The sequence below is a fragment of the Magnolia sinica genome, chromosome 1 (assembly GCF_029962835.1).
Source record: "Magnolia sinica isolate HGM2019 chromosome 1, MsV1, whole genome shotgun sequence".
NCBI lineage: Eukaryota > Viridiplantae > Streptophyta > Magnoliopsida > Magnoliales > Magnoliaceae > Magnolia > Magnolia sinica.
In genome coordinates this window covers 75,753,099-75,814,046 of record NC_080573.1, presented here as the reverse complement: position 1 = coordinate 75,814,046, position 60,948 = coordinate 75,753,099, and the positions used below count along the sequence as shown (strand labels likewise).

The window sequence follows — 60,948 nt, the reverse complement described above, 5'->3', positions numbered from 1 at the left end:
ACTAGAAAATCAGCAGGGCAAACATGAAATTCAGTGGGGCAAACATGAAATTCAGCAGAGCAAACTAGAAATTGAGCGGGGCAAACTAGAAAATTAGCGGGACAAACATGAAATTCAGCGGGGCAAACTTGAAATTCAGTGGAGCAAACTTAAAATTCAGCATGGCAAACATGAAATTGAGCGGGGCAAACTTGAATTTAAGCGAGGCAAACATGAAATTTAGCAGGGCAAACTTGAATTTCAACAGGGCAAACATGAAATTCAATGGGGCAAACTTGAATTTCTGCGGGGCAAACATGAAATTCAGCGGGCAAACTGAAAATTGAGTAAGGCCAAACAAGAAATTGAGAGGGGCAAACTTAACAGATAATTTCATGACTTGAGCCCAAAAATCTAAACATATCCAATGTTCAAATGGACCACACCACATGAAATTTTTGAATTGAACTTCTATTGTTGAAAATTTCTTAGGGGCCACAGAAGTTTTGGATCAAGCTTATAATTGTGTTTTCTATTAATCCATATCTGTATGATCTTATGAACAGGTTTGATAACAAACAAACATCACTGTTGAGTCTACTATGGTTTCAACGGTGGAAATCATTATCCCCACTGTTTCCCGTGGTAAATGGATGGACGGCGTGGATATACTAGATACATTCAAGGTGGGCCCAACTGAGTTTACTCAGCATGATAGGAGCGTACTGGTAACTCAGTATGCAATCTGATTTCACTTGCTACGCCCCACAATGATGTTTTATTTGTAATCCATTATGTTCATCGGATGATGTATACATAGCTGAACCAAAAGCCTAGATGCGAGCTTCATCAAACAGGCAATATATTAAAATATAATACCTGTGGTGCATGCTTTCTTCATTGGACCGGCCATTTTCAGAAGATGACAAAATGCTGCTGGATGGAGAGGATGCAATCCAATGCTGATAAGGAAGGGGGCCATAGAAAATGGGTTTTTTGTCTTTCTTACTGGAAATGGACAACCGCAGTGAAAAGGAGGGGTATTTTCATCCTAAAAATGGTTGTCCGTACGTGCAAGTCTAAGTTGGTAAGTTAAGTTTCATTTGCTTCATAAAACTACTGGATAAAAGGTGGGGTCCACAGTGGTAAATTTCTCGAGATTAAATGAAGAGAGAGAAAGAGCAGGAAGATAGTAATAAAAGAAAATGGAATATTTAGAGAAGTTATGCGCTTGTGATTTATTAGAGAAATCTATCATGTGTAACAAATCTGGTCCATTAAACAGTTATTATGGTCCCTTATAAGTATATAAGCATGTGAAATATATAAAATATTATTTTTCTGTAATTAATAGTAAGATATTCTTCTACAAAAAAATTGGATTGTTAGAAGATTCAACTTGCATGTGTGGCTGAAGTGATTGGTATTATTTACTAATATTTTGCAAATAAAATTGAATTAATATTTCTTATTTGATAAACGAACTGAATATGTGACATGTGTTCCTACTGTTCCTATATAAAACTTGATGCCATGTACCCTCTCATAAGGAGGCATTATATGTGAATAAAAAGAAGTGTTTTTTAATTCAATGCATGGCTAGTTGGACCAATTTGAATGGTCCAACTAATTGTGTGAGCCTCTCTCTCTCTCTCTCTCTCTCTCTCTCTCTCTCTCTCTCTCTCTCTCTATATATATATATATATATATATATATATATATATATATATATATATATATATATATATATATAGCATTTGACATGCAGCTTGGTCTAGTTGACTCAGTGATATCTGGGTTGGATCCAGTTGAATCAGTGGCATCCATGTTGGATTGACCTGAAGACTCTAAATCCAAACGCTGTGCATCTGGATTAGATGATGAGGATTCATGGACGACTCAATAATCAGGTTAGTTGTTTATTAAGGACTGATTGCAACTAATGGTGAGAACGAATACTCGGTTCATTGATTCACATCCAAGGCTAATCGCAATCACATCTTCATTCGCATTGCTTACGCATAAGAAACCTAAATCAAATCAGACAACAGTATGCAATTCATTATTACTACCACCCCACCCCACCCCACCCCACCCCAACCCAACCCAACCCCCCTAATTCTATAACCGTCCAGTCTGCACAAATTGCACTGGATGCCATGTGAAAATTGCAATGATCATATTGTGAGATTGGATAGATCGGTGCAATTTATTGACCGGATCTGTTTATCTAAACAATCTTCACCGTCTAGTCCACCGCTGATCTGAACCATTGATTTTATAAACGACCAAATGGTGCATCTTAGGTTCAATTGTTTTGAGGTCATCATGTGAGATGCAATATGGAAGTAAATGCACCCCTCCATACGGGAGCCCTTATAACACATTTTGGAGGGGATTGGGGGTTGGGTTTGTAAAAGGTTTACAACTAGTCCCCCTTTTTTTAACTAGTAAAAATCCCATGTTTCATATCATGGAGTTAAGGGATTACACCTGCAAAGACATTTATACATATCAGAGTGCAATGGTTGATACATAAGTTGTGTTGTTCTCATAGGACCCAAAAAAATTTAGGCTGATAATTTATCAAGTATGCTACACAATGGAGAAGGGTTTAGATAGTATACGTGCTGCAAGGACAAGTGATGGCTTAACCATAGATACATGTATAATCAGGTTGAAGAGACCCAAAAGATATCAGAGAGTCTTTCAAAAATAACTAGTAAATCTAGCATCTCTATCAAACACGGTGGATTTAGGTACTTCGTGAATTCGCACAACCTCCTGAAAGAATAACTTAGCAACATGGGAGGCATATGAGGTCTTATAACAAGGTAGGAAATGGGTCATCTTAGAAAATCGATCAACAACCACGAGTATGGAATCATGCTTACGAATAGTCTTGTGAAACTCAAGCATGAAGTCTATACTGACATCTTGCCACAGGGCATGTAGAACTAGCAAAGGAGTATAAGGACAACTGTTTTATCTCAACCAAAGTAACTTGTCATCCTTCCAGTATGCAGCTCCAAAAGTAGAAAATCACAAAGGGATATGCGTGGGATACAGAGCTTGTCCTCTCTAAAAAAAATATCCATTTGTAAGGACGAACTCCGCACTTCTTGAGGGCGGGTCACTAGATGATGACGCATAAATGATCCCAAACTCAGAACAGTTTGAGTACTCACCTTTGAGTTGCTCAAAGCCTATAACTTAAATGTTCATGAACTATAGCATCAAGACAAAACGGCCAAGTGCGTTAGCAACCAATACTCTTTTCTAGCATTGTGCTTAAGTACAAATGTGTACTCTTAAAGAAATTGTGCACACTTGGCATGCCTAGGGCTCAACTTTTTTTGAGAACTCAAATATTTCAAAGCCTCATGATCAAATAACAAGACGAATTCTTATGGTAATAAATAATGCCGCCAATAGCGCAATGATTGCACAATCACATAGAACTCCTTGTCATAAGTGGAGTAGCATTGTTTAGCCTCATTCAGCTTCTAACTGAAAAAGGTCACATGGTGTCTCTCTTGTCTTAATACTCTACTTATGGCAATTTCGGACGCGTCACATGCTACCTCAAACACTTTGGTAAAGTCAGGTAAATGCATGACTGGCGCTTTCATCATTTTCTTCTTAATTTATGAGAAAGCCTGCGTGTGGCTTTAGTCTATTGAATCTCCTCTTTTCGTATGCAATATGTGATGGGAGCCATAATCGAGCTAAATCCATGGATGAACCACCGATAGAACGTAGCTAGGCCGTGAAAGCTTCGCACGTCGTGTATGGTACTTGGCTCAGGCCAATTGACAATGGCTTTGAATTTCTCACGGTTTGCAGACATACCCTCTGACGACACAACGAACCCTACGAAAATAACTCGAGAGGTCAAGAAGGAACACTTCTTAAGGTTCACAAAAGCTTTTTTGCGCACAAGGTGTTACAAACCTGCCTCAAGTGCTCGATGTGCTGACTAAGGGACATACTATAAATGAGGATAAATCATCGAAGTACACAACTAAAAACTTGCCCATAAAGGGTCACAACACTTGGGTCATCATCCTCATAAACATATTTTGAGCATTGGTTAACTCGAATGACATAACTAGCCACTTGTATAGCCCATCCTTCATCTTAAAGGCAATTTCCATTCATTTCTCAGGCGAACATGAATTTGGTGATAACCACTCTTGAGGTCAATTTTCGAAAAGATAATAGAGGTGGCCATCGTGTCAAGCATGTCATCAAGACTTGGGATGAGAAACTGATACTTGACAGTGATCTTATTTATGTCTCTACTATCGACACATGCGCTACGCGCCACCTTTCTTGGGCATAAGAAGTGCGGTACGGCACACGGGCTCAGACTCTCACAAATAAATCCTTTTTAAAGCAATTCATCCACTTACCTCTTTAACTCGACATGATCGGTGGGGTTCATTCTGTAGTGAGGGAGGTTTGGTAGGGTCGCCCCTAGGACAAGATCCATCGCATGTTGAATGCCTCGCACCAGTGGAAGCTCGTTTGGAAGGTCCTCAAGGAAGACATCCCGAAACTCCTATAGGACCAGACGAACCTCCTTGGATATCCCCATAACAACTTTAGGTATATTCTCCCTAGCTAGTAGGTCATACACCATAATCTCTGCCTTGGTTTCTCTCAAGCTCCTTAGCATCTATGATGTGGAGAGACTTCGACTGAGGCGCCCTTTGACTTTAGGATCACCTATGGATGCAACATCTTTCACTCCTGTGGTCAATTTGGGAGGGAGCGGGTTCAAGACAAGCTTCTTTCCGTCATCCTTAAACACACAATTATTCATACACCCAAATTGACATCTTTATCATATAGAGTTATGGTCTTCCCAAGATGATATGACCAACATCCATTGTGACCACCACATCACACCACAAGTTATCCTTGTATGGTCAAAACTCAATCGGAACCAGGCATCGCTAGATCACAGAGAGGGATGTCGCATCTACCCAAGAAACTCTATTTGGGTTGGGGTGAGGGATTAACTTCAACCCCAGGCGACTCAAAGTAACTGGGGAAACTATATTCTCACAACTCCCTTTGTCTATAATCATTTTGCTACTCTTTTTCTCCACACTTGGCATAAGTGTGGAAAATTAGTGGTATAGTGGCAATGCGTCAATCTTCGTTTTCCTTCACCTAGGTCAAGGCACACCTCACCGCTGTAAGTGGGGTAGTCTCCATAGTATCATCCTCAGTACCACTAGCCGGCTCAGATGGGAAATGATCTCCTTATCATGCTAGTCACCATCAACTTTATATGTCACTTCTTCTATGGAGTGTTTGGAAACAAAGGCAATGCACCCACCCTTATCTAAACACTTCACGGCGATGTGACCCATGCCACCATAGCAGTAGGATTGCCCTTGCATTACGGGCCTAGTACTTGTCCAACCATGTTGTTACTTTACACCCAGATCCATAGCTCAACTGGCAGACTGAGTGGAGATACCTCGTTTCAACACTTGAGGTCTTGGTATCGATCCCTAGCGGGGGTGGCTAACATGGAGTGTGTGTTGTGTACTGACATGGGTGTGTACTAACAAGCTAACAATAAATAAATAAATAAAACCGTGTTGTTACTTTGATTTTTGTTAACTGGCTGGGTACTAGGTTAAGCTCTGGGTTGATTTCTGACCTAGGGTCTCGCTCCCTGCAGAGCTACTATAGGCACAGTAGGTCGAAGATCAAGCCCCCTCACATTGGATTGGCGCACACAATGCTCCAATTCCTGCACCACTTGGTAAGTATGTTCCAGACTGGTGACCATGTGAAGTGTGAGCTCCCGCTGAAGCTCAGGCATGAGGCCCATACGAAAACAAGAGAGAACCACAGCAGAGTCCTTATCCACATCGCACCTCATCATGTGTTCATTGAAATTGGCGATGTATTCCATCACCCTCATAGATTCTTGACGCAAAGTGTGTTATTGATGTAACAACATCTACCTGTAAGAAATGGAAACATACTTCTCTCGCAATAACCCTTTCATCTCAATTCAAAAGAGAACGGGCCCATCTCCAGATCACTCACAGCGATGCTCCACATTTCCCCAATATATAGTTTTGGCTGGCCTACCAATTTCATCATAGCAAACTCGACCCACCGTGGGTTTGGCAGACCATGCCATTCAAAGAAGTAGTACATGTCTGCTAATCGGTCGAAAAAAAACTTTGGGGTCCAATCTCCCATCAAAACTGGGGGATTCAACATTTATGCCCTTCATGACCCTAGCAACAGGGTTCTCGTGCTCATGGTATCTCTAAGGTTGCTGAAGACGTACCCCACCATGGCCCTCCCATTGGGTGGGAAGAACATGAACACGATTGTGTGGGGGTGATAATGGATATACTCTATTTTGTCTATTGTCAGGCCTGCACCCAAACCATCCCTAGGCAGATCAGGGCCCACAACTTGGGACTGATCGATAACCCCATTGTCGAGGATCACCTAGGCACCACCTACAGTGGCTGTTGGAGTACTAGCCTCTAAGCACGTAACTCTCCTCTAAATGCGTGAACCTACCATTCTGATGCGCGGTGCTCGATCTCATCCCTCAATGTTCAAAATTGTTAATCCATTCTCATAATTAGGTCATCAATAGCCTTGGCAAATTGATCAGGGTACATGGTGTAATGGAGACTAAATCCACGACCAATGCGTGTGGGCATACACCAAGAATGAAAAGTAAAGGGTCCTAAATCTATATGTGAATATTTGTGTGTGTGTGTGTGTGTGTGTGTGTGTGTGTGTGTGTGTGTGTGTAATGATGACACCAATGCAATACAACTATCCTAAAACTATCCTATATGACCTAGATGTATATGAGGACTCAATAAAACCAAGGAAAATGGCTAACTAAACTCAACAAAATATATCTCCCTCTTAGAGTCGGTAAGCGGGTCGAGCTAGGCGGTCAGCTCGTCGGCGATGCAAGGGGTGGAGTGCCCGAAAGCTCTACGATTTTTATGATTTATGTTAAAGGGTTCTTTAGTAAATTTTCCCGACAAAGAGAGACTGTCGATAGACCGACCTACACTAAAATCTGACTATGATTCCAAAACTGATGTAGGAACATGTGATGGCCTAACTATAGAAGCATGTATAATTAGGTTGAAGATATTCAAATAATAAAATTAATCAGCTAATTGTTATCAATCACATCGATTAAGCAAATCTCAACACAGATATGATATCATTCCGTCAAGATCATGCCCCTTAGCATAAAATCACGTAAACATTAAAAAGGGATGACATAGGGATATGGAGATATCCTTGATTTAGCATAAATCAGTCCACAATCAAGTTTGGATCTGATTCTCCTTACTAGAGATCCCTTTTTTCCATTCAAACTAAAAATGAATATCTAAAGAGGAACAAAAGATATGAAGAAGAGATGAGTTCGAGATAAAAGAGAGTACGAATTCTAGAGCATCAAATAAAAGAAGACGGCTGATTCTTACCTTTTATTATACTTGAAAATATAGAAAGAAGAAAAATCTGAAACCGGAGTGGAATCCTCAACACCCAAGGGCCAATATTAAAACTCTAATCTCTTTGGTAAAAGAATAAGAAAACATACGACTTCTCATTTATTCACTAAATAAAATAGGGTTTCTCACGGTACATATATAAGCCAAGGAAAAATAAAATGTATACTAAAGCCTCTTAAAACAAGGAAATAACAAAAGATGGAACAAAAAAAAAAAAAAAAAAACTAAAATACCTGTGACAGGGTGTGAAATCCGCCCTGTGAGCCTACAGTCAGGGTGCGATTATACTGCTAAGGTACTCGTAGCGTGTCAGAAAATAGATCCAATGGTCCCGGCATCCATCTATATTAACTCATCCACTCCGATACTCTGTCGACAACGCCTCCTCTATTATACTCTGAAAGGTGCACCACTGATGTCCGCACTAACACCGTTATTAAAAACCTTTTAGATCGAGTATGGATCCACTATGAAGGGTGCAAGACATCCAATCCGTTCATCATGTGCGGCTGTTACAAACTCCCTACCTCAATTATCACTTGGCTGAGTCCCATGCTAAACATATTTATGCTTAGAAATTGAAAATGAATCGCAGCTAACATTTCAACTTCCGAGCTCCCCCCACCCCCCAGCATTAGAATCTATGAAACTCCTCTTTTTTGCTCTAAATATAGCTTCTTTTGTCATACTGACATGTTAGCAAGTACATGCCTCTTAACCCAATTATATAAGACAAGTCCGTATAATTCACCCAAGGCCGGATCTCCTATAATGCATGTTTGCAGAATAAATGTGCTGAGCCACTGCTTATGTATGACATTCAACCCATCCACAAGGGTCACCCTACCATCCCAACCACAACCATGAAAGTGGGGCATCCCAAAAATCAGGCTGATCCAACCATCATGTGGTACACTGTTAATTTAGTGGATTTTGTACACTTGTCAAATTGTTTTCTAGCATACCGTACCTAATGGATGGACCTGATTTTTGGGCATCCCATCATCATGGTGGGGTTCATCTGATGAACAGGTTGCATGGCATACACAACACAGTGGGCCAACAGGCAGCTGAATACCTTTTATATATAATTGAATAACTTCTCCACACAGTTGAATTATATTTATACCAAGTCGAATAATTTTCCACAAGAGGCAAATAACTTCTCCACACAGTTGAATTATATTTATACCTTTCCATGCAGTTGAATAGGAACATTTGCAGAGATGCGGCCTCCGACTCCATACAGAAAAAGGCTTAATTGAAATCCAGATAGATAATACAGCTCTATAAAGCTGCTAAAACCTGAGTTTTCATACATACAGTTTGTCTGAGTTTCTTATATTTCTTCCTTCCAATGCAATTTGAAGAAACAATGGGGACAGATTAAAGAGCCAAGGGGGGTGGGAATCCATATCATGATCCTCCACACCCAACCATTGCTTTCAATAAGTCTTTCCAATATTTCGAATTGGACAATGAAGCTGTTTGGATAAATCAGTGGTTAGGCTTGGCACTGGCAACCGCAGGGACTGTCCCTCTCGTTCTTTTAACATAGGAGGCATAGTCACTGTAGTGCATGGTGTAGAGTGTGCTCTGGTACCGTGTCAGACGGACGCGCTTGCGAAGCGACTCGGTGATAGCACCATTGTAAGCAGCTTTGCGCATCAGTGAGTCAATCGTCTCCATCTTTGTCCAACCTGTTTCAAGCCAGAGGAAATAAATGGCAACTTTACACGGCAGGAGTGCATGATGCGATCAGGATTTGGATTTCTTTGGGCTGGACAACAATGTGCAGTTTGTTACCAATTTCAAAAAATGATGGCCACTCAGCCAGCACATCCAAATCATCAGTCCCATTGTGAATGGCACATATACTGAACGTCACACCAATCACATGATTATCAACCATCTGGATCATTTGACCAGTGTGAATTTTCGGGATATGCTCTATTTAGGGCATGATTTGGACAGTCTGAAATGACGCACATGTATATCAGGTGTCAGTGGATGAGCCGCCACTATCTACACTGAGGTCTTGGTGTAATATTCTTTCGGTTGTCAACTAACTTCTTCGTGTGAACTCAACGAAACTTAAGATTGAATACATGCGCAGAATCATGGGAAACAAACACTGGCTTTCCAATTTCAACACAAATGAAACAACTCTCACATCTTGACTATGCATGAGAAGTTTGTTAATCCCATGTTGACTATAAGGCAGCCCCTACATGCCATTAACGCTGCAACCATATGGGTGTGAGATCCAAGCCACCAGGCAAAATGGGTCTGACCAAGAATTTTCCCTGATAAAAAATATCAGGCAGTCAAGACATCAGGAGATCCGGTGTTCAAACCAATGGACAGTTTAAAAGAAACCCAAAGCATATTTAAAGCTGTCCATTTGTTTCTAATATTGTGGGCTAGGGACTAGGGTAACTGCAAGGTGCAGCATTGCTCATGAATAGCTATGATGATTACATGCTAGCTTGGCATTGGATATGAATATCAGTATCATATCATCTGATACAACTGTATCGGGCCAATATGACTCCGTATCATGTATCGGCCACAACACGGAGTCACATTGGCCCAATACAAAAAAACTGACCCGTATCGGTTCATATCAGCCTGTATTGGCCGATATGGGGCGTATCAGCATCGATACAAGGCTGATACGGCCGATACACCCATAAAACCCCAATTTTGAATTTTATTGTTTCAAAAATTCACTCACATTTCATTTTCTTCTTTTCATTTCAACTATGGAAGGATCTTAAAAACTCATTTTAGGCTAGATCTAGACCTATTTTGAAATCAAAACATATTATTTGAATGGAATTCGACAAATCGAAGCAAAGTGGAACATTATGGCAAAAATCGGAAAGAATGATAAACCTTCACTTTCTTTTTTATATTTTCTTCTTTTTGTTGTATTTCCAATGTAATGGGCCATTATTCGCCAAATCATGTTTGATTTTTGTTCAATTAGGGCTCATTTACTTTACCTTTAATAAGTAAAATCGACAAACAACATTCTCATCTAACAATGGTCCGATACACCATTGAATACATGGTCAAAACACACACACACACACAAAAAAAAAAGAGGATATATTCTTAGATATCTCAATTTTTCCTATCTTTCTAATATTTTTCCATATTTTTTACTTTAAAGAAATTCTGACCGATACCGATACGCGACGCCATATCGCTGACCGATACTGACATTCAAAACCATAAGCTTGGCACATGCAGTGGCATGCATGTTAATGGCCTGTACCTTGTTGTTCTCATTAATGATATTAGCAAATCTCCCACTAGAAATATAAATATGATAATAACAAACTTTATTTGAATTTTTAACCACCATGACATTTCAGCATTCAGAGAGAAAATCAGCTTTGGAGCTGAAGGAAAGCAGATGGCGGTTTGTAAGAACTCCTGACCAGAAACAGAGAATACCTTCGTGGGCAGCCACCTCAGGCAAGTATGTCGCACTGCGCCTTGTGTTATAATCAGGGTCAGTGAATTCAATGATAAGTCCATGCTTTCCAATCTGCAATATGGGAAGAATTAACTTGATAAACAGGTGAATTAATGAGGAAATTAACATGAATGACACTACTAAGGTCAGTTTCAAGATTAATCATGTGAAAACATTTCAATCACATATAGCACAACAGGAAACAGCAAAATGGCAACATAACCTTCAACATTGCTTCCATATACCCATTAGAGTGCCATGAAAGTATAAGGATCTAAACTTTCAATTTTACTTCCTTAATCAGGGTTTAATAATCTGAGAGTGACAAAGCAGCTCGTCCACAAATGACTGCATATGCCAACATGGAGCATGACTCACAGATCCAAGCTGTACATCAGGTAGGTCCAATGCTCTACATGCGCCGGCCCAAAAATCAGGCGAGTCCTCTACTCATCTGGTAGGCCACAGTTTATTCAACAAACAGGCAGCTAAAAGTCCTTGTCCATGTTTTTCAGTCATCCATGTGTTTCTGCCAGGGCACCTACAAGGTGGGATGCACATTATCTACATCTTGGATCTCACCCATGTTCCATGTTGCCAAATGTGGTGGCATGTTGGGGGGCGCTACCCAACTTTACTGGGAAGGTCAGAAAAAGAAGATGGTAATGTAAAATTTGACTTTGCAGTTTGCTGGATTTTGCTACTTGAACTGATTGCCACTAATTTGAAAGGATTTAATCTTTTAACTTCTTTAACCATCTGATTGCCAAAAACTAAGAAATGCTTGGGAAGCGAAAGAGAGACAGACCTCCCAATCGAGGTAGTGGAGAGCAGTCTCATAATCAGTCAGAATGGAAACTGTACATTCTAAATAAGGCAATTCTTTGGCTTGTATGGGAGGGAACCGGCGGTCCCTCAGAGCACTGCAAGACAATATAAGTCATTAAGTTGGCAGAAAAGACACCTAAAGCCGAAACAACTTGCAGAGAATATTTGGTTACCTCTCTCTCTCTGTGAAAGGATTTTCAAAACACTGAAACATCTTTCTGGCTGTGCAAAGTTTAGTAGATAATCCAAATCAAATGGTAGATTAAAAAGAATATAAAACTAACTACAGTCAAGATGACAAGGCTGTGAACCTTCCGAGGGTTAAAATAGATGGTACATGATTCTTGGATACATACAAAAAGCCAATGGTTCCAAGCAGAAATTGTGGTTGAAAGGGTAGCAGCAGTATGAACTAGTCCTCAAACTGAGCGCACGACATTTTATCCCTCAGCACCGAGTCCATACATGCGAAGTCAATGGTTCAATGATCCCAACAGTTGATCTGATGGACCCTATCATGGATGAGGGAATCCACAAAAGTCTCCCATCTTTGGACTATCCCAGCTGGCGTGTAAATGGAAAGTGGGCCCTTTCTTGTGCACGTGTGGAGCATACACGTGTGGGATGTGACGCAATTGCATCATTTAGTCAAACATAATGGGAGACCCAAATACGTAAGATGGAAATGAACCTTCCCTACACCCAAATATATTTGCGAAAGAGCTTGCCTCTTTCCTTGAGATGCCAACTGCCAATAACTCACTATTGCAAGTATTAACTTTTCGCCCTGAGGCCACTTCAAAGCAAACTATAATCATTCGAAGATTGTCCACCATTGTTGCATCTACCTCACATAATAGAAGGGTATCATCCGCGTACTGAAGATGAGTGATTTGGAAATCCGAATTGTCTATGCTAAAACCTCTCAAAAGACCCACCTCTATACCCTTACCAATCATTCTGCTCAAAGCTTCCATAACCACCACAAACAAATATGGTGACAATAGATCCCCTTGTTTCAATTGTATAGAAGATGAGAAGAATCCATTTAGGGAACTGTTAACCAGTATCGAAAATCGAGCCGACTAGACACACGCCTGATTCTAGGCTCTCCATCTGACACCACATCCCAAGCATCCTAACATGAAGTCGAGAAAATCACAATCCACTTGATCATAGGCTTTTTCTTTGTCCAACTTGCACACTGCCCCTTTTGAAACTCTTCTATTACATTCATGAGCTACAAGCGCACTATCTACCATTTGTCGGCATACCACAAATGCCCCTTGAGATTTAGATATCTTATCACCTCCCCTAACACCGTTCTGAACCTTGATGCCAACGACTTGGCTAGAATCTTGTATGGTCCTCCCAATAGACTTATGGGCCTATAATCCTTCAAGCCCTCTACCCCTTCTTTCTTTTTTGTTTTTTTGTTTTTTGTTTTTTGGAATTAATGTTATTAAAGTAGCACCTAACTCTGACGCAATAGAACCATTTTCATAGAATTCATTCACATAGTCGAACACGTCCTTAACCATCTCCCAAATTTTTTGATAAAATGATATCGGAATATCCAGACAGGGTGCTGTATCACTACCCAAATCGGCAATTACATTCTTAACTTCTTATGGAAGAAAAAAAAAAAAAAAAGCTTGTTCTAAAGAAACCACCACCTCATTTGATGTGATATCAAATGCAAATTATCTAACTTTGGTATAAAGCCAGCTTTCCTTCGACAGAAGCTGTTATAGAAATTCGCTATTGCCATACAAACCTTGACTTTACCTATCATTCTACCCTCCAGTACAAACCTTGTACGGTTTGTATACCACCGTGAAGACCCAGCGCCCCCCCTGAGTCCACAATTACCTTATCTATAACTGACATTTTTGTTTCTGCGACCATTTGAATTTTATAATTTCTGCAGAAATCCCAAATCTGAAGTCTTTTTTGCGCACATCCCAAACCACGTATATTCCAACTGATTATCTTCATGTGCGCCTACTTATCCCAATATTACCCTGACAGAAGCTGTTGTCTGTGACACCAATTCTAGGACGCCCCAGCTCCCATCCCTGCCCCTTCCTTACTCTGATCACAATTCTCAACTCCCTGAATTTGGTTCATATTCAGTTTGCCCCTCTTCCACAAACAATTGGAAGGAAAATGAATTTCTCAAGACTTCAAATTCAGTCTGCCCCTCTTCATAAACACAAGTGCCACCACCTAGCTGTAATCACCTCACATGTGCGAATGTTCCATCATCCATTTTATATTGTGCGACACGTGCCACCATCCATTTTCACTAGGGCCCCACATGTACAAAGCATCTCAAATGAGCTGCATGTCCCAACTTTCCATTGTCCATTTTCCGTTTTGTAGCATACGAGCGACATGACACTATGCCACATGTACCACCATGGAAATCTTCACATGGGCCCCACATGTACATACCGCCTCAAATGTGCTGCATGAGCCAACTTTCCATTGTCCATATTCACGTAACAATAAGCCACATGTGCCACCATCCACCTTATACAAAGCGCCTCACATGTGCCGCATGTGCCACCATCGACCTTATACAAAGCACCTCACATGTGCCGCATGTGCCAACTTTCCATTGTCCATCTTCTATTGTGTAGCACATGTGACACTATGCCACATGTGCCACCATCCATCTTCACTTGGATCCCAAATGTAAAAAACGCCTCAAATGTGCCGCGTGTTCCAACTTTCCATCATCCATCTTATGTTGTGTAGCACGTGCCATTATGCCACATGTGCCACCATCCATCTTCATTTGGGTTCCACCAGTGTTCAAGTTGTCAGTATCGTTACAAGTTTCGCTGGCCGGAGATAAAGATATAATATCGTTATCGACGATAATATTGGAGATAACTGGAAATGCGAGGGAAAATAGGGAAATATGGGAAAATGTGTATAATTTTTCAGTGAAACTTCAGGACATACCTAAATACACATATATGGATATTTAGGAATAAAAAATTGTAAAAAGAATACATTACATAAAAAGTTTTCTTTTAACGGGGACCCAAAAAGCATGCACTGCCGTAAGAAATCACTCCAATAATGACACCTTATCTAAGCAAAGAGAACATATTAAGTATGGCCATGGCTTCACCCAATAGGATTTGGCCTTGATCAACGGTTTGTGACGCTCAATAAAACAATATGGTGGACCTTGGCAAGTTTTCTAGGGATAGGAATGTGGGTGGCACCTGACCATGGGCCCACCTTAATGTATGTGTTGTATATCCACACGGTCCATCCTTTTTCCTAACTCATTTGAGCGCATAGGCTCAATAATGAAGCATATCCAAATCTCAAGTGGACTACACCGCAAGAAAAACATACATATCAATATCAGTTTGATCCAAAACTTTTATAGCCCCAAGAGGTTTTCAACTGTGTGGAGTCAGTCCTCAATGTTTCCTCTGTTGTGCTCCACTTGAGCATTTGATCTGTCTCACCAATACCAAGATATATGTGTTTTATCTACACTGTTCATATGTTTTTAAAGATTAATTTATGGTGACCGAAAGCCCACCATTAAATACTGATCCACATTTTAACTGGACCACACCATAAGAAACAGTGGTGACCGAAAGCCCACCATTAAATACTTCCCAAGGCCCACTATAATGTTTATTTTCCATCCATCCCGTTGATAAGCTCATAAAGTCATAGACGAAAGGGAAAAAACAAGTATCAGCTTCATCCAAAACTTTCCTGACCCCCATTTTTTTTTTTTTAATGGTGGGCATTGGATCACCACCAATTTTTGTGGTGTGCTCCACATGAGATTTGGATCTGCCTAATTTTTTGGCTCATGTCCTAAAATGATATGAAAAAATGAATGAACGGCATGGATAAACACAGATAATTTTAGGGCTTGATCCCAAAGATGAAGTATATCCAATAGTTAAGTGGACCACACCATAGGAAACAGTGTAAATTGAGCATCTACCGGTGAAAAATTCTTAGGGGCCACAAACGTTTTAGATTGGTGTCATTTTTGTGTTTTACCTTCATTCATGTACGTGTGATCTTATGAACAACGTGGATGACAAATAAAAATCACTATGGGCCCTAGTAAAGTTTCAACGGCAGGAATCATTGTTCCTACTACTTTCTGTAGTGTGGTCCACGCGAGCTTTGGATCTGCCTATTTTTGGGCTTATTACCTAAAATGATCTGCATGTATATAACACATGCATCATGGTGGGGCCGACGAAACTTAGTAACATCCAGACGGAAGCGGATTGGCTGGTGTACCACACACCAGCTATATAACTACTGTAAGTATGTGTCGTGCAAAGACGAGCACTAACGCTCCGAGTTGTACGAACGGTTCAAATGAGATCAAAGTTACATGGGCACCACAGTGATGTATTTATTATATCTACACCATTCATATATTTTTTGAGGTCATTTTAGAGCATTATCCAAAAAATGAATTATATCCAGAGATCATCTGGACCACACCACAAATAGCAGCGGAGATAATGATTTTCACCGTTAAACAATTCGTAGGGCCCACCATAACGTTTATTTTCCATCCAATCTGTTCATAAGGTCACATAGACCTGAATGAAGAGGAAAAACAAATTTCATATTGATCCAAAACTTCTGTGATCCCAAAAAGTGTTTCAATGGTAGACATTCAATCCCCCACTGCTTTTTGCAGTGTGATCCACTTGATAGTTAAATCTATCTTATTTTTCATCCCAAGCCTTAAGACGAGCTCGCCAAATGGATGGACGGTTTGGATATAAAAAATACCTCTTGATCAGACCCACAGAACTTGTTGACGTCAATACAACAGCTATATCCAATCCGCTTCCCGTCCGGAAGCCATTTCTGAAAACAGAAGAGGGTTCCAGGAGGGAACCCTCAAAACCCTAAAATTCTGAAAAACCCTCTCCAAGATCGCTGAGATTTCGCAGATTCTTTGCTAAAACTATCATTCCATTTGAAATTTATGATCTATTCGAAAAAACAATCAGCAATCCTCTTGTACAGGCACGAAATCCAAAAACTTTCCCCTTTTCTTCCATTTTTTTTCTATTTTTGGGTATTTACGCAGTCTCCCGATATTATCGGCGTAAAAAAGGGGTTGTTTGCGATAGTTATCTCGTGGCAGGGTAGGTAGCTACAACAATTTCTCACCGACAACTGTATTTTTCGCAAAAAAACAATAAATTTGCCGAAAATTCCCCGATATTAGGAAGAGACAAAATAAGCGAGTTTTGATGTTGCAACTCCGGCGACACCGATATTATCGACGATATTATCGATTTCTCGCCGATAATATGAACACTGGGTTCCACATGTATAAGCCGTCTCTCATGTGTTGCATCTGTCAACTTACCATTGTCCTTCTCCTATTGTGTCGTACATGTGCCACGATCCATCTTTCGCTTGCACCTCACATGTGCCACTATGTCACATGTGCTATTGTCCATCTTCAATCACTCTAATTGTGCCACATGTGCCCATGTGCCTATATGGCACCATCTACCTTCAGTGCCCACATGTGTCAAATGTGCTAATGTGTCACTTGTGTCACATGTGCCACCATATAACTTCAAGCACCCCTCGTGTCATGTGTAATACCATTAAACTTAACCAGCCACATGTGTCAACGTCCATCTTCAAGCGTCCCAGATTGTCACATGTTAATCTGGCGCATACCAAACAATATTACCATTTAAAAAAAAAAAAAAAAATTAACACGCACACACACCCCACACACTCACGCTAGTGGAGTTTCACCACCTATGGGTACTCGAACCCTTGACCGGGAGTTGAAACTCCTGAGAGTCTACCACCCGAGCAAGAGTAAGGACCCAAACAATATTACCATTTACCACATGCATGAATCATCAATCCAGTCTCTTCCAAAATGAAGTTTCATAAACATACCTGGTTAAAGCATAGTCTCTGAACCCATTGATAAGGCAACGAGCTTCTAAAGTTCCTATGCATCCACGCAAACGAGGCTCACCTCCATTGACTGCTTTCTTCCAAGTGACGAACAATGGGCTGAAATCAGTATACTTTTCATATCAGATAACCAAACTAGGCAAAGGAAAATATAGTTCAAATATAATATAGCAAATGTACATTTTTTAAGCCAGCTCAAGTAACTAGACTTCCAAGGAAATTACAGTGCATTGCTTCAACTAATTTCCAGTGGCTAGAATAACACTGTAAAGTATTAGTTCACGGGCCATTCAAAATGCCACCCACAAGAAGGATGGTTCTTATAATCCAATCATATTTGAATGTGATCTATATGGGAGGATGTGTATTGGTGATCCTAAGTCACAACACAGGCAAAACAATCTCTAGCAACGGTCCATTCTACCAAAATGAGAAGTCCAAAGATGGGATGCTAGAACTTCAAATACAGATATTTGATATTTGGCTGATGGCCTCTGCTGTGGAGACAATCATACCACATTTGGATCACATGCATGTCACACAAGCACGTGCTGCAATCAATCTGAAAATTTCAAAAAAGGATATACCAAGACGGTGCAGAACATATAGTGCACATCCACCAACCTATTAGATGGTGTCCCATAAGATAAATGGTCTGGATATTTGGATCTCATTTCCACTTTTTCTTTAAAAAACAAGAGAATTCATCGTGTCTTCTTTGTTCTCTTCTCCTTCTTCAACCTTGCAACCTTCAGGCTGTTGGAGAAGAGACAGAAACAGCTAATGATCTAGGGAATGATCTCGAATTTTAGAAAGAGGGGTTTTGGGAAGGGAGAGAGAGAGAGAGGGAAGGAGTTCAAGATGTCATCACTTATATGGAGCATCAAGATCGACCACACGAAGCGCAACTTGATGTGCAGCATCAAGGAAACTAAACCAAAGTAGGGAGCAGTGGTAATCCTAACTACCCTAACTAATCAACTGATTAGGCAGCTAAGATGCCAACTAACAAATAATACCCAACTAAAAAACAACTAACACAGATTTGCAAAGGCCTCATATTCCCATCCAAATGCAACACTGAAAACGTCCAAACCGAATGCGGTCATTGGCTAGCAGAAATAGTTTTCCTGCCATCCAGTGACTTCCAGCAATAGCAGCAGGCTTTGTATAAACATTATTTCTGCACTGTAAAAGGGAAATTCATATTTTTGAACAAAAAACTGAGGATTTGAGAGAGATCTGAGAGGGTCATTCTCCTTCCGTCTTGGGTGAGTCTTTGGCTTGCTAATTACAACGCAATCACCTAGAATGCCCCTGTTTTCCCTTCTCTTGTGAGCAGATTGTTTGAGTTTTCCATCAATCTAACTATTCAGATCTGCCATAAGAGTGGCAGTCAATCCGTCACGCAATCAAGCCCAAAACACATTAAAAACCAACTAGAGAAGTGTAAGCAACCGATGGAATGAAGTAAATGGTTCACATGCTATGTACGTGTAGCCAAAAAGCCTTATGGGTTTTTCAAGCCATATCGGCTCACGCGTGGCAACTTGCGTGTCCAACCTAAGGACCAAAATGCTCCAAAGAATCACTAAAATTCCTAAAAACCATCATTGAATACCTAAAACAGACCTAGGAGGCATAAATCCACCAAATGGACTTAATGACCTACCACTGCAACAGTGGTCAACTTTGGGCTGCATCAATCCTTACTAGTGAAGAACTCAGCCCCTGCATGTATCCATCCCAGGGCCCCTGCATGTATCCATCCCAGGGTCAGCCTTTATAATGTGAGTTACGTGACACTTGATTTGGTGTAAATTACTAATGTTACCAACCATCAGATTTTCATGAATCCCCGAAATCAGCAATACCCATCTCATATCTTCTAGTGGACCGATACTGTTTTTTGTCTTTTCATCTTCCCCATGATTATCAAACTGATCGTCCCAACTTTAGCAGCGAAGTACGTGTCCATACCTGACTCGATGAGAACCCTGTCAAGATCCATTAATCTGTCCATCCATGAATTTTTTCAGTTGGTCTAACTGTCAATCCATTTGTGGATGTCATCCATCATTCATCTTCTGTCTGCATATCCATCTATTGAACCTTCTTATGATCCATCCATCAATTCTTCCGTTCATCCAGCCGGCCAACCATCTATCGCTCCATTACTGATTCATCCATCAATCCATCCGTCAATTCATCTGTTGGTCTACCCATAGGCTTTCTTGCTGATTTAGCCACTTCATTACTGTGTTTACCATTAGCTACTGTGATACTTTCTTTGGTTTGCAAGTTCTACCTCTTTTCAAGAGGCTCGGGATTTTTCTACAGTAACGCATTGCCCTTTCTTCATCACCATAACACAAAATCCATCATGACCCTTGTTTCTAAGCTTTTTGTCTTTCTGGCACAACTGGTCGCTCATCTAGAACTTAAATTTGTCAGAACATATCCTTAATAATCTCATTTGGATGAGTTACTTGACATCTTGGAATATAGGACTCCCCACTACAACTCAACATCTCAAAAAATTAGAAGTAATGGAATGGGCTATCATTTGGAGTTGAGTATGGACATTGGACAGTGATAAAGTTGATTAACAATTTTGGGCTGTGTGTGGGCAGAATACCTAAATCCACAAAAGCATGCTTGATTTATGTCCAATTAGGGCTTATTTGGTTTACCTTCAACAGGTCAGGCCAACAAACAACATTCTTGTCAAAAAATGGTCTAAGACAACATTAAATGCATGTCCAACACGAAAAAGATAGATTCTTTCTCTCTCTCTCTCTCTCTCTCTCTCTCTCTCTCTCATTGAAAAGCAATACCATATTTAGAAAACGGCCAATGCCTTAAAAAATTACAGAACAGACCAAGAAAGAGGAAACAAAAAATAAACATGTGACATGGTCGGGTTTATTCTTCGCCAATCTTCCCAGCAATCTGTCTTCAATTGCGTGGTCGTACAATCCATCCCTGTTGTGCAACTGCGCAACTCATCTATTTTGTGTGAATATGAATTTGTGTGCTCCAACAGATGGCCCATCAATCCTCCTTTAAATGGGGGATAGAACCTCTTTCACAAAAAAAATAATAATAATAATAAATAATAATAAATAAATAACAATAATAATAATAATAATAATAATAATAAATAAATAAATTTCTTCTCAATATCCGTTGATTGCGCAACTAATGTTGCGTGATCAGTTTGCACAACAGAGTCGGGTCCCGCTGGCTATATAAATCTACCCCTCCCCCCTCACTTTACTTCGCTCTCTTCTTCCGATGAATATGTGGGACAACGTGAAGGTCCATCAGGAGATGATTAAATTCAACGGTCCTTTTAAGGATGAGATGGTCATCATTCCAATGAATCTGTGCCGCCATCTCTCAATCCTGCACAATGAACCCATAGATCGGATGACACACAACAGGATTCTTTATACATCCCATTGGGCCATGAAGGAATCCCAAATCTTGGAGGGTTATCTAATAGAGAATAGCTCTCGGCAAAGGACCGACAAAATCTCTCTGATGTGGTTCTTGATGCCTTGCTACAACCCCCATCATCTCTTCCCTACCCACTTTTTCAAAACTATGCAGCAACGCTTCCACACTAGAGATTCTTTATGGGGTACGGAAGAATTCAGAACCCGTGGCATCTTATCTTCTCGCAACTATTACAATGTGTGGGCCAAGGCAATAATCAAGAAGCACTCGGATGTTCTGATCAAGATCGGTCTCCTCAATGCGATCGAAGTTACATCTGATTATTTTTTCAAAGATGTGACTGTGTTCAAGGGCTTTCTCAATTAATGGTGCCTGACGACCAACTCCTACCACCTTCCCCTAGGCGAAGTCAGCATCACACTATGGGATCTCCATAGGATAGTTGGTCTTCCAATGACGGGTCATTTCTTTGACGAATACGTGCCTATGAATGAAGAATTTACATATTTTTCTCCCGCCAACCGGCAACCATAGGTTTTGGAAACCACCGTCGAGCTCTTTAGAGAAATGGCGAAGTTTTCAGATATCCGCAAAGTTCCGCACCTCCTCTGGCTCACACATTTTATGAGAGACCTTCGGTGCATTTTATGTCCTTGCTCTGCTTAGATCTTTCACACACTTCTTCATTATCTCTTAATAACTAAATTATCTCTTTCGGCCTTGTAGCTTTGCAGGAAACCATACGCAGGAGCTAAACAATCTCAGACAAAAGATCAAGGGTCTAGCAGAGTATAGCGCATCCGGCAAGTTGGTTGCTTTCCTGGATTACTAGCTCAGCCTAGTAAAGCTTCCCAGCTCAAAGTAGGCCGATGCCATCAAACCCACGTTGTTCGTGGTTGCCGGAGTGATGACAGAGGGCAGAAAGTATTCCTTGGCTCCTCCAATCCTTTGCTCGATATATCGTGCCTTTGGCGATGTGGCCACTTACTATAAGAGCCCGGCTGTCGGAGTGTCTTCGGCCTGCGCGCTCTGACATTACTTTGCAAGGTGGCTAGGCGTATATTTCCCATGAACTTACGACGAACCAAAGAAGGCATATGTGAATCCGGATCGCCTCCCACTCTGGCACCACCAAAGGTGGAAGATAATTAAGGAATATGATTGGGTGGTGGACACGATTGAGAGGACAAAGTCCATTACTTTCTTCCAATATCCCTTCTTTAACATTTCTGAAGATAAAGACGCCATCGACGACAACTCACTATCCCCAAGCAAACGTATCAAGTCCTGCAGCCTCCCTTTAAGGAAAGGTAGCAAATTTTGGCAAGAACCCTACTATTCTAATAGATTCGTACGTCAGTTCGGCTATGATCAGATGATTTCAAAGGACCGCGGCATCGTCACTAGAGTAATGAGGAGTTATGGCGTCGGTCCATATAATTGGGCGTTGATATGGAAACAGCTTTTGATTGTGCGTACGGGATCCCGCTTCGTGCTACCGAGTTATCATCATTCGGTTCAAACTTCTTATTGTTGAAAGCGATGGTGGGTCCATCAATTTTTTCTAGTACGCCATTGTCACTCAATGGATCACTCCACCAAGGCTAAGGAATTACAGACCTGAGCAGGGAATTAGCTATATAGTGGAGAAGGATCATGCCCCTGCCCTCAATCAAGTGTATCTGAAAATTTCGTTAGAGGAGTATCCGTCAAGTAAAGCCTGCCAACACTTTGGAGGGTTGGATTGCATATGGTATCCCATTAGAGGAACTGAGGAGACCGGGAGAGGAACCTATCAAGGTCACGACACCAACCCCACAGGAAAAGGGTAACGACTCAACCCCACAACCTAACAGCCTTGCTTCATACTCCCACCAGAGAGACTAAAACGGGCATATAGGGCAGGCCTATGTCTCCTATTGCATCTCCCATGATGAGGTCCACAAGACAAAGTTTCTCATCTCTTGTGACCCGTTCACAAACGCAAACCCACTTCCCCCATATGCAACAGAGCCAACAAGACGTCTCCCTTACCCCCATAGAAGTGACGGCACATAAGAGCGGGGCCGACCCTTCCAGCAAAGGTAAACAAGTAATGATTGAAGAACCTTCCGATGAGGAATCGTTAGAGGAGAGTGAGAATGAAGAATCAACCTCCATTAGCAATTATGCTGAAGAAACAACTCTTCTGAGGATGATGATTTGGAAGATGACGGGGAAGTAAATATCGACAAGGAGGACGTCGTCGCAAGCGAAGCCGTCACGGTTGGTCAAGAGATCCTGCAAGATGTATTTACCTCAACCGGCCAGGCAAACACTCCTATAGAGGAAGAACCACTTGATTATGGAGAATTTAGCAACTCGCCGATGGCTAAAATCTTCATGACTTTCAGCGTTAATTACTCCCTCTTTCCTCTTCCTCGCGAGATGCTTGCTATTCCGTCAATCAACATTCCCCCAACTGATCCTCAAATCCTTCCCAGGATTGTGGAGGTTTTCTCATCGAGGGAAGTAGAACTTTTAATGCCAACAGTGCAAATAGTGGTTGTGGTGCTGATTTCACCGGATAAGCCTTTGTCCACTCCTCGAATCGTGGAGGTTGACAAAGACATGACAGTACTTCCCAAAACCATTGTGATGGGGGAACGCACGTACGCAAGGAGGAGGGCCCCACCATCGATCTGGATCAATGATGACGTCCAAGGAGGGCCTCGTAGTTAGAGGACTGCGTTTTGGTTCGTTGGAGTGGGCCTGATAGGCATGTGAATCCCACCATGGGTTCTCATGATCGTGGCCCACTATTCTAATTAATATAGTACTTTGGGTTTAGCTTATTATTGTTATTAGAAGCATCATGGACAGTTTAGATTGCTTTGATTAGTTGTTATTTTTTATTACTTCGTCGCCATGTAATATGTTGCGCACATAGCGCGAGTTTTGGGGTATAGGATTTTATTATAAATAGGCACCCCTTGTAGTCTTTTTTATTCATTGAAGAATAATAAAATTTCTGCGTTTTTCTACTCCTTTCCAAGTTATGAAAACCTAATTGGGTGTGAAGCCCTCCCTTCTTCGAAGGGCTAACTATCGTGGCGCGAAGCCACATCTATCCTGATTTGCCCCCACCTTCTTCCATCCATATTTCTCCTCCTACAATCATCTACGCTTCAAATCCATCTTCTATTGCAGCCATTTTTCTCTCTACGACAAATTTCCAGAATTGGGCCCTGCAGGAGGGCTGAAAATGCGGCGGAGCACCATGCACAAACCGTGCATTGGATTGAGCTGATATTTGGGGGTTTGTAGTCCACCCCAGGCCGACCAAGGCCAAGCTGGCCCTTTTCTGAATAGTGGGCCCCACACACGTGCAGCCGGGAGCACACGCACGTGCATCTGGGTCATTGCTGCTGTCCACACGTGTGGTACCTCTCTGGTTCGTCTCTCTCCTCTCTCACTTCTCTTTCACCCAAAATCCCTAAACCTAACCCTAAATTATTCAAATCCCCAATTTTATGCCCTTTCTTCAACCTTAGGGTTCCCGAATTGAAATTTTTGAATCCCTTGGATTGAGAGAATTATTTATGTGCATACGTGGATGAATTTACCCTCCTTTTTATTCTTATTTGGTCTATAATTTTGATTGATCCAGCCCTAGCATGTGTAGGCCTGGATCCGCATAAGATTCCCCTTGATTGAGTGTTTGAACTTGTGTGGGATGTGGAATTTTGTGTAATTGTTTTTGAACTAGTGTGATCTAAAGCGTGAAAATCTTGCACATCATATTTGAATTTCATGTCCTACATCACATTGGGGCGACTGACATTAATGCAAAACATGTCTTGACGAATGAGGCTACAATTGCATCCTCCGCCGCCTCGGTTACAGCTGCTCGCACAATTCACTTTCCCTCGGAGAATGCCATTGTGACCACTCCGACAACTCTATATTCAAGCACTGCAGTCAGGGAACCATCTTTCAATGTTACTATTGCGGTGGCGGTCCCCGAGCCACCAAATGTTCTTGTTATTGTCAGAGCCTCAACCTCATCATAATGCAAGGGCATTTTCACACCGAGCTCGAGTGGGGTAGCCCGTGGGATGCGGGGACACTCGGGGTGGGTGACCCATGTGATTTGGGGAGGTCTCGTGTTCGAGACTCCTCACTGGGGGTGATTAATGCGCATTTCACACTGGGCTCGAGTGGGGTAGCCCGTGGGATGCGGAGACACACTCGGGATGGGCGGGCCATGTGATTTGGGGCCCACGAGGGGGGTTCGGCCGAGGTCCTAACCCATGAGATGTGGGGCCTGGGCTATGATATAAAGGGATTAATTTCCCATACTCTAACAGTTCGAACTTTTAAAGCAAGTGGTTAATTGTCCTACATCACATCAGCTCCTTCATTTGTATCTGCAACAACAGGTATAATTTTAAATCTTCATGCTTTATGATTTTCCCTTCGAACGGAATTGTCTTATTTTTATTTATCTTATACTATATTTTTTGTCCTACAATCGTTCCAGCTCTGAGCTTTTCTGCAGGCTCTAATTCAACGGCGACAATATCGGACCTTCTCTCTCTAGAAAAGATTCCTCTGTACAAGCTTATCTTAATAAAGAACGCCCTCTCAACCATATCCTATATGTTCCAAGACCCTAAGCAATGGCCTCTCCTTAGCGATGCCTTGGCAATTTTGGATAATTCTACAAAGAAGATTAACGTCCTGGGGCGTCATAATCCTTAGGTTCAGTTCTGCACTTTCCTTCAATAGTTAGAGCCTGCTCGCAATATAGTCATCGCTCTAGAGATATTACATCGTCAGAAGGAGTTGTTGCTTCTTAAAGACAGTATTCAAGAACTCTACCATTATTTCTGGATATAAAAGGGAATGCAATTCGCTTCGAGGCCAAGCAAATGTCTCTAAGCAGACTCTGGCGGCCATCAATGAGCAAATCGCTAATCTTGAAGCCAAGAAACAAACTAAAGAACTAAAGTTGAGCAAGATCAGGGCCGATATTGCTAAGAACGTTGGTATAATTGAACTTGAAGAATCAAAACTTCTAAAGGAATGATTGTTATCACTTTATAACAGGAGCTCGTTGGTACTCCGGATCAGGCCAAACTTATCATTGAAGCTGAGCTTAACACCGTTGTAGCCTAGTTCAGTTTAAATAAGAATTGCAAAATTTCATAATAGCTTTGGGAATTTCAGAATAATTGTAATGCATCGGCAATTTCTTTGGGCATTTCAGAATAATTGTAATGTATTGACAATTTCCATATATATGAGAATTTTGCGCTTTCAAAACAATTTCAAGTTTAAATGATATGAGCAATTTTTATACTCCAGCATATAATTATAAATGATTCTTAACTTACATCAACCCATATTTCAATTGCATGTTTCCCCATCACTTGAGACATATAATATGACGATAATTTAATCATTCTAACTTTTGCTTATTAATATGTTGTGTTATATTCTTCTTAGTGGGCGGAACTATCTTAGAGTTCAATTAGTAGAACTAAGGCGCCGTCCACAATTTAGGCTCTTCAGTATTTGGAGCAACCACAGGTTAAGCTCTTAAGTAGTTGGAGCGACCACAGTTTAGGCTCTCAAGTAGTTAGAGCAACCACAGTTTAGGCTCTTAAGTAGTTGGAGGAAGTAGGGCTTATGATAGCGGGCCTCTGTAACTCCCATGAGTTTGTTGAACCATCGCTACCTAGGGAGTTCACTCACTGCGGTCCATCAGAGGGGCCTATTGAAGCTACCGGGGCGGTGAACTCGGTAGAATTTACGCACGGGTTGGCCTCAATAACTCCCTCGAGTTCAAGGGGCTTACAAGGCTACCTGTAGGGGTACCAAGTTCAAGGCCGCCAATACATCAATGAGGGGGGAGCTCTTACTGAGGTCGCACTTCCCCATGAGTTACTATGGAAATCAAGCCTGGAACCTAAGGAGCCTTATGCACGGTTTGCATATCTATGGACGAACCATATAGCTCACACTGCAGGCCTCTTTTTTCTTCACTTGTATGACCTGGGTCCAGATGACATCGGTCTTATGCGTGGTTGGCCTTCATGGGCTTTGAGTCGTTGGCTCTCACCGCTGCCCATATAACATTTGGAGAATCGGCAATATAACATGGGTCTTATGCATGGTTGCCTTCATGGGCTTTGAGCCGCTTGCTCTCACCGTTGCCCGTATAACATTTGGAGAATTGACAATACAACATAGATCTTATGCATGGTTGGCCTTCATGGGCTTTGGGCCGCTGGCTCTCACCACTGCTCGTATAACATTTGGAGAATCGGCGATACAACATAGGTCTTACGCGTGGCTGGCCTTTGTGGGCTTTTAGCCACTGGCTGTCACCACTGCTCGTATAACTTTTGGAGAATCTGCAGCACTTTTGATTGTCAACAGCACTTTTGGTTGTCATAAGGGTTTTTTTGTCGCTTCCCCCATGTTGCCCATGTTGACATGTAGGGCTAATGCATAATTAGCATATAACGTCCGCCGCAGCCTCATTTAGAAACATCTTTGGTAATATGAATATGATAGTTTTTTGTAATACCCGGCGATAATCTTTGACAATTGGAGAAGATTGGTGCTATTCTCTGATAATTGGAGATAAATAATCGGTGATATTCTTCAATAATTGGAGATAATCCTCGGTACCTCTTCGGACATAATTTTTGAAGGCCGTGGTAATAATTTGATCGTCGTTGTTCTACAAAATTATTATTGACAATTATCCTCTTGGAAGATCAAGGATTATCCCCTTTTGGGATCAAAGAATCGGCAATCATATCCTTCTGTTTAAAAGAATGTGTTTTTGAAGGAATATTTGGAGACCATATCTTTCTTTGACTTCTCTTTTTATTAATCATTCTTCATCCTCGCTTCATCAGAGAATGAAGGTTCGTGAACTTATATGGTTGCACATCGCGATGTTACATGACTGTTCATTTCATTGTGTTGTTACATGGTTGTACCCATTCCGCCCCCTCTTGATTGGGTAGGATTTTCTTGAATAATCTTCGCAATCGAAACTTTAATCCTTTCAAGGATAACCTTTTGATAAAACGGGCGTTGATAGGTATTCTTATCCCTTGTCCATTCTGATTTACGACCAAATAAGCCCCATTAGAGTAAACCTCTGTTATAACATATGGGTCATCCTATTAAGGTCAAATTTGCCCCCGGTTCTGTGAGTAACCACAATGGGCCTCTTCAGCATCAGCATCACGTCTCCTTTCTTGAAGAAGCAGTGTTTAACCTTTTTGTCAAAGGCAGCGGCTATTTGTGCTTGATATAGCTCTAGACATTGCTGTGTCGCTAGCCGTTGTTCATCCAAAGTATCTAACTCCATTAGCCTTATCTTAGCGTTTTCATCTTCTATTATCGACTCAATGTATCGCCACCCTGAGTGATGCGACTTGCATTTCAATTGACAAAACAGTTTCAACTCCATAGACTAATGAATAAGAAGTGGCTTTCGTCGCCGTTCGATGAGTCATTCGGTAGGCCCATAAGGCTTCTTATAATTTCTCATCCCAACTCCGCTTATTTCCCGTGATGATTTTCTTCTGAATTCTGACTATCATCTTATTAAAAGCTTTCACCAATTCGTTCACTGATGAGTAATAGGGCATCGAGAATGAATGCTGAATACCAAACTTTTGGCACAGTTTTTCCATGTTTCTATTCTTGAATGGAGTACCATTATCTGTGATAATTCTCTTCGAAATCCCATGTCGATACACGATCGCATGGCGAATAAAATTAGCAACATCTTTGTCTTTGACATTACGCAGAGCAACAACTTCTATCCATTTGGAGAAATAATTTATTGCCGCTAAGATATATTGGCGTCCTCTCGAGGATGGCGGATTAATGGAGCCAATGACATCCAATCCCCAAGCTACAAAGGGCCACGAAGCCACTGACTGATGTGGGTCTTCAAGTGGTATATGTATGATGTCACCGTGTATTTGGCATTCATGATGTTTCTTGACAAAAGCTATCACATCTTTAAACATAGAAAGCCAATAATATCCTATGCGATGTATACAGTGAAAAAAAAATATCGATCAGCCTGATGAGCTCCGCACTCCCCTGAATGGGCTTCCTATAGCACATAATCTGCCTCTTTCGCATCTAAACACCGTAGGAGCAATTCATTATAGGATTTTCTATATAACACTTCATCATGTACGATAAATCTTTTCGACCTTTTTTTAACTTGCAGTTTTAGCGATTGTTCTTCTAGTAAGATTTCGTAATAGAGATAATCAACAAATGGCTACCACCAGTCATCAATTGCGACTTCCAAGAAAGATTGGCTGCATTTTTACATTCTTGCTTATAAACTCGGGTGACGGCAAGAATCTTCGTTCTTCAGTTGTCACTTGGATGGTGCTCCTAAATGGGCAAGAGAGTGTCGCATCCAAACTGACCGATGCATCTGCCTTCGCATTTTCGTGCCGTGGCACATGCTTAATTTCAACGTCGTGAAAACCTTCTAATAATTATCGTGCCTATCGATAGTAGGGTAACAATTCCAGCTTTCACATTTCAAATTCTGTAATCAGCTAATTTATCACTAGCTTGAAATCCCCAAAAATCTGTATAGCTTGAATTTTCATTTCCTAGGCTATTACCAACCCTATGACAAGAGGGTTATATTCAGCCTCATTGTTTGTGCACGTTGGACTCAATGTAAAAGAGTATGGCAACAAATTACCATGGAGACTAATAAAAACCACCCCGGCACCCGCACCTGATGTCTGGAAAGTACCATCAAAATACATATGCCAAGGCATGGGTGGCTCAACTAGCAACACCTATTCATCTGGTAACTCATCGGAAATATCTTCACGGTCAAGAACTGGATTGTCTACTAAAAAGTCTACGACTGCCTTATACGGCTCATACGTGATTGTAAATTCGAAAAGAAGCGGCATCCATTTGGCCAGCCTTCAAGACAACATCGGTCATGTCATCAGATATTTTATTGTATTTGCTCATGAAATTAATGTTATCTCATACGACAAACAATAATGCCACAGTTTCTGTACCACAAAAATGAGGGTTAGGCATACTTTCTCGATGGGAGAATAATTATGTTCCACCCTTATTAATGTTTTGCTTTAATAAATGGTGTTTTCTTTCCCCTATTCGGTGCGTTGAGCTAGCAAAGCTCCCAAAGAACCTTCACATGCAGCGATGTATAAAACCAAGGGCTTATCTTTCACGAGCGCCGCTAACACCAAGGGTCGCTTCAGTAGGTCTTTAATGGAATCAAATGCATTTTGGCATCCTTTGTCATAAACAAACTCCACCCCCTTTTTCATGAGGCTGGCGAATGGCTGGCACCTTCCTGCCAAGTCTGATATGAAGCACCATATATAAGCTAGTTTTCCTTGCAAGCCTTTTAGTTCTAGTAATGTTTTCGGCAACGGCATTTCTTGAATTGCCCTAATCTTCCCTGAGTCAACTTCTATTCCCTGAAGCCTGACAATGAACCCAAGGAACTTGTCGAACGATACACTGAATGCACACTTTGTCGGATTCATCTTCTATTGTTTCTTCCTGAGTTGGCGAAAGACTAACAATAAATGTTCTCGATGCTTTGTGTGGCTGCAGGATCGTACCACCAAATTGTCAACGTAACATTCAACATGTTTATGCATCATGTCATGGAAAATATTCTGCATCACTCTCTAGTACATAGCCTCGGCATTTTTGAGCCCGAATGGCATGACTTTATAACAGTATATTCCTAGGGATGTTCTGAACGCCATGGCTTCTTTGTCCTCTGGCGCCATGCGGATTTGATTGTATCCGACATATCCGTTCATGAAGGACATAACTACTTATTTTGTTGTACTATCGATCAACAATTCTATTATAGGCAACGGGAAATCATCTTTTGGACATGCCTCATTTAGATCCCTGAAGTCAACGCATACTCTGATATGTCCGCTCTTTTTTTTTTTTTCTTTTTTTTCCTTTTTTTTTTTTTTAATATTACAAGCACTATATTAGAGATCCATTTACTTACTTTTTCTTCTATCAGCAGTATTAAATCGGGATGGAAACGTCATTGTGCTTGCTTGACCTGCTTCTTATCTTTAGAGATGTTAAGCCGATGCATTGCCACTATTGGTTCTAGGCCAAGCATTTCTGTGTAGGTCCAAGCGAACACATCTTTATTCTCTTTCAACAATTCAACATACTAGTTTACTTCTTCCTCTGGCAGATCAGCGCTTACGTATGTATTCCAAGGTGCATCTTTCGTCCCCAGATTTATTTCTCGTAATTCATCAACGGCCGACTGCCCCCCTTCTATTTGCATTGGTGTTGTTTTTGGGTGCTTCACCTTTTCTTTGTTGCTTTAATCCATCTCCAAGCTTATTTCCTCGCTAACTACCCGGCACGCATGAATCATGTTTACTTGTGCGTATGTAGGGGATGCCCCCAGCCCTCAAAACTTTTCATGTATCTTCTCATGGACACCAATTGGTATCTGTATACCCTTGCCATTGTCCAACCCTGTTGGTTCATTCGCAGTCGAACCCCATAGCTAGCATAATCTTTCAGCTTACCGGAGTTGTACCTTTTCAAATCTTCTAGTAAAAGCTTTTCCTTGGTCATTACTCTGTCAAATTCCTCTTCCATTTCTTTTTCCGGTGGGGCATAAAATGTTATTGGCCTCGGATTAGTGGAATTTGGATGCACACATAATCTATTTGGCATGGCAGAAAATGGTTCTCTCCTTTCTAGTCACAGTGCAGGCATCGTATAATTTGACTGCAAAATCTTCATCTGTTCTGGTGACAATAGCACCAAAGGAAGTTGTCTTGGCTACCTCAAATGCTTCAGGATGAAGTAAAATTTCTTTTTCCTTATCTTTGTCATGCTCGACCCTTGAGCCTTCAGCAATCTTCCATTCTCTTTCTCGAACAATTCAACTTGTACTACCTTTCTTTCCGGTGTTTGGGCCTTACGAACTTTTTAGCTTTGAGTTTTCCTCATTCAATTTTCCGTCTTCTTCCACAGCGAATTCGTCATAGTAACTTGCATCCACAAAGAATGATTATGCCACTGTATATGGTTTTGTATCAGCCATAACCTTGTATTGGAGGCCGTTTGACAGTGTTTGAAGCACTGATGCAGCGTGTATGGCACGACGCCGTACTGGTGCATCCAAGGCCACCCCAAGAGCAAATTATAGGTTGTTACTGCATCGATTATGTGGCATACAACCTTTGTAATCAAATCCCGAATTTCCAGCACTAGTGTAATCTTTCCTAGCGCACTCTGACCATCTTGATTAAACCCCTGAATCATCATCCTGCCGGTGCGCAAATGTGAGCGGTGATACCCCAATTTACCAAGTATACTTAGCAGTAGGAGATTCACTACGGAGCCATTATCCAGCATTATGCGTTTAACTTGTTTCTCGCGGATGTAACCAACGACCATGAGCGGTCTGTTGTGCTCCTTCTCACCTAACATGAAGTCATCGTCAAAAAAACGTAACTACAAACATACAATTGGTTATCTTCATTTCTTCGGATATGACATTCTACGTTGCATCATTGTCTTTTTCTGTTTCTGTATTTTCCATTTCGACGAGTAACGCTTGTCTCACCACGTCATCTGATAGTGCCTGAATCAACGTTTGGCAAGAATCCCTAGACAAACGCAACACATCATATATGCTTAGTCGAGTAGGGGTCCTTTTCAAGTGGCTTACGACGTCGTAAGTTACTTCAGTAGCTGGTGGTACTTTGTCACGTGACGTTTCATCCCCCCCCCGATTTTCTTTTTCAAATGAGGATTCCATCTCGGGAATTTTCTAGAGCATTCCCTTGCATTGTTATGAAACCCTATTTTCTCGAAGGACTGACTACCTTCTTCCCCGAGTGTAATGTAACCATCGTCACTTCCCAGGCACTTTTCGACAAGGAACCACTTGGCTCCATTGTTGGTTTCATAGTGGTCACATTACAACTTTCATAAGATTGTCCGACCAATATTTTCAACAATTTCTAGAGTGTTTCCGACAACTCCATATACATCGGGAGCAATTCATACTTGAGGATGGTCGCTTGGATATGTTCTTTTACCATAGCCGCCTCAGATACAAATAATTCACCACTGTCGAATGAAATCCAATACATTTTCCCCAGGATATTGGACAGTTTGTCTCAACTGTGTTCCCAAGATCCGAGTGTTATATTTGTAAAATCACAGGATGAAGGCTTCTTTCATTTCTTTCTAAGATCGGAAGGCTACTGTTGGTAAGGCCAGGTACCATGCCATAGCCTCGCTCGTCATTGCCAATGAATATACAAAATTTTTCAACAGGTTCTCGTCTGACACATATCCTCAGAAATAAGCTACTTTCTCATAGGAGAGCAAGTGTGCCAGCAATGATCGCATACCCTGTCTATATAGAATGAATTATGGGAACTCAGGAATCTGCCTGGTTCTAGCAAACCGTATCGTCCTAAATGGCTGAGACGATGTTGAGGTCACAACTTGCTGCACTTGTCTCGCACGTGCTTTATTGAAGAAACAATCGATAGGCGGTGCTTTACCAGATTTTAATTCCATAGCTGCTGTTTTTTCATCAAACTGAAGAGTGTGTGGGGTTCATGTCCTTCCTCCATGTGCAACCCTATGCTCCTCACGCATGATTCGGCCATATGGATCTCGGGACATTCTAGCAATTTACATGAACTACTAACGGCATTTCTCCATTTTAGTACATACCAATAATGGCACTCTTTTGCATTGGCTTCCCATCTAACCAATTATGCTAAAGGTCATGATTCTTCTGGGCACAAAGAATAGAAGCAGGAACAAATCGCAAGCTTGTTTCCAACTAGTAAACCCTTCCCGTGCTCCTGCTTTGAACCACTGTTTTGTCACACCTATCAGGGATTCACTGAGATGTTGTAGCAAATGGTCTTCACTAAAGTTTCATCGGTTGCTTAGCCTTACGTACTATATACAATGCTCTATAGGGGACTCCATTCCGAAGAACAAGGTATTCACGGTCTTGGGTATCCTTTTAACCCTGCAGCGCCTCAACGGGAGGCGGGCTTGGACCCCCAAAGCTGCTTCTATTTTGCCTTGTCGACAATCATAGAAGACCGCGGCTATATTCAGTTGTTTGCTACAAACTTTCTGGCCGGATTTTTTTTTATTCTTTCTTTTCCTTTCTTCTCTCTGTAAGAAACCCCTATGCTTCCATTCGGTTTTATTCTCGTCCTAGGCCTCTTTATTATGTACAACCCAAAACACGCGAGATCAATGCATATCCCGCATGGATACCATGTTTGCTATCACTTTGTTGCCTTGCTCCTTATCTCTTTCTATTACAATTTTGCCTCGATTCATCATTTTTTAGAGTATATTTTTTATAATGTAACAGTTTTCAGTTGGATGACCAAGCATACGATAGTAGTGACAATAATTCTTTCTTTTGTTTTTCTCACCTCTTCTAGGCATTTCGGTTGGGGCAGTTCGATCATCCCTGTAGCCAATAGTTGATTCATCATGGGAGGAGTACATCTTCCTTCTCAAACGTGTACCCCTCGTGATCGTCATATTGTCTGGGCTGCTTATCAATCGTCCTTCTTGTATAACAGGTTCTGCCCTCTCTTATGTTGTCTTTTTGCCTACAGCCAATAGATAATTCATTATGGGGGAAGCACATCTTCCTTCTCAAATGTGTACCCCTCACAATCATCATATCCTCTTGGCCACTTATCGATCGTCATTCCTGTATAACGGCTTTTGCCCTCTTCTGCCGTCTTTCTGCCTATTGTGGGGGTCTTCTTTCTTTCTTTCTCTGTCAGTGACATTCACTGACGTCTTAATCAGGCCTTGGCATGTCGTCTCTGTCTGAAAGGCATACATTTTTCTAGTCATGACTTTGAGAGCGTGGGCTTTAATGGCAAGGTCACGGAAAGTCTGTATGTCGACACTCGTCAAGCCTAATGCAACCCCTGGTTCCATAGAGTTTAGACACATCTTCACTTGTTCTGACTCTCCTAGGAGTTGCCAACATGACGATCCCAAAGTTTTCCATCAGTCAATGAACTTTTTGACTGGCTCACCTTCCCGTTACTAGACGGAAGCCAATTCAGTCAGGCTAACGTCTCTATCGGACGAGAAAAAGTTCGCCGTGAAGGCAATCTTACATCTGATCCCACGTACGTATATATTCTAGCATCGGAGCTTAACACCATCCAAACGCCTTTCCTATCAAGGACGACCCAAACAACCACTATTAGTACTGTGGAACTGTAGAGAAATTCCCCATGGTAGTGATGAAATGCATCAGGTGTTCATCCGGCGATCTGTCTCCATTAAACTTCTGGAAACCTGAATATTTGAAGTTCACGGGAAATGGTATACAACAAGCTAGTGTGGGATTGTGTTTCACAATGTTGCATGTAATCGGCCCTCTTACTGTCTGCAACGGAATTGGACCTCTCGTTGGAGGGGATCGAGTCTTCCGTCTCCTAGACATCACCATTGCCCATTCATCATCGTCCTTCTATGTTGTCAGTGAGGTAGAAATCACCCCAGACATCACCTACTGTCGTTTGTTTCTGGTCACAGCCAACTCAGCTTTCCCCAATACCTTTTTAGGCGACGATTGAACATTGCCGACATAATCCACAGTGAATCCATTGGGCGTGAAATAGATGACTATGTTGATCAGAAGAGAAGCCATTGTGATTATGTAAGAACATAGTACCTGAGTTCCAAAACAAACTATTAGTTATTCGGATTAAACCAAACTGTACTTTGTTTTAGAGATGGAGGGTGGGGGATGTTCCCCAACAGAGTCGCCATTTGATGACAATTGTTTTATAATTCTTCTTTCATTAGTATTAAACATAGATATTCCAACCAGAGATTCTGGGTTCGATCCCCAGCAAAGTCACCTCATTGTTTCGATAAAAAACATGGGTCGGAGATTAGAATATTTATATTCAATAATAATAACAAAAGAAATTCAATCAAAGAATAATCATCATCACTTTATTTCATTGATCTGAATTCATATTATATCCCTCACATTGCCCTTGATTCCAAAACAAAATACATTTGATTAATGTAATAGAAAGTAATTTATCAGAAGATTTCGACAACATTTTGGCTTGTAGAGAATCCATCGCAATGACAGAATAGTTGTGCGGGTTCGGAATCCTCGCTTCACGCCGGCATGCACAAGACGCGTTAATGCAGGGGCATTTTCACACCGGGCTCGAGTGGGGTAGCCCGTGGGATGTGGGGACACACTCGGGGTGGGTGACCCATGTGATTTGGGGCCACGGGGGAGGTCTCATGTTCGAGACTTCTCATCGGGGGTGATTAATGCGCATTTCACACTAGGCTCGAGTGGGGTATCCAGTGGGATGCGGGGACACAAACGAAGTGGGCAACCAATATGATTTAGGGCCCACAAGGGGGGTTCGGCCGAGGTCCTAACCCATGAGATGTGGGGCCTGGGCTATGAGATAAAGGGATTAATTCACCATGATCTAACAGTTTGAGCTTTTAAAGCAAGTGGTTAATTGCCTGCATCACGCGTATAGAATTCATAATCCATGACGAATCTACAAAAGTTGCATAACATATAGGTTGCTTGGGACCTTTGTTGCATGGTTGCGCAACAAGCTAGCTCCCTGCTTCCGGCATCTTCTTTCTCCCCTTCTCCCATTCTTCGAACTGCGGATACCAAAACTCTAAACCTCTTGATCTCAAAAGCTTCCAAATCTCTCTCTCTCTCTCTCTCTCTCTCTCTCTCTCTTTGATATCTCTGATGCTCCTATCTCTCTGATCTCCAAATGAGAGGGAGATGAGGTATTTATGGGCCTTCACACGTGCAAGCTATCAAATCCACGCAACAAGGTGCTATTGGGCGGCCGCACAAGCATCCCTGTTGCGTGGTTGCACAAGAGGCCTTTTATGTGACTTGGTCAGGTTTACTTTCCGCCAGTCTTCCCAACAATCTATCTTCAATTGTGTGATCGCACAATCCATCTCTGTTGCGCGACCACGCAACTCATCTATTTTCTGTGAATATGAATTTTGTGCTCCAACACATACTCGCATCAATTTGGTATCAAAGCACATCATGCTCCAAAAAACAGTCCATTGCTGCTGATTTTCTCACCTGTGCATCATTTTACGGATCATTTTCTGCAGCTGATCATCAGTTTTCCAGATATGAATTTCTGCACCTATGCATAAGTTTCCGATATCTGATTTGCCTGCAATGTTTGGTGCAGATCTGAACATGCAAGTTCAGATTCAAGTCTGATCTAAACCCATTACAGCCATTCAACTTCGTAACCACCCTTAAACCTAAACCTAACTCCAAACTTTTAATCTAGCCCTAACCTCAAACACAACCTACAAAACCCTAGATCTATATTCCAAAACCCAATCCAAAATTTATCACCCCCAAACTTCAGTCATATAACCCCTAAACCACAGATCTACATTGAAAATTGAAAAACCAAATCTAGCCCTAAACATCCTTTAATCCTAGTTGTTACATTCAAAACAGCCGCCACAAAACCTTTCTTACACCAGAACATGCACCACATACATTTAGGAAATGCAGCCCCGATTGATCGATCATATCCTTTCAGGGATGATCAATGTGCTGCCCCCATGCATCAACTGTCCCTATTAACCGCTTATGTGCTTCTGTGGATGGTCTACATGTTCCTTAAACCTCTGGTAGTGGTTGATTTTTACATCGTTCCAAGGATATGAGAACGTGTTGACTTATGACAGGCAATGGTTTGATTAGGGACATCCAGGAAATGGTAGCTGCCAAATTGAATTCCATGGACGAAGCCTATCAGACAGCACTGATAGAACAGGAACAGAATAGAAGAAGGGCAGCAAGAAGTAACGGCTTTCAAGCCAGGGGTTACTCTATGCCCAATATTGTTTTGAACAGATCAAGATCATACCCATTATCCTCATGACAAGTTGCACTACACAACAGTATTTAGCATTACAATGGGGTGCAGAGCTCTCCTAAAGGCAGTAAAGGTGGCAATCAGTGGTTGGGCTTCCTCGGCATTACTATGTAGGAAAGGGTAAGGGCAATTTGCCAAAATCAGGGAAAATCCACCAAGTGTGGCGGACACACCAGTTCTGTTCAGCTTGCCCTGTGTGGACAAGGTGTCCCGTATCCGTTACGATATGGCCGTATCGGCCGATACGTAACAGTAACGGCCGACACCGTTACGGGATACGGGATCTAAATGAGCACCCCCCCCCCCCCAAAAAAAATTTGTGACCGTAACGGTTGTTACGGGCCCGGGCCTTGAAAAATAGAAAAAAAAAAAAAAAAAAACCTTTTTTTCTTTCTTTTTCTTCTTCTTCTTCTCAAGCAGCTGCGGTTGCCGCCCTGCTGCGGCTGCGACCGCGGTGACCTGCTTCTTCTCTCTCTCTCTCTCTCTCTCTCTCTCTCTCTCTCTCTCTCTCTCTCTCCCTCTTTTTTCTTTTCGGTTTCCCTCCTCCCTTCTTTTTTTCTATTCGTAGGTGTACCACACACCAGCTAGCTGCTAGAGGTACGTGTCATGCTAAGATGAGCGCTGACACTCCTCGAGCTCCGAGTTGTACGAACGGTTCAAAGGAGATCAAAGTTACGTGGGCTCCACAGTGATGTATTTATTATATCTACACCGTTCATCTATTTTCAGAGATCATTTTAGAGCACTACCAAAAAAATGAATTATATCCAAAGATCGTCTGGACCACACCAAAAATAGCAGCGGAGATAATGATTTTCACCATTAAACAATTCGCAGGGCCCACCGTAACGTTTATTTTCCATCCAATCTATTCAAGCCTTAAGATGAGCTCGTCAAATGAATGGACGGTTTAGATATAACACATACCTCGTGATCAGACCCGAGTGGGCCCCACCATGATGTATATATTTTATCCATGTCGTCCCTCCATTTTGCCACGTCATTTTAGGTCAGATCCAAAAAATTGGTAATATCCAAATCTCAGGTGGACCACACCATACGAAACAGTGGTTATAGAATGCTCACCATTAAAAATTTCTTACGGTCCACTGTAATGTTTATTTCCAATCGAACATATTAATTGGTTCACACTGACGTGGATGAAGGGAAAACACACATGTCAGCTTGATCTAAAACTTTTGTAGCCCCCAATAAATTTTTAATGGTGAACGTTTAATTATTGTTGTTTCGTATGGTGCAGTCCACCTGAGCTTTAGATGTGCCTCATTTTTGGGCTCACATCCTAAAATTATTTGGCAAAATGGATGGACAGTGTGGATATAACACATTCATCACGGGTGGGGCCCAAAAAACTTTGACACGTGTGCGACACTTCACAATCCGAGTCCCGCCTAATTCAGGCCCTTAAAAAATTGTACACGAGACATATATTAACTTAAAATTTACCAATTAAATTATGGACTGCAATTGCTAACTCACAATGCCAAAATCAAATTGTTTGAATAGTTTTAATTGTTAATTTGTGGACTTTTATTTTTTAAAATAGGGCCTTTTGATTTTTTTTCATGATTCACTATCCAGTCCGCCAATTCATAAGTGGGATAATGGCAATAAATTGCATGAATTTGAGGCTAATTTGGGGTATAGATTGGTCCTCCAAGTCAGCCCCAAATTGGCAACACCATCTACCTGAATTTAATTCATTTTTTTAAAGAACTATTGGGAGAAATGATATCAAATTGTTAAGTATATAAATTAGATATTTAGAAAATTAAATATATGAATTTTGTAGTCAAATTTAGATTACCTGGTTCAAAAATTAATCAGACAATCCGATACAACTTCTCACCAAAGAGTGGACCGTTACACCACCATAAACATGTTCCAATTTATAAATGAATGCATATTTGGATTGCTTAGAATATTCCAAATTTAATCCATATTTTTTTGGCAAAAAAATAAATAAAATTGCACCGTTACAGGCTGTTACGCCCCCGTATCACCGTTACACCCCCGTATCACCGTTACACCCCCATATCCGTATCGGTATCGGAGGGCACCGTTACGCCAACCGATACCGATACGGGATACCTTGTGTGTGGAACCTAAAATTTTGTTATGGACAGGAAGACAGTGGTATGATGAAGACGTGTCATATGACAAAACAGTACACGAAGATGATTAAGAAAATGAAGACGATAGAATAGAACGCCTAAAGAGAAAAATGTCGTTGTTGATCTAGTGAATGACAGCCCATAGAGCAGGGTAAAAAGAAGACTGGGAAAGAACCATGATCCACATGTGAGTGCATTGTGGGGGGAAAAAAGCTACAAAATCATTGTAGAGGAAGGCAGCATCATGAATCTAGAGTTGTAGGACATAGTTGACAAGTTGAAACGGAAAATGCACCATCATCATTTAAGCCTTATCCCATTTAATTAGGGTCAGCCACATGAATCTTGTTCAGTTATTCCTCTCTATCAAGGGCCATAACTAAAGTTAGACCATAGGTCATCGAGTCTTTTTTTAAATACCTCCACCCACATCCTTCTGGGCCTCCCCTTGCCCTTTTAGAGCCTTCAAATTGTACCAATTCACTCCTAACCAACACAGTTCTTGGTCTCCGCTGCACATGACCAAACCAACGAAGCCTACTTCCCTCATCTTATTACCTACTCCCCTCAAATGCATAAAATAAATTGGGTGAAACTTGAACAACCTAAACCATATAAAATTACTTGGCTGAATGCTAATTTTTTCTTGAGATGAAGAGAAGTTTGGTGAAATTACCTTGGGCAGCAGGGCCTTCGACATTCCAAAGAAATGGTCTAATGTGGCATCATCCCAATGAAGGTCATACATTTAGGTGCAATATCTAACCATTGGCTTAGTGGACTATTTTGAATCCTCCCACAATCTTCTTCCATTTTCTCTTTTTTCAATGGTTTGAAGAAATTTGGATCCTCCCACAATCTTCTTCTATTTTCTCTATTTCTAATGGTTTGAAGAAATTTGGATCCTCTTATATTGTTGTTTCTAGATTCTTCCACATCCCACTACGGAGCATAATAGACCACGATCTGCAACACCTTCTTGCATCATCTTATAACCAGAAAAAAAACAGAACTTGAGGGGGGGGGGGGGGGGGGTGTGAATTATCGATGCCTCAAAAAGCATAGCCTTATTTTTTATAATTGAATTTGTTAACAAAACAGGCTGAATCGTGGTTCAATCAAATTGGTGGTCTGACAGCCAAACAGACCTACTTTAAGGGCCTGTTTGAATTTCTAAATACCTGGTAAATAGGCAATTATTACACTTTCACTATGTTTGAAAATACGCCAGTATTTCCACTTCGAAAATCAGTCAAACAGGGCTGGTTTAAATTTGTGGGTATACATACATACATATATATATATATAATATGACATATCCGCGTTGTCCATCCTTTTGACTAAAATATTTTGAGGCATGAGCCGAAAAATGAGGCACCTAAGGAAACAGTGGCCCAAAGAAGTTTTTAACAGTAGGTGTTCAATTCCTTTTTTCCTGTGGTGTGGTCCACTTGAGCTTTGGATCTGCCTCAGTTTTTGGCTCATGCCCTAAATTCAACTAGCATAACGGTGGACGGTGTGGATAAGCCACATACATCATGGTGGGCCACACATATATTTCGCACCACCTCAGTTTCTATGTTCAAAAGGTAAGCCCATCAATTCAAGCATTTGGAACCATGTGGTAATTACTTAAGGAAATAATCATTACCCATTTACAAGGAATTTATGGTGGATTTGGAAAATCAAACAGGCCCTAAGAGTTTGATAACTGCTCTAATTTTTTAAAACATTGATCATGGACATTCTTCGACATGTGCTAATAAATACTTGTTACGAAGCTAGCCAAAACACGCTCCAATACTAGAATCTGGAACCATGGTAACTCCCGAAACATGATCTTGCCTATTTTAGATTTTAGGAAATGGGATTAATCAAGTCACCTACTTTTCATACAAGAGCCTTTTTTTTTTCTTTTTTTTAAATGGGAAAGGAAACATAATACTTATATTAAAAAAAAAGGGAAGAAAAGAGGATAAACAAAACATGGCAATTAGGTCATTTGGATTGGTAAAGAACTCTGGAAATGAAATTGATTTTTGCAGATGCAAGGTTTTCCCCTACTTGCAGCACTAAAATAGGTGTGGAAATCAATTTCCATTTTTAACTCATTTCCTCAAATAAAAAAAGAGAAAATAAATGTTAAATCTAGAACAAGAGATGTGATGCAGGACGGTCTAAACTAGAATGCATGTGTGAGCACAGAAATTATCCAACGAAATAAACTAAGCAAATCAATTGAAATATTCAACATTCCACATCATAGTAAAAATAATAACAAAGGAAACATGCAATGGTTGCAGACCATCATCACAATCATGCGGTACCGTATTCAAATCATGTGTGGATTGGATCCGGCAAGGGATGGGACCTCCCCATCTTGCATAGTTTCAATCCAACAATCAATGTAGCTTCTCTAGTCCAGGAAATCAAATGATTTCTGGAATGGAGACGGCTGAAAATTTTGAGAGAGGGTTGGGATCAATTCTCAGATTTTCAAGGTCAATAGCAATCAAAGAATACTAGTGCATAGAAAGAGAAGAAGAAGGTTGGAGGGCTAGAAATAGAATTTAGAAGAAGAGAAGAGATTAGGGGAAGAGAAGAAATTACCACAGAGAAAGGGGAAGGAGGCACCAAGCTTTCATTAAAAAAAAAAAAGAAGTAGGTTTAGGGTAGAAAACACCCTATTTATAAAATTAGGATTTAAAAGAAAATGACTAAACTACCCCTATAACAAATAGAAAAAAAAACACGCCCAAAACAAAACTTTAAAAAAAAAAAAATCCTACGTAACAAATCAGTCTTCCAACTTATCCTACACGTGTGTCCTCCTAATGTGGGGCCTTCAATTAATCCAGGGACACATGTAAGGTCTTCAAAATCTTCCTTGGTTGTGCCACGAACCATCATCGAGCCATAAAAATGTATTCGTCGGCCGCCTTCATCTTTGATAAACTTTAAAGGGTCTGATGTCCTCATCAACTCCTCTCAGGTGAGAAGAACTCGGCTCCGACGAGTTAAAACTTTTGTGCGTCTCGAGAAGGTCCAGATCAATCCGTTGCAATTCCGCTTCTACAAGCCACGTGGAATCGAATGGTGGCTTGTTCCTCCATTTGACAAGGTACCTTTGGAAGCCCCCATCTCATGTGGAAACAATCTCCTCATCCATTATCCCTTCAATCGCTTCCTTACGGTCAATTGATAGTGGAAGGGGTGGGTGAAGTGGGTTGAGAAGTAAATTCAGAAAGTGGCCAAGGGTAGGAACAAGAAACAATGGAAGGGTTAGGACAGAGGACTAAATCTTCCACATTGATCGTCGGATTTATTCCCATTTCAGGTGGAAGGTCTACCCTGTACACATTAGACCCAATTTTACGTAATACTTTGAATGGTCCAGTACTGCGAGCTTGTAATTTCTTAGCAGAACCCAGAAGAAACCGCTCTGGTCTAATCCTAACCATTACATAATCCCCTTCATTAAATTCTGTCCACCTACGATGTTGGTCAGCTGAACATTTACAATTATCATTACTCGCATATATTCGCTATCTGACATGTGCATGCAAGTCATGAACGTGTCGTGCAAATGCATCAGCTGACTCAGAAGATCTTTGGGTAACTGACATGGGTAACAAGTCTATAGACATCCGAGGTTTGTACTCACTAACAATTTCAAATGGACTCAACCTTGTAGATCTATTGACTGAACTGTTGTAGGCGAACTTAGCTATAGTGCAAGTCATGAATGTGTCGTGCAAATGCATCAGCTGACACAGAAGATCTTTGGGTAACTGACATGGGTAACAAGTCTATGGACCTTCGAGGTTTGTACTCACTAACAATTTCAAATGGACTCAACCCTGTAGATCTATTGACTAAACTGTTGTAGGCGAACTTGGCATTAGGTAGAATCAAATCCCAAGTTTTCACATGTTCACCCACTAAGCATCGTAAGAGGTATCCAAGGGTGCGATTAACCACCTCAGTTTGGCCATCAGTTAGGGGGTGGTATGTAGTAGAAAATTGCAAACGTGTTCCCATCATGTGTCATAGTGTCTTCCAAAAATAGCTGGTAAATCTGACATCACAGTCAGACACTATGGTCTTAGGTAAACCATGGAGACGAACCACACCATCGAAAAAGACCTTAGCAATATTAAACGTATCCAAAGTTTTAGAACAAGAGACGAAATGTGCCATCTTAGAGAAGCGGTCCACAACAATAAAAATAGAATCGTGCTTTTTAATCGTCTTAGGAAGCCCAAGCACGAAATCCATGCTAATGTCTTGCCACGGAGCATGTGGCACAGGTAATGACATATATAATTCAGAATTTTTCTTTTGCTGCTTCGACATCTGACACGTTCTACACTACCCTAAAATTTTGGCAACATCTCACTTCAGACTTGGCCAGTAGAAACGATCTTCTACAAGGGCAATAGTATTATCGCGGCTAAAGTGGTTGGCTATCCCTCCCGAATGAAGCTCCCAGACGAGGAATTCACGAAGGAACGTATGGGGAATACATAAACGATTTCCTTAAAAAGGAATCCATCTCTCAACACGAAATCCCCCGCACTTTGTTGATCACTCGAGAGTGATGTATAGGTACCCCCAACATCTAGACATGTGGGGTACTCGTCTCTCAGTTACTCAAAGCCGACAACTCCCACACTCAAAGAATTGAGCAACACCACTTTACGACTAAGGGCATCGGCTGGTTTATTCTTTACTCCGGCCTTGTGTTTCAAGACAAACAAATACTCTTGAAGGAACGCAACCCACTTAACATGCCTTGGGTTAAGTTTCTTCTGCAAGTAAAGATAACGTAAGGCCTCATGATCAAAGAATAAGACAAATTCCTGCGGTAGGAAGTAATGGCGCCAATGTCTCAAAGACTGCACTACCGCATAGAATTCCTTATCATAGGTAGAGTATTTTTGTTTTGCCTCATTCAGTTTCTCACTTAAATAGGCAACAGGATGACCATCTTGACTCAGGACTCCACCTATACCAACACCAGATACATCAAACGCAACTTCAAAGACTTTGGACTCCACCTATACCAACACCAGATACATCACACGCAACTTCAAAGACTTTAGAAAAGTTAGGAAAGCGCATGACGGGAGTTTCGACCATCTTGACCTTAATTTCTTTGAAAGCCTTAATTGCGGCTTTCGACCACACGAATTCTCCCTTCTTCATACACTCTGTAATGGGAGTCATAATCGTGCTAAAACTCCTAAGGAACCGATGATAGAATGTGGCTAAGACATGGAAGCTTCGCACTTCATGGATGTTCCTCGGTTCAGGCCAATCAACTATGGCCTTGATTTTCTCTGGGTCTGCACGCACCCCTTCTGCTGACACTATAAACCCTAAGAACACAACCTCACTGGACATGAACGAACATTTTTTAAGGTTAGCGTATAATTTCTCCGTCCCAAGGACGCTACAAACCAACTTTAAATGTTCAAGGTGTGATTCTCTAGTGGTGTTATAGATCAAGATACCGTCAAAGTACACTCCTAAGAATTTCCCCATGAATGGTCTCAAGACTTGGGTCATCACCCACATGAAAATACTAGGTGCATTAGTCAAGCCAAAAGGCATGACCAACCACTCATATAGCCTATCCTTCGTCTTGAAGATTGTCTTTCATTCATCACCGGGGCATATACGGATTTGGTGATACCCACTCTTGAGATCTATTTTGAAAAAAATGGTGGATTTAGCCATCATGTCTAACATGTCATCAAGCCTAGGTTTGAGAAACCTATACTTGACTGTGATTTTGTTGATGGCTCTACCATCCACACACACGCGCCAAGTGTCATCTTTCTTAGGTGTCAGTAAAGCGGGTATGGCACACGGGCTCATGCTCTCCTAGATGAAACCCTTTCGCAGGAGCTCATCTACCTGCTTCTTCAACTCTGCATGCTCTACAGGGTCCATCCTATAGTGAGGAAGGTTTGGTAAAGTCAACCCAAGGACAAGATCAATGGCATGTTGGATGTCCCTCATGGATGGCAACTCATCTGGCAAATCCTCAGGGAATACATCTTTGTACTCCTCTAAGACCGGGGCTACCTTGTGGGGTAACTCTACTGGTACTTCTGGTGTAGCCTCTCTAGCCACTAAGGCATACACCGTCAAATCCTCCTCAGTCTCTCTTTCAAACTCTTTAGCTGTGATGATATGGAGAGACTTAGGTGTAGATTTCCTCACTTCTTAGGCTCACTAGCCTTCTCACCTTTCCTTTGTGCAGTGTTTTGTGGTGGCATAGGATTAATTTGAATCTTCTTGTCGTTATGCATAAAGGTACAGGCATTAGAACGACCATAGATCGTGACGTCATTATCGAATAGCCATAGTCTTCCTAGGATGATGTGACCTACATCCATGGGCAACACATCACACCACAGGGACTCCTTATAAGACCCGAACTCGATGAGTACAAGACATTGATGGGTGACATGAAGGGAAGTCTTGTTGTCTACCCATGAGACTTAGTACGGGCCAAGATGAGGGGCCTCTAACTTTAGACGGCCTAAGATGCTAGTAGAAATTACATTCCGCCAACTCTCACTGTCCACTATCACCTTACAATTTTTCTCACCACATTTGGCGATTGTGTAGAAGATAGTGTTGCGACGCCAGTCAACACTACTTCTAATCTGGGCCAGCACACACCTGTTAACTGCTAGTGTGGCATCATCACCAACCTCATCCTCATCACTCAATGATCCTACGGGCTGATATTCTTCAACTTCAGAGTCGCCCTGATCATACTTGCTATCCTCGGAATTGCCTCTAATCGCTCAAGTCTAGCTCCAGTGGCGGTCAATTTTTGTTGAATGTCTCTATGACAGTTATCTTTTGGAGTAATTAAGCGAGGTGATCGGTTAATTGCTCGTTACTCATGATGGAGTATTGGCCAAAACCCTTGCCACTTCTAGTGGGCATACACCAAAACTCGAACTCGATTTTCCTAAGCTTGACTCTAAGGTTTGAACAGTCCTCAATATGGATGTATGATCCTATTTCTATATGATGTATGAATGCTGCAGATTTTCAGATTTAACTAGAATGAAAAAAAAAAAAAAAAAAATCTAGAAATTCATATTTATATCTCACAAGATTGTGAATCTGAAAAATCAGGTTCGCAATTTCTATGGGATGTAGATCTGGAATTATCTAGACAATCCTAGATGAGAAAACAGATGATCCTAAGTTCAGATTACTCGATCTAACAAAAACCATGCAAAACCTAAAGCTTTGATACCAAATTTAATGTAGGACGGTCTAAACTAGAATACATGTGTGAGCACAGAAATTATCCAGCGAAATAAACTAAGCAAATCAATTGAAATATTCAGCATTCCACAGCATAGTAAAGATAATAACAAAGGAAACATGCAATGGTTGCAGACCATCATCCTAATCCTGTGGTACCATATTCAAATCATGAGTGGATTGGATCCGGCGAGGGATGGGACCTCCCGATCTTGCATGATTTCAATCCAACAATCAATGCAGCTTCTCTAGTCCAGGCAATCAAACGATTTCTGGAATAGGGACGGCTGGAAAATCTAAGAGAGGGTTGGGATCAATTCTCAGATTTTCGGGGCCAATAGCAATAAAAGAAGACTAGGCATAGAAAGAGAAGAAGAAGGTTGGATGGCTAGAAATAAAATTTAGAAGAAGAGGAGAATAGAAGAAGAGAATAAATTACCACAGAGAGAAAGGGGAAGGAGGCACCAAGCTTTCATAAAAAAAAAAAAAAATTTTAAAATTAAAAAAACATTATTAGGTTTAGGGTAGAAAACACCATATTTATAAAATTCGGATTTTAAAGAAAATGACTAAACTACCCCTATAACAAAAGAAAAAAAAAACACGCAAAACAAAGCTTTCTAAATAAATAAAAAAATCCCGTGTAACAAATCAATCTTCTAACTCATCATACACGTGTGTCCTCCAAATGTGGGGCCTTCAATTAATCCAGTGACAAGTGTAAGGTCTTCAAAATCCATCTTGGTTGTGCCACGAACCATCATCGAGCCATAAAGATGTATTCGTCGGCCACCTTCGTCTTTGATAAACTTTTAAGGGTCTGATGTCCTCATCAAGATGACTCTTACTATACCTTTTACTTTCTAACATTTCTACAGAAATCATGGGTGCTGAAAAAAACAAGTTACTGTGCTTACTTTCCACACATTTCCTTTTCCTCAAATGTAATGTGTGGTTTAACATATCCATATTTTAGTTTCCACCAATCCAAACAGGCCCAAGGAAATATTGAGAGACCATCAATTTGATGCAACATAGACTCCTCTCTTAGTTGTCATTAAAAGGAAAAAAGACCAATTAGCAAACACTATAATTGACTTGGCCCAAACAGCCACAATCCACTTGGTTCTCCAAAACTCCTCATCTAAAGGGCTCGATCTATCGCAAAAGGATCTATTCTTATGCTTAAATCAAATCAAGAGCACAGCATGCAAAGCAGGCATCTACAAAACCTTTCTTTCTGGACCTCTACAAACAGTGATCAATACATTGATGGTATCAATCAATATTATCAGTATAACACATGGGCAATACATCATCATCATATAAGCCTTATCCCAATTAATTGGGACATGGGTGATATGAAATCATAGAGTATTTGCAAAACTCCCAGGTGTTGACAACAACATATAGCCAACACATGCCGATATATTGCGATATTTCGCAAATATTGTTCGATATTTGTGATATATCATCATTATTTGGCAATTTTTGTGATTTTCGACCAAAAACGGCATAAATAGGAAATATTAGAAAAAATAAAAATAAACAAAAAACTGATTTTTTATTTTTATTTTTTTGAAGACACAGGGTGTCCCGGGCCCTTTTGAAGCGAGACTATTCCCTGCGGATACATGCAATCATCCACAACCACGTGTATCGGGTAATGCCGAGGAGGGGAGTCGAACCCACACCTGTAGGGAGCAAACCCAAGGTGATGGCTGCTCACCTAAACATTTTTGGGATTCGCTTTCTAGTTGTGTTTTAACAACCTTGCTTGAGTTTTTCATATCAAAAACATGAATTTGGTGGACAAACCATCATCTAAGAGGGATTTGGAGAATAGTTTTATCTGACAACGTATCATTTTGTCCTCTAAATAATGGAAAACTATTGTAATCATAGTTTTCTTTTCTTCTTCTTCTTTTTTGTAATGTTTTGAGTTCAAAATGTGCAATCATGTGTCTTTTAACATCTCCTGATGTTTCACTGAAAATATCCACCATTTTTCTAAATTTTACAAATGCTTCCCACAGGCTAAAATACATTATGTGATACATGTGATATTTCCAAATGTTTCCCACAATACATAAAACATTGTTTGCAACCTCATGTCACACCCAAAGGAAATCCTCAATTGACCGAGGCATCGTTCATTTAAACTTGAAAAGGTTGAAGAAGATCCATCAAACAGGAAAAGAAAATATAAATTACATGAATAGGTGGTCCACCAACTCCGCATCCCAAAGGCACAAGATACATTAGTTTGAGATAGTAATCTATCTGCTCCTTAAATGGCCAACAATGAGTACTAGTCTTTCCTAACTAGCCACATGAACATGGTAATCCTTGGCAGAACCATGTATGTCCATATTAAAGAGATTAGACCCAACTCCCTTTCCATAGTCTTGAGATCAAAGGGAATTTCATGAAAAAAGCAACCTAAACTCTCAGACTTCAAAAGCCACCTGTCTCTCTCCTCAACTGATGGTCTCGAAAAGTGCAATTTCTCCATAAGGTTACAATTTCTTCTAGTTCACCATTTCTAAGATCTCCATGAAAATTTAAAGACCACATCTCGGGTGCCCTAAATGGGAGCAAAACTGAGAAATCATCATATCTCGCTGATGCCACCCCATACAAACAAGTATGGGCAAGGTAAATGGGGCAATTGTTGTGCCCCAAATCCTCACAAAAGTGTATACGAGCCATCCCCAAGAAAAAAGGCAATGTCCATTCTAAAGGATGTTCCGACCGCAAATTCAAAAACCACTTTCCAAAATCCTGATGCTCTATACTAGGAAGAATACTTAATGAACCAGCAGTCAGTGCACACCACATGGAAAGCACAGAGCAAATAAAATGGCAAAATGAAATGCTCTTATGACCAAGGTGTTCTGTAACGGTAACGGTGGCCATAACGGCCACCATCGTTACCTTTACGATGCGGGCTGTAACGGCTGAGCTGCTTTCTAGGGTCGGCTTCCCAGTTAGCTTCTTTGCTCTCTTGACAGCAGTCGCTCATGTTCTTCCCTTCGGCACATTGTCCTGGGCGGATCTATCTTATAGTGGTCATCACTATTCCTAGTGGTTTTACTGCGAGATGCATTCATGCTAGCCATGCCGTGATCGTGACCACTGCTAGGGAAAGTCGGGGATGTTAGGCAAAAGACGGACTTTCTTTTATAGGAAGGAGGAACCTTCTGTTTGTAGTATAGAATAATATTCCATAGCACAAGATGCTCATGGGTCACAATTGTGATATTATGATGCACTCCCAATGCCTCCAAAGGCAGAGGTGCCCGTTTACTTCGAATTAAATCATAACACCGAAACATGCGACCATATTTAAAAGATTTTGATAATGGGTCTTTACGGTCTATTTACTTTGAATTAAATCATAACACCGGAACATACAACCATATTTAAAAGATTTAGACATCCAACTCGTAATTGCAACGACCCAATTGCAAGAGCGGAGCTCTACCAACTGAGTTATATCCCCTCGAGCCAAGTGGAGAATGCATGAAGGAGTCAGATGCTTCTTCGATTCGCCCAATCCAATGAAGAGTGGAACAGAAACAAGAAAAACCACAGGCACGGGAACCGTGGGAATCAAACCTGCCATGAAATTAGCACTATTTCCCCGGCCTCTCGACGGACGGTTTCATCTCAACGCAAGGATCTTACTTTGAAGCAATCTCTGGAGTTTGCCCTTATCCGAACGGGTCTTGCAATAAAAGACTACCTATCTCATCAGAATGACAGCTTATCTGCAGTTCATCGAACGATAAACCTAATCCAAATTATAGAGCTATGACACAATCAAACCCGAACGAACAAAATGTTGAATTGAATTGTACCAGCAGTGTGAAAGGAATAGCCCCGCTTAAAGTGAAAGTGACTTCATAGCCCGTGGGGGATGTCTCTCAGGGCTATTTAAAATATTGAGTGGCTGCAGTGAGGCCGTTTCATCAAGAGGGGTAGACGGGTCGCCTTATAGATATCATATTGATTCTTCTTTTTCGCAGGAGGGTTGCTGAGGAGCAGCAAGCGGAGGAGCAAATGTAGGCCCCCCAAAAGGGGGAATAAACCAATTTAAAAATGGGATAAGATGCTCGATAAGGCATGAGTTCCAGTAGCATAAGTGTTTCCACATAAGAACGCCCACAAATCTGATCAATGACTCTTTGTGTTTTATGAGCAGACATACGTACGTTTTCAGCTAAAGCTTTTACTTGTGTACTTACAATCCTTTTCGTCTCTATTAAGAAAAGAATTTGTTGTTAAGGCAGAGATTGAATATAGTCCTCAAAAGGGTATCCTCCCGGCCACTAAGACAGAAGAGGGGGGTGTAAGTAACCCTAGCACTGCTTCCAAAAGACCTCTTCCTGCGAAGGAGCAAACATAGGCCCCTCCTAGCAAAAGGGGGGGCCGAAACGCGCAAGTTGTTCCGGCCCGTCAATAGTGACGGTGCGCGGGAGCAGCGGTTATTACCAGTCATTCATACTAGGCGAGGCAGGAGACAAGAACTCGAAGAAAAGAAGCGCGTTAGCAGCCCTGGCGGGGGAACAAGTCAAACAACCATGCTTACCTTCCCTACGGTCGATACCTATCACCCGATAGTCCCTTCGTTTCACTTGACTTGAATTAACTTTTAGAGAGTCCCAAGTCTCATGCAGTTACGGCCCCTGTAACGGCCATTACGGTCTCTTTTTTATTGAAAAAAAAATCCCAAAAAACCCGTATCTGTCCCATAATGTTGATTAAAAAGTATGAAAAACCTATATATTCCCCATAACAGACAATTATGGGGCTATTATGGCCTTTATAGGGGATGTAACGTGCCGTTAACGGCAATTACGAGTCATTTTTTTCCATAACGGCTGTTACGGCCGTTACGACCCCGTAATGTGTAACAATTGCCACTGTTACCTTTACGTAACGGCCTTTACGGCCCCGTAATGGCCTTTACGGCACACCATGCTTATGATGCATGCTTCATAGAACATTGATGAAATGCTCTACCACTGTGCACATGGTAATTGTGTACGGTACTCAAATTTGTTGGACCACACAACTATTACGAGTTGTGCACATTTGCTTTTTTTTATGGAGTTATTCATCCATTTATTTGAAAAATGCTTCGATGCTACCTTAGTCTCCTTGTTTTATGGCCCATCACAAGGTAGCCCGCCAAATTGACGCTCCTCAGTCCTTCACTGTAGGACAGCTGCCAATTTTATAGTAGAGATGCTTCGGTGTGTGCTTCATGGAGTTCATCATAAACCACATTGTCATGGTAACATTCCTCAAATAGGAAATTGGGGAATCCTTTGTCGATCCACCCAAATAATGAAATCTGGAAGTCTTTCTTCATATAATTGTATCATAATTCCTAATGCTAAAAGACATATTTTCCTTTCATCCCAGATTACACAGGATTTTATACAATTCTACCTAACATCCACACTGAAACTTAAAAACCACAACCAACATTCAAGCATTTTCGATATAGATGTCAAACACCCACCACCACCAGCGCTACCATCACCATCTTAGCCTTTCTCCCATCAATTGGGGATAAGCTTTTAAATGGTAGATTGCAAAAGTTTTAGATCATCTCTCCACAAAAGATCACCTTCTTTGTTTCCCAGTCTTCAGAACCAGCATGGTAGAGGCTCACGAGATATCAAACCCAACAAAAATAAAACTAAAATGTAATGCATATATGTGCATCGGTGAGTTAGAATTGCCTTGTTAGAGAAAATATATGGAAAAAGACCATACAATCAAATACAGCCCGCAAAGGAAAATCAAAGATAACTGATAATCACATTAGAGAAAACTACAAAGCATGAATTTATCAACAACAAAAAAATCCATAAAATTCTCCATCAAATATTAAAAATAATAATAATAAATAAATAAATAAAAGAAGAAGAAGAAGAAAAAGAAGGAAAACACAAAAAGAAAAAGAAAAGCAAAGAAGGAAAATGAAGAACAATCCTAACCACATCAGAACACACTTTCTGTCCAACAACTATAAGATTAAAATCCATTAAAACTCCAACAAAATCAGAAGAAAAAGAAGATTTAAAAAAATAAACCAAGAAAAAACAAAGCCTATAATTATTTGGAAAACAAATTGAAACAAACATAATATAAAAAATTTCTAGGAAAAGAAACAGAAACAGAAAAGTAATATAAAACTGAACGACATCATAAAAACTCAAAAGCACGAGGCATTCCAACATAATTGAAGAAAAATCTCTCAAAATACACTCATTTCTTGATGCATGCACCTCTATTCTTTGCTAATCCGTCCTTCTGCCAATAGAATGCAAAAGCAAAAGAAAAAGAGGAGAAAGAAAAAGGCATGCATGTATCAAAAACAGGGGTGCAAATATCAATGCCCAAATAGAACTAAACAAAAAAAAAAAAAGTAAATAAATAAAAGTCTAACATCGATCCCGTGAGAATACACTCCAATCATGAGATATTAATAATAAAAAAAAAATTTTAAAAAAATCCGAACTCCACCAAATTCAGGAAAAAAAATCCTGGATTCGGACGGACAGAATTGAAGGTCAAGGGATCTTACTGCTGGCCTTCGTCGAAGGCAGGAGGAGGCGCTTGCTCGCTGTTGTAATGAGCGACGAGGGTATCGAAACAGTAGACCGCCATTTCCCGATTCGCAGACACCATTTTCAAGCACTAAAAACCGGGAAATTTGGGGAGAGAGAGGAAGAGAGGGAGGAAACGATCGAAGGTCTCGAGTCAGGATCGGGATCAAATGGAGGTTTGGAACGCGATCGGAGAAAGTCCAACTGAAGGAGAGCAGGACGCTTTCACCACCACCCCTCTCTCTCGCTCTCTTTCTGAGAAGCAATTTTATTATAGAAACTGACACTCGAGGATATGTAACGTGTCCTCGAGCCTTGAGTTTGGACAAGTGGGACAATGCGTCCTTGAATTTGATACCGTCGGTTGTCGAAGTGTCGAAGAGTATCTTCAACAACCAGAGCTGAACACGAGTCAAGTTGTACACGAGTCGACTCACACGAAGGATCTTGGTTAGGTTTGATTTAACTTTAACTTCCATATTAGTTGGGATCACCCCAACTTATAACTCGAACAAAGAAAAAAAAAAAATCGGTCGAGTTCGAGCTGGCCAAACTCGAATCAAATCAACTCGACTCGAATTGACTAGCTCGAAATTTAAGGCCTGTTTGGCCGGGTGAATCCCATGGAATTAGGAGGGATGGGATAGATTTTAAGGTAATGATGATGGTGTAGTGGATTGGTTTAAGATTCATGGGATTGCTATGTCTTGGGACAAGTTCACTGGATCTGTTTGGCACGCCCGGCATATCCCAGGTTTTTACCTTCCAATCCGTCCAACCAAGGGATGGGATCAATTTTAAGGTAATGATGGTGATGTCAGTTGATTGTTTTAAGATCCATGGGATTACTTATATCTTGGTACAAGTTCACCGGGTCTGTTTGGCTTGTCATGCATATCCCGGGACATTGCAATCCCATCCCTTCTAATACTATGGGATTAGACCGGCCAAACAGGTCCTTATATATTTTATATTATATACTAAAAAGGTAAAAGTCAAAACCTAAATCTATTCTACTCAATCTGAACCCTCTTTACTTTTTCCTTCTTTTTTTTCTACCCGAGCAGGAGGCCAGCAGCGACCCCACCACCTAGCAAGCGGCGGCAACCTCTTCTCTCTCTCCTTTTCTGATTTCTTTCTCCTTCGGTTATTCTTTTCAAGAATAAAAAAATGTATGTTTGAATTCATTGGCATGTTTATCCATGTGATTGTGCGTGGGTTAAGTTAGGTTGTGCTGAGGTTGGGTTAGGGTTGGTTTGGGAGATGGTTGGGTTGCGTCGCATCAAGGTTAGGTTGCGTCGGGTTATGGTTGGGCTGGGATCATCAGGGGGTCGCTTGGGTTGTGTCGAGTTGAGTCAAAGGTTGATTTGGGCTGATTACTTGAATTATTTAAATTACTTGAATTGAAAAATTCTAGAATTACTTGAATTTGATTATTTCAACTACTTAAATTAAGAAATTGTAGACTTATTGATTACTTGAATAATTTCGTATATTAGTTGATTACTTGAATTTTATATATATATATATATATATATATATATATATATATATAAAACTTGTGTAGACTTGTAATTGATTACTTGAATTTGATTTGTGATTAATTCAAGTATTCAACTATAAATCATATATTAAATATAATGATTTATAATTATATACTTCAATTAAACACAAATCAATTAGATTTAGAGCGACTCCATTTTACACTTGACAAATGAATTTAATAATTTATCTACCCGTTTAAGAATTCAAATATAATAATTTATATTTAAATCAATTATTAGTTTGATATTCTTTATACATATGAATTTTTCAATTGTCCAAGTTGGACAATTTAGTAATATATCATGTACCTATTGTTGCTTACACAATTTATATGAAATTCGAGATTTAGTGCATCGATTCAATTTATTCTCTGAATATGGTTCTTAACTGATTGACTGTCTCCACTTTATAAACAACAGATAATGGTAATGACACTCAAACAGTCAAGAATTTTTACATATTTATGGAAAATTATGGGGAGATGCCGTCAAATTTTCAACTCGCATGTAAATTGTATGAGTATATTATATGATATATCACTAAATGTGATATAAAGTGAAATTAAATTTTTTGAGATGTTAGAAAATACCCACTTACAACTCACATATTACAATGACACATTCCAACTTCACATATCTTACATATGTTTTCTTATCTTCATATTTAAATATGGTTAGTGAAGAAGTCCCTACTACCCCTAGTGCTGGTGCATATATATCACATCCCCTCTAGTTGTCGATGTTTAAGGAAATGAGGAAAACTTAAATTTAACTACGTCTAATAAAAGGAAAAAAAAGATCAACAGTTTGAGACTGAAAATGAGAGCTTGCGATGCCCTAAAGAGGGATTAATAGGACAATGCTAAATAATCAAAACAAGTGTCAAATATGTAAATAATACAAATATCTCAATTGCTTGAGTATTGAAAAATTGATTCCAAATAATTCGTATGACAACCTTCACCTAAAATTTTAGGCAGGACAATCAAAATTTCAAACTAACAAGAATAAATTAAAGAATTACAACATTTACCACATAACTAAAATAATTAAATACATCTAATCCACCAAAAATAAAAATAAGGCATTCACCACATGGTACACAGAATTATAGTGGTTCGGTGTTTTAAAAATAGTCACACCTACTCCACTCCCAAAATTACTTCCCTCGTAATTTTGGTTTTTCCTATAAAAAGGTATTCACAGGGTCACCTTAATAACATAATACAGTTTCTTGTGATTTTCACGGGCCATCACAATAAAAATCCAAACTGAAATTTTCACAGGCTATCTCAAATAAAACTTCAACTGAGATTTTCACAAGAGATCTCAGAAAAACCTAAACAAAGTTTTAAAAGGTATACTTATCTTCCATCATAGAAGACGTAGCAGAATAACCTCTTTCTTAAATGTAGATTGTGTCGTGTTCAGTTAGATAGAAAGGGTCTAGGATTCTATAGATTTTACTTTTGTTAAACCCAAATGCTACTTAATTCAATTCTCTTAGATCTTAAAGAGGAGTATAATTTACTCTCTTACATTAAACTCAAAAGATCTGAGACTAAAGAGAATTGAAAAGGCTATTTAAATAAATTATAAATATCAACTAATAACTTGTTAATAACTCGAGCTTCTCTCTCTCTCTCTCTCTCTCTCTCTCTCTCTCTCTCTCTCTCTCTCTTATAGAAGAATTTTGATAATTAAATTGTATAATTCGAAATGAGAGTAAGATTCAATTTAAAGGCAAAGAAGTTAGAACTTCGGCTAGCTTGGCATAGACTTCAACTAGCCCAAGTTCAGCGGATTCTATTCAACAGATTTTGGATTACACAAGATAAGAATCATCCAAAATTCAGCTAGCCAGAGGCGAAGTTCGGCTAGTCGAACAGTACAATTCGACTAACCAAAATTGCCCTTCGGTTGGCCGAATTCCCTTGAATTCCAAAAAATAATGTTGCTGGAATTTGACCCGAACTTTCTCGGGCTGTAACCAAAACTCAGGCTAGCTAAATTTGCAACAAAAGTCATTATTTGCTTCGGGCTTGAAGTTGGGCTAGTCAAAGAAGCTTAGGTTGGCCGAACCAGAAGTTAGGCTGGCCGAATTCCAGGCAAAAACAAATGTAAAAACTCATGATTAAACATTTTTTAAAGCACCTAGTCCTAAGGTCTTTCTAAGGTTTATACCACCTGAGATATATCAAATATCTGATTTAATTTGTCATGAACTTTGTTTCAGACTTCATCTTAAATTTGAGCTTGATAAGCTGATCTTGAGCTTAATCTTTTCTTGAACATAAGCCGATCTTGAGCTTGATCTTTTTTAAAACATAGATTGATCTTGAGCTTGATATTCTCTTGAATATAAACTGATCTTGATCTTGATCTTCTCTTAAACATGAACCGATCTTTGAAGATCTACATTGAAGTGGTTTTGTCTTACGAAATTTGTAACATCCCGAAAAATTTTATGCAAGGACCCGAGCACCACCTCAATCAGGTTTCTCTTGGGCAAGTCCTTAGAAGTTAAATGTGAATTAACTAGCAATCAACTCGATTGCCTTTGAAATTAGCACCAATCACTTTAAATTTGATCTACAAGACCTAAAACCTATAGAATCGTTAGCGCTATGTTACCCTGAAATCTAGGATTCAACGCTAAATCCAGTTGCTCTCGGGAGTACTTGGAAACTTTTTATTGGACCTGGACCGCGCGTCGAAAGTCCGATAGCGATGATCTTAGACAATTATGATTACCTTGTTGGGCTTGACAATCACCTTAAAAATCAAGTCCAGATGATGTCCTGAGACGATTTGCTTGAGTCCGGAGTAAAGAGTTTGAGAAAGGTGAAATTATTTAGAAATTAAATATGAATTTAAGAAATCTGAGTCATGTCGCTTGCACGCCGATTTTAAACATTCTGACCATCAGAATCTGACCCAAATTCACCCTCGGATCAGGAAAGATGGCCCCACACATGTCAAAGTGCTTGTGGCCCTGATCGAGTTTCGGTGACCGTTGAATTGAAATTGGTCTACCATGAGCGATCTGGAAACCCGATCGGACTGAAAATTTAACTTGCTTAAGATCCAATATTAGTGAGCTTAAGTCCGACCACACTCAGAAAAAGGACCTCTAGAAGCGCTCCATTGGATCGAAATATAGACCCGAATTGGTTATGACCTAAGTATACCTTGGCCCTGGGGCTATTTCTATCAATATTAGGCCTATATAAAGACTTTAAACCCTCACTCTCAAATTCCATACGAATTTTCTAAACCTTAGCTAAGAAAGAGAGAGAAAGTGAGAAGAAGTTGGTGAATCATCTTGATATTCTTTCCAGTTAATCGGCGTACTTAATCCATTGTATCTGAATCGTTATTCCAGTGATTCTAAGTTCATTCTTGGGTAAGTCAATCAAACCCTAGCCTGTTTTGGAGCTTAGAATAGTCTAAGTGTTGATGTAGCTCATTTCATTCATGCCTTAGGTTATCTAGTCGCCGTTGACGAAGACTTATCGTCTGAATCAGATCTGTTGCGCACTTTCTGGTTTAAGGTGCGGACTATATTCGTATAGGTTATGGTTTTCAAGGCTTTCAATGTCGGTTAATGGTTTATTATTGTTGTGGGTGAAATTTCACATGTCAAATGTGATGTTTATATTGTGTTCCTGATATATATGAGCTATATTGAGATTTGTTATTCTATGTATAGGTAGAAAGTATCGTATACGTATGAAATACGAACATGTGTTTGCCATGATTAATTGTCGTGTATTCGTGTTAGTTGTACGTGTGTCAACTCCTTGGTGAAAGGAATTGTCCAAATGTGTGTTATTACTAACATACGTCATGTACGCTGGAATATGTAGTCTAAGTGTTTGTAGAAATGCCTAAATGAATAAGTGTGTCATATATTGTACTTTTTATGGCCATTGAGAAGAGATTTTCAACTATCTTAATGATGTGTATGATTTTCTCCATGCAATCTATATTCTTTGTCTGTTTAACTTAGACGTTACTTACGTGTGAATTCATATTAAGTTGATATTCAAAAATGCTCACATGCTTGTATGATTGGAATTGTTGATCCATTACTGTTCTGAATTGCTGGTATAAATATTTGTTATACTTGAATGTGTTTGGGACTATGAAATAGTCCAGGGAATTGGTAACAAACCTTGAGTTCGTGGCCGAAGTTGTTTTCGCCACGAAGGACGTGTTTGATGAACCCGAGTCGTATTAGGGTTGTCGGCAGTGGTTTGGCCACACGGAGTGTTTGCGCACTCTATGTCGTTCAACTCAACATGTGCTCGTGCTAGTCGAACTCGTTAAGTAACCCGACTGTCCCGATGGATGTTCACCATGTATGGACGCTACTGTTTGAATCTAGGGTACAAAACTTACCAATGCAATCCCGTTAACCATTGTACCTTGATCCGCTAAGACTCATGAGTCGGCCATGGTGGTATGGGACACCGTGGTCGAGTTGTCGGCCTACGCTGGGGCGACGAGCCTCCCCTTAATGACCAGTGAGCACACTAGACTCGTGAGTCGATTATGGTGGTATGGGACACTATATTCGCGCTGTCGGCCTACATTGATCGGTGATGAGCCCTTTGTAGTGCCCTCGAGCATACCTTGATATTGCATTGAAGTGACGAGCCTTAGTGTAGCAACTAAGGTATGATAGGCATGCATTGATTAGTGACGAGCCCTTTGCAGCGACCTAGAACCATATGATCGTATGGGATTATCTAGAACTGACGACCCTAGAATGGATCACCGTTTGGGATTTGATATGAGGAAGGTACCTTAGCTTCCCAATCCTGCTGTATGAAAAGGACTAATAACAACTTGGTAATCATGTTCATGCACCGCATTGCATGTGCTTTGGCGTCGTGGGGCACTGCGGGAGGTTTTCATGCGTACCGTAAGATGAAGACGCTGAGGGAGTACAGGCGAGAGCATGCATCATTTCTACATACATCCTTGCATTAACAAGAGTAATTAGGACATGTTTGATTGTATTGCCTTATCATTACTGCTTGAT

The 60,948-nt window shown here is 40.6% G+C and overlaps 1 protein-coding gene across 3 annotated transcripts; it reads right to left on the bottom strand.

The window, feature by feature from the left end:
• Positions 1-8,677: 8,677 nt before the first annotated feature.
• LOC131250996 (uncharacterized protein At2g38710) lies at positions 8,678-54,623 on the bottom strand. 3 transcript variants are annotated; one of them, XM_058251425.1, is made up of 5 exons: positions 54,333-54,621; positions 17,779-17,898; positions 11,810-11,924; positions 10,980-11,073; positions 8,678-9,214 (listed from the first exon to the last, which is right to left on the bottom strand). In XM_058251425.1, the coding sequence occupies exons 1-5, from the start codon at positions 54,434-54,436 to the stop codon at positions 9,012-9,014; spliced, it is 636 nt and encodes a 211-aa protein (XP_058107408.1). In that variant the 5' UTR covers positions 54,437-54,621; the 3' UTR covers positions 8,678-9,011. The 3 variants fall into 3 exon arrangements, with proteins under 3 accessions (XP_058107408.1, XP_058107426.1, XP_058107418.1); XM_058251435.1 differs by lacking the exon at positions 8,678-9,214 and adding an exon at positions 9,594-9,820 and having other exon boundaries at positions 54,333-54,623; XM_058251443.1 differs by lacking the exon at positions 17,779-17,898 and having other exon boundaries at positions 54,333-54,622.
• Between the last annotated feature and the right edge of the window lie 6,325 nt (positions 54,624-60,948).

Bases quoted from the DNA above. Each gene is read 5' to 3' on its own strand.
- LOC131250996 (XM_058251425.1), bottom strand. From the start codon at position 54,436: ATGGTGTCTGCGAATCGGGAAATGGCGGTCTACTGTTTCGATACCCTC. The intron at 11,925-17,778 runs GTATGTTTATGA...ATTGTCTTGCAG, and splicing joins AGAGACTATGCTTTAACCAG to TGCTCTGAGGGACCGCCGGT. The intron at 11,074-11,809 runs GTCTGTCTCTCT...CCCATATTGCAG, and splicing joins TCCACTACCTCGATTGGGAG to ATTGGAAAGCATGGACTTAT.